The sequence below is a fragment of the Myotis myotis genome, unplaced genomic scaffold, assembly GCF_014108235.1.
Source record: "Myotis myotis isolate mMyoMyo1 unplaced genomic scaffold, mMyoMyo1.p scaffold_m19_p_3, whole genome shotgun sequence".
Taxonomy (NCBI): domain Eukaryota; kingdom Metazoa; phylum Chordata; class Mammalia; order Chiroptera; family Vespertilionidae; genus Myotis; species Myotis myotis.
The window spans coordinates 76919774-76991862 of NW_023416335.1; positions in this window are offsets into that span (position 1 = coordinate 76919774).

Here is a 72089-nt window from a genome sequence, read left to right on the forward strand (position 1 = left end):
AAACAAAATCAAAAACCTCTGGACTGAGTTCTATTTTTTTTAAAATATATTTTATTGAATTTTTACAGAGAGGAAGGGAGAGAGATAGAGAGTTAGAAACATCAATGAGAGAGAAACATCGATCAGCTGCCTCCTGCACATCTCCCACTGGGGATGTGCCCGCAACCCAGGTACATGCCCTTGACCGGAATCGAACCTGGGACCTTTCAGTCCGCAGGCCAACGCTTTATCCACTGAGCCAAACCGGTTTCAGCGACCTGGGCTGAGTTCTATTTTTATTCCAATTTCACATACAAAGAAATTGAGGTCTAGATAGGTTAAGTTCTCCAATATTACAGAGATACCATATGGAACAGCGAGGATTTAGGTAGTTTGACTTCATAGAGTACACTCTTAGTGATTATATTGGAATGTGTCATGCACAGCACATTGCTTTTCAATGGACTTATATATGAATTTGAGCAATGGTATCATATTTTTATTATTTATTATTTTTTATTTTTAATATATTTTATTGCTTTTTTACAGAGAGGAAGGGAGAGGGATAGAGAGTTAGAAACATCGATGAGAGAGAAACATTGATCAGCTGCCTCCTGCACACCCCCTACTGGGGATGTGCCCGCAACCAACGTACATGCTCTTGACCAGAATTGAACCTGGGACCCTTCAGGCCGCAGACCGACACTCTAGCCACTGAGCCAAACGGGTTCCTGCTATCATATTTTTAAATTATAAAAGGGATTATGGATCCTTACTTTTTGACTAGAAAATATTTTTCATGATTATATAATAAATAGCAGGCTTTAAGTATCAGAGATTTATATATCTGAAGCAGTAAGCTTCTGCTTTTCAACTATAAAGATTCTTCTCTGAACCTTGTCTCTCTAAAATTATCCTAATACAACATGAAAACAACAAACATCTATAGCATCATCATCTTTAACAATGAAATGGGCCACATCTGAAACACTATCTGAAGAAAGACGAGTACTCTCAATTCAGGTCAATAGAGATCTGTATTCCACCTTGTGATGGCAGGGGGTGCATGTGTCAAAGTGGTAGGCATGCACAGAGGGTGTGTCATTGGTCCCCGAGATCATCCTCAGTATAAATGACTCACTAGAAGCACTCTTACTACTCAATAAAGCTGTCACACTCACAGTTATATTGTATTACAATCAAAAGATAGAGGATAAATTTAGCAAAGGAAGAAAACCCATGGAATAGAGTCAAGAAGCAAACAGGTAGAAGGTTCCATGCATGTTCTCCCATTGGAGTTACATGGATTATATTCAATTTTGCCTAAAATGATGTGTCATGACCATATTGCCAAACACTGAAGCTAACCCATGGCTTGGTGTACAGGTTTTATATTGAGATGTGTTCACATAAATATATAGTGTCTGTGTGACTATCTTTATTCAGTCTCCAGCCTCCAGCCACTCTGGAGGTAAAAATGACATATGGCTCAAAGTTCCTGCCATAAATCACATTGCTATCATAAATTATTTGCCATAGTTCAAGGCCACAGGTAGGTAGAAATACTCATTAAGAAAAATATTATAAGTCCTTGTAAATTTTCTCTCAGGAATGGGTCAAGGACCAATTCTTTCTTTGGAATGTACAGGGCTTGAACATTTATAGCTTTCTGAGTTAACATTTTACTACATTGGGCAAAACCAATAACCCCTATTTTGGAATAAATTAATAGTTTACTTGGAGATTATAGGAAACATCTTGATACCTATTTTTGACATAATAAATGGTATAGGAGGTTTAACAAAATTAAGATAATCAAGCACATATAGTTACAGAAAATGCAGACCTCAGATGTGTTGAAATAGAAAAAATGCTGTGTGTGAAAATTGTCAACTTTTGATGTCTGATAGTTTGAGAAAAGTGTGTAAAGTGATCTATACACACACATTCAGAGATGCATGTAAACATAAACCTGATATAAGGTTTTATCTATAATAATAAAAGCATAATATGCTAATTAGGCCAGACGACCTTCTGGACAAAGCCGGGGCTGCAAGGGAAGCCCAGGTCCAGGAGGTCAGAAGGAAGCTGATCCTGGCAGCCAGGGGAAGGAAGGCCTACTCTTACATGAATTTCCTGCATCAGGCTTCTGGTTGTGTATAAGATCATATATGCCTAAGACAATCATTGTCCTACAATAGCTTATTGATAAGAAATTTTTCGTAGAAAGTTGTAAAAAACTCTATCAGCTATTTGAGAAGCATGTGATCTGTATTTACTCACCCAGTTCCATCCTCATTTATTCCTCTAAGTGGAAAATATTTAAGGTTTTCCTTTATTTAAAATAAACAAGCAAATGAACAAAAGCAATGTAACCACAAAGCAATATTGGTCCCATTTTCTAGATTATTTATATTTTGTTTCTCAATAAGATTTTAGGATATTTGCATGTTGTTTCATAAATGTCAGTGCATAATATAATAATAATAATAATAAAGCAAAAATAACTTTTATTAAATCCTGAATGACACTGAGCTCTTCAATAAAAGCTTTAAATGCACACTTCATCCTCATTAAAAAAAGTTAGCTACATTTTTTTTCAATTTTTCTGCTGAACAAAGTGAGGTAAAAAGTGGCAAGGAATATTTTTTTTTTTAAATATATTTTATTGATTTTTCACAGAGAGGAAGGGAGAGGGATAGAGAGTCAGAAACATCGATGAGAGAGAAACACCTACCAGCTGCCTCCTGCACACTCCCCACTGGGGATGTGCCCGCAACCAAGGTACATGCCCTTGACCGGAATCAAACCTGGGACCCTTGAGTCCGCAGGCAACGCTCTATCCGCTGAGCCAAACCAGTTAGGGCGGCAGTGAATAATTTGATTCCATAATTTTGGTCCCTACTTTCATTATCAGTCAAAATAAACAGGAATTCAGTAAAATTATGAGGAAAGAAAAGGGAATAGCAAAACTATGTTTTCTGAAGTCAAGATTACACCAGAAGATTTGGGTGATTCTAAATATAACAGTGACTACATTTATTGAGTGCTTACTATGAGCCAGGCAGTATCGAAAGAGCTTTAAAAGCCTTAACTTCTTCAGTCGTCTTAATTACTTCCTTAAGAAAATCAGTCCTTGAGAAGATGATACATTATCCAAGATTATGCAAGTTGTGTCAGAGTGGGGGACATAGAATCCAGACTTTAGTTTGAGTGCCCAAACTCTTAACAATGACCTCATAGGGCCTGTTAAGTATTGTTTATAGATAAAAGAGCTGAAGTAGAACTTGTTTAAGATCACAATGAGATATCACTTCACACTTGTCAAAATGACTATCATCAATAAATCAATGAGCAAGTATTCACAAGGATGTACAGAAAAGGGAACACTGTGCTAAATGAAATAAGTCAGTCAGAGAAAGAGAAATACCGTATGATTTCACTTACATGTGGAATCTAATGAACAAAATAAACTAACAAATTAGAAACAGACTCACAGATACAGAGCACAGACTGACAGTTAACAGAGGAGAGGGTAGGAATTAAGGGATTAAGAAAAAAAAACCAAGAAATTTATAGACCAGAGTATGGTGATTAGCAATGGAAAGGTGGGGGGAGGTCGAAGAGGGTATAGGGGGATAAATGGTGATACAGGAGACTTGACTTGGGGTTGTGAACACACAACACACTATACAGATGATGCATTATAGAATTGCATCCCTAAAACCTATATACTTTTATTAACCAACTACAGGCCTGGTGCACGAATTCATGCACAGGTGGGTCCAGCTGGCCAGCCCCAATTGGGGCTGATCGGGGCCAATCAGAGCCAGCCAGCTGGGAGAGGGGATGTGGGAAGTTGGCCGGCTGGCCCTGCCCCTAATTGGGCTGGTTGGCCGGCTGCAGTGCCTGTCATAGCGGCTGGTCGTTCCAGTCGTTCTGGTCCCTTGGCTTTTATATATATAGATGTTACCCCGATAAATTCAATTTTAAAAAAGGAAGAAATAAATCCCACAGTGGTCTCACACTCCTCCTCAGAGCCGAGTGACTGTAGTGGATTTATGTCTCCAGGTGCAGTACTATCAGTACTCTGTTTGATTTTTCCATATCAGCATATAGAGCACAATGAAAAAATTTGGAAAATCAGTTTTTTAATGGAAAGTTTCTCACTAAAATATTTAGCTTCCTAGAGAAGACCTTAGGCAATAACAGCAGTTGGAATATAAAATAATTGTTTCAGTTCCAGTGTCATCTAATAAGAATCATCTGTCCCTAATTAAAATCCACAAATAATCTATGCTTAAGTGGTTTTGCTCCTTCATTTCTAGAGTAACCTTCTTTAATTACCATTGTGCTGCTAAACTGGGCCCTTTTCTAGCACACTGTAATGTGTAAGTCCACCCATAATTACTGATTAAATAATAAGATTTGAAGTCAGTAAAGTGTTATATCAAAAACATCTGATTTGTTGCTCTTTGCCAATAAGTGCCTTGAATTCAATATTTTTATTTGAATTTTCTGTACATACATAAAACATGCATTTGTGTCATCTTAATATGTTATTTCTACTAATTTACATAGCATATTAAAGGCAGCTATTATTTAGAGACAGTATCCACTGACTGACTAGAATGTAACCTCTTTGTTCCCTAATACTTCTCTATAAATAAAAATTTCATAAAATAGCAACATGTATAAGACGTGCCTTAGGTTTTTTATTTTTATTGATGAAAGTCTTTTTTGTTTGGTGTGTGTTTGTTTCTTAAGATTTTATATGTTAGATAAGAATATGTTATGCTATTTTATGTCATAGAGTAGCATTTTGCTAAATGATATTAATGCCACATAATTGTTTTAAATATTCTTATGGTAAGGTCTCCTTAGGTACACCATACTGGAACATGTCTTCTTACACACTAGATTCACTAAAGGGGGAAGGGTGGTGGCGGTCAGACAAGGTTATGCTGGAGTTAGGAGTTAATTGCAGTGTATACTGGACATAGAAACATAAAGATTTAGCTGAACATCTTCTTGTATCATTTCTGTGTGTATGTGTGGAGCATTTCTGGGTGTATATATGAACTAGTCTCATTTCCTTGTTTCTAAGTTCAAGAACAAATAGTGTGCTTTAAGTCTATCTAGCTCAAGTCAAGCAAAGTGAGAAGCTCCAGGTCACAAAGCATTCATCCAGGTGCTGTAAAGCTTCTCCAGAAACCTTGTTCCTTGAACTTCTCATTTAGTTTGAGAGACAGGAACTCAATAGAAGTGGTTTGAATGATATTTATACATGTTAAGTACAATAAATATGATGATGGCTCAGTTGCAAATGATCTAAAATCAAGGTTCACACATAAAATCAAACAACACAAAACAAAAACTCACAATGTTTTTAGAGCATGTAAGTAAGAAGTCCGTGGGTAGAGATTTCCTCAGGTATAGTGGGGTTTCAGAACTTTTGTAGCCCTTAAAACTGTGCAGCCTTCTCATGCATGAAAAAATAATAAATTTTCCCAGAAGCCCCAGAAAAGTTCTCATTCTGTCTCTTTAGAACTAATTGGGTCTCCCTACCTGCCCTCAACAAATCACAGTGGTAAGATAAATGAAACATTTTGTTTATTGTTTTTTGTTTTTGTTTGTTTGTGTGTGTGTTTTCATTAAATTAATTGGGGTAACATTGGTCAATATGAACAGATAGGTTTCAGGTGTGAATTCCTATGTTATAAGATCTATATATTGATGACAATGTGTACCTACCACCCAAATTTAAATCTCCTCCTGTAACTATGTATTAGGACACCCTTACTCCCTACCCCCTTCCTTTAGCAACTGCCGCACTGCTGTTTGGGTCCACAGTTTCAGTTTTATATCGTTGACTTATCAAGACTGATGCATAGATTCAGTCCTGAACCAAAAGGAACAGAGAAATAATGCCATTTTGTTTATAAGGAGCAATTTTTTAAAATGTAAAAGCCATATCTATTAATCGGTCAAGCGCAACTAAACAAATATTAATTGAGAATAAACAATATGCCTAACACTGTGTTTAGATATAAGAATGAATACAAAATAATTCATAAGTTTCTTCTTTAGCTTAGGAGACAAACACTCACAGATTAGTAGACTGTATTATAAAAGTGGCACAAACTATTTGGGGAGTTAAGAGAGAGATAATTTATCCTATTTTCATTTGCTATCAAATATTGTATATTGATTAAACATAAGTACGTACTTAAGTATTTTAATTACTATACTGAGATTCTTTATTCCTTATACACATGAGGTCAAATCTTAAAATGTGACACTGTTTACTGCAGTTTCCACAATGATTCTGAGTAAACATGAGTATTTAAATGCTATTTGGGCCGAAACCGGTTTGGCTCAGTGGATAAAGCGTTGGCCTGCGGACTGAAAAGTCCCAGGTTCGATTCCGGTCAAGGGCATGTACCTGGGTTGCGGGCACATCCCCAGTGGGAGGTGTGCAGGAGGCAGCTGATCGATGTTTTTCTCTCATCGATGTTTCTGACTCTCTATCTCTCTTCCTTCCTCTCTGTAAAAAATCAATAAAATATATTTTAAAAAAATGCTATTTGGTAAAAACAATATTTTTTCAGAATAATAAGCTAGGCACTAATTTCAAATGCACTATTGAGCAGTAATTTTTTAAATTAGAGAAGTGAATTTAATTATTTCAACTGTACTTATGTACTGTATATTTAAAGTATTGCTTTAAATATAGTATTCTTTAAAAGCTTAAGTTCAAGCAAACAATTTTAATAGCATAAAAAATAAATTCTCATGACTGAAAATATAAATTTAATGGAAAATATAAGTGCCAGTCTTAGCTAATGGGAATTAAAGGACCCATTCCAGAGAATGAAAAAAAAAAAATGAAATAAATGGGAAAATATAGTAATCACTGAAATGAGGGAGAGTTGCTATGAAATGCACAATGATATAAGTCATCTCCCCAAGGGTTACCGGTTACAGGAATTTATAATTAGAAATATGTGTCCCAGTCCTGACTCTACCACTATATAGCTACTAGAGGCCCAGTGCATGAAAATTTGTGCACTTGCGGGGGGGGGGGTGTCCTTCAGCCCATCCTGCACCTTCTCACAATCTAGGACCCCTCGGGTAGGGTCCCTAGGGCTGGCCTGAGATCAGGGCCTATCGGGGTTTTCCTTTCCCCGGCTGCAGGCAGCTGGCCCCACCCACGCCACTGCTACTACTTGCCATCTGTGCAGTGCTGCACCAACCTCCCCTGCCACTTGTGGACACCCTCTGCAGGTGATTGGCTTGGGTGTGATGGCTTGGCTGGCATGGGTCTCCCTCATCCTTTGGTGGGAGGTGGTGCCAGCTCTGCAAGGGGCCGTCTGTCTACTTGATCTCCCTTAATTGCTGGTCTGCCTACCTGACTGCTCCTAACCACTTGCCTGCCTGCCTGATCACCCCCAACCACTGGTCTACTTACCTGATCACCCCTAACCACTCTGACTGCCTGCCTGATTGCCCCTACCTGCTTGCTTGGGGGCAGGGCCAGCCCATGAGGGGCCATGATGGTCTGGTCTCTGGTCGTTTTGGTCGTGATACCTCTGGCCTTTTATTATATAGGATGAGACTTTAGCTAATTTACATTGTCTTTCTGGTCTGCTAAGATATTATAAAATAGGTACTTGGGCAAAGAAACCCATCAAAACCTTGTGATCTTTACTTTAATTATTAAAAAATTAGGGGTGATGACAGAGTAAATCTACTTAGTATTGACAGAGATATAAATATACCAGAGGCCCCGTGCATGAATTCATGCACAGGTGTGGTCCCTCAGCCTGGCTGACGATCAGGGCCCATTGTGGCCCTCTCACCCAGTCCCAATTTGGGCTGATCAGAGGGGAGGGATGGTGGAAGGTTGGCTGGCAGTGAGGTTGGCTATGGGAGTGCACTGACCATCAGGAGGAAGCTCCTATGTTGAGCATCTGCCCCCTGGTGGTCAGTGCACATCATAGTGACTGGTTGTAATGGTTGCTTAGGCTTTTATATATATATAGATTTGAGGAGAATGGTCACCTAGAGGCAAATATTTTCTAATAAATCAAGTTAAAATCCAAGAGAAACAACCAAATGAAGCTCGTATAAACCTACATATTCTTGTTTATATTGCTTTGTTAAAAATGCCATCACATGTGTATTGATTTGTATGTAATATCTCAGAACTTCTGTAATAGTTCTGATACCATTGTAATAACCTGATTACTATTAATAACTGTAAAGGAGCGAAGAGAATATTCAACACAGACAGCTGTAAGGTCTGGGTGACATGGAAAGGTGCTTGATTATCAATTACACCTGGAAGCCAATCATGGGCCAGAATAGGCATGGCCACTGCAAGGTCCAGAATCTGAGATACTTGATTCCTAAACAAAGGAAATTCTCTCTCTTGGTGCTCTGGGCCTCTGGTGCTCCTCGCTTGCAGGGCTCACAGGCTCTGCACTCACCCACAGGCCCACAGCCATGTGGACTCCACATAATAGACTAATGGACGTCAGCCTGATGCTGCACCAGACCCAACTCCACCATGGAATAGAAGCTCTGGACACTGGCCCTGCTTTTAGCTCTGCTGAGGCCCCAGCTATATATTTTCAGGGCTGGTTTGAGGACAATGGGATTTTGGAAACCGAGAAATATAATTCCACTCAAGTAAAAATCATTCATTCTTCTGTGTGAGTCTTAGAAAATTATTTTTCTCAAGCTATCACAAGAATATTGCATTTCACCCATGCAATCCTCCAGTAAAAGTTCCATTTCTATAAATATTTAAAAGAGTAACTGGGAAAGCAACTTGTAAATCTAGACTAAATACAATGTGCAATCTGAAGCATTCTAAACAGGAAGGTAATTAGACTTTTGTTGCCCTCCCATAGAGGACTGTGTATGAGGACAATTCCAGAATTTCTACAGGTGAATTTTTATTCAGAAGGGAAATGTATATATAAACTACACACTCTAAATTTAATTACTGATTAACAATAATCCTTTTAGTGTTTGTTTTGCTTTTGGAAAAATCGATGCATTTATCAGAAGAATGTTTGAATCCATTCATTTACACAGATCTTTAAAGGGCATGTATACTAAGCAGAATATGCCTAAGAAGGTCAGAGATAGACTGTCAAAATAAGTTCAAATCATTGACCTTACTGAGAATATTTTGAAAAATAATTTCTTGCATTTATTTTCCTAAGAAAATACTGATAAAATTCAGAAGAGGTTGGCCAGTCTTCTATGATTCTTATGGCATCCAGATCAACATGAGCAATTTAAATCTCATCATAGTCATTATTTCAAAAATTATTTAATTATACAGGAACTCTAAGAGCCTGCACTTCAGTTTATTTTTGACATATAGGAATTTGTTTCAGTTGTATAACATAAGGAGTCCGTCAGCACATGTATATATTGTGAGATAATCAGCACAATAAGTCTAGTTAACATCTATTACCACACTTCTAAGATCTACTCTCTTAGCAATCTTCAAATATATAATATATAATATTATTTACCATAGCCACCATGCAGAACAATATATCCCTATGACTTATTTTACAGCCATAAGCTTGTACCTCTTTATTTTCTTCACACATTTTACCCATCCCGTCTTGGGCAACAATCAATCTGTTCTCTGCATCTGAGAGCCTGAGTTTTACATGTGTTACTAAAATATTATTTTACAAGTTTCATTATTTTAATATATTTTGATTATGCCATCTGTAATGATGTAGGATAATTCTGGCTATCCCAGAGGCAAAAAACAGTCCTTTCCTGACTCAGGAGACATATACCATTTCCATGTTTACAGAGCACAGGCTTATACCCTGAATTTCAATGTAGTTGATTGGAATTTGAAGTAAGCCATAGGAATGTGTCTAATGGCTGACAATTTTTATGTTGTTTTGATGCAGAATTTCATTGTTTCTCAGAGAGCATCATTTTGACACACCAGGAATCTAGCCTCTATTTCCTGAAGAAAACAATTTGACGGCAATCTTTAAAACATACAGCTCATAGTTTCTGTGTTGACACAAAATCATATTAGCTGTAGCTGCACCTGCTAAAATATAATTTCTATTTTTCTACCTGTGTTGTTTAGCATTAGAATTTTTTTTTTTACTTAGACTGTAAGCAAGTACTTTTTTCCCATTCAATTTAACAAAAGCCAACACAATTAAATAATAGAAATACACATTATTAAACTATTGAAGCTGATTTTACACTCAAACAAGCCACATTTTGAAAAAGAAATATACTCCCAAATAAAAAGCAAATTATTTAAAAGCATTAACTATTTAAAATGTACTATAAACTAAATGTCACACGTAACTAAACATATTTTATACATTGGTTAATCTACTGTATAGAGTTTTGAGTCAATGGAATTATTGTATACTAGAGGCCCAATGCATGAAATTCGTGTATGGGGAGGGGGGTCCCTCAGCCGGGCCTGCACCCTCTCCAATCCGGGACCCCTCAGGGGATGTCCGACTGCCTCTCACAATCTGGTACTGCTGGCTCCTAACTGCTTGCCTGCCTGCCTGATCGCCCCTAACCACCTCTGCCTGCCAACCTGGTTGCCCCCTAACTGGCCCCCTGTTGGCCTGGCCACACCCTAACTGCTCCCCTGCAGGCCTGGTTGCCCCACAACTTCTCCCCTGCCTGATCACCTCTAACCACTTTACTTTCCTGCCTTATCGCCCCTAACTGCCTCTGCTTGGCAGCCTGATCTCCTCCCTAACTTGTCCCCTGCCAGCCTGATCACTCCCTAACTGGTCCACTGCTGGCCTGGTTGCCCCCTAACTGCCCCACTGCTGTCCTGGCCACCCCCTAACTGCTCCCCTGCTGGCCTGATCACTCCTAACTGCCTCTGCCTTGGCCCCTGTCACCGTGGCTTTGTCTGGAAGGAAGTTGGATGTCTGGAAGATGTCCAGTCGACCCAGTCTAATTAGCATATTACCCTTTTATTAGTATAGATTAGAATAGTTTTATTTTTATAAGCCAATTGAATCTTCAAGCAGAAGATAGAAAAATCAAAAGGATGAAAAAAAAATGAAGAATAAAAATAGCATTAAAACTTTAAAATATTGTTGAATATTTTGGAGTGGTTTTAAACTATAAGATTTTAAGATTTTACAATGCTTCCATGTTTTTCCCCCATAAAGATACATCTTAGGCAATATATGCAGTGTTCTATATTCCTCTTATTCTCAATTACTAATGAACATAGAAATTTATGAGTGTCTCAAAATGGATGCTATACCTGCTTATTTTAAAACTGTTAGAGCTCACTAATTCTATTCACTAATACTAGAGGCCCGATGCATGAAGATTCGTGCAAGAATAGGCCTTCCTTCCCCTGGCTGCCAGCACCGGCTTCCCTCCAGCACCCAGGACCTGGGTTGCTTTGCTCTGGCTGCTGCCAAGAACCTGGGACCTGGGTTGCTTTACTCCTGTTGCCACCGCCACCCACCAGGACTTGGGCTGCTTTGCTCCAGTCTCTGCCAGGCATCTGGGGCCAGGGCTGCTTCTCTCCGGCCGCTGCCGTCACCCACCGGGGCGTGCTCTGAGCCATGCCACAGCCCCTCGAAGCACCCCCCCACCCCAAGTGTGTGTTCGCTGGGGTGGGGGCATGTTCCAAGCCATGCGTGGCCACTCAGAGCATGCTCCCACCCTTGGTGTGTGTCTGCTGGGGCTGAGGGTGGCACGCAGTCCCCTCCTGCCCATCTACATCCGCAGGTCCTTCTAAGAGGTCGTGCTGCAGCCTCCTCCTGAGCTGGTTGTGACGCCCAGCTAATTTGCACATTACCACTTCATATGTATATAATTTCCTATGAGAGATAACCTCAAAGGAATTTAAATAATATGTAGATTTTTTAAATCAGTTACCAACATGTGAGCACTAAAATAACCCCTTATTCTTCAATAGGGAAAAACTACCCTAAAAGGACCTATAATAGACCTATAGTCTACCCCTTTTTAGCTCTTCTCACATCAAGTATTTTCAGGCTGTAAGCACAGAAGACAAGAGACCTACATACTTAGGTACAATGAAACTGTAGACATTGGGAACTACATGGGGTTTCCTGAAACACAGCCCCATTTAAAGGGCTATGTACATAGCCATATTTCAAAGTTTAAAATTTTTTTTTGAAATCACAGAATTTATTTATTTTTATTTATTTATTTTTTTCATTTTTTATTGTTTAAAGTATTACAAATAGTAGTACATATGTCTCCTTTTTTCCCCCCCAATTGACCTTCCTCCAGCTTCCCCTACCCTCTGGAACATGCCCTCACTCCCCTGCCGGTGTCTTGCATCCATTGGTTATGCTTATATGCATGCATACAAGTCCTTTGGTTGATCTCTTACCTCCTCCCACCCCCCAACCCTCCCCAGCCTTCCCGCTGTCGTTTGACAGTCTGTTTGCTGCTTCTCTGCCTCTGTATCTATTTTTGTTCATCAGTAAATCACAGAATTTAAACTCTTTCTCTAGGCAGAATGCTTCATTAAATAAATAAAAATTATTTATTGGGCAGCCAGTTCTTAAAAATTGAGGAAAACACACACAAAAATCCAGCCTTATAAAATACGTTATTATAACTATTTGCAACATCTGAATATGGATTGAATATTAAATAATAGTATTGTCTCAAAGCTGAAATTCTTCATGAATCCTATGAGATAGAGTTGCAAAACTGTGGTATCTGCAGCTTACTTGAAATTGTTGAGGAAATAATAATATCATGTGTGTGTTCTTGCATCTGTCTTTGAGGGCAAAAGCAAATATTCATATAAGTGATGTATATATTTCAAAAATTTTAAAAGAAAAAGTGGAAATATAAAAATAGTTATTTCATCTTTGTTAAAACCTTTTTTTATTATGTTTTTGAATAGGATAGTGAAGGCCAATTTATGCTTGTGAGAATAAATATTTAAAACTTTCCTCCAATGATTGTGAACAAGAAAATTAAATAATAATTTTATAGAAACCTAGTTTTATATTAAATGGAATATTTTAGTTGATGAAGTTGAAATAGTAGTATTAATTCACTTGTTTTTTGAATGTATTGTGGTGACATTGTTTAATAAAATTATAAAGGTTTCAGGTATACAGTTTTATAATATACTAGAGTCCAAGTGCACAGATTCATGCACTGGTGGGGTCCCTCGTTGTGGCCTGCAGGGATCTGACCGAAACCAGCAGTCCAAAACCATCTGCCACTCCTGCCTGCTGCTCCAGCTCATCCCAGCCCTGCTGCGCCTTCCACTCAGTAGGCTCACTGCCATGAGCCCTGCACCAGTCAGTCAGCTGAGCGGTGCTCCCACTGTGGGAGCACACTGACCACCAGAGGGTGGCTCCTGCATTGAGCATCTGCCCCCTGGTGGTCAGTGTGCATCATAGCAACCAGTCGACTGGTTGAACAGTCGAACTGTTGAATGGTCAACCAGTTGCTTAGGCTTTTATATATATAGATCATCTGTATATGATATTGTGTCTTTACAACCCCAAGTCAAGTCTCCTACCATCACTGCTTATCACTCCTTTAGCCTCTTCTACCTCCTCTCACCTCCCCTTCCCTCTCTCAATCATGGTACTATGGTCTGTGTCTATGAGTCTTTCTTTTCTTAATCTCTTCACCCTTCTCATCCAGCCCCCAAATCTCTTCCCCCTGACAGTGTCAGTCTATTCTCTGTATCCATGAGTTAGCCCCACTTTGTTAGTTTATTTTGTTTATTAGATTCCACATGTAAATGAAGTTAAATGGTACTTGACTTTCTCTGACTGGCTTAATTCACTACTTAGATCTTTCTTTTAATCATCCTAGTAGCAAGAAAAATCCCACTTGTCTCTTTTAAAGGTTTGGGTAATTGGACTTTTGCCAGCCTAGCTAACATCTATTGACTGCAAACATGGCATGTTATTATCTATTTTGTCATATAAAAATAATGACATCACTCTGAAATAAGTGATTTGACTTATATTCAATTAAATTGAAAGACAGTTACTCTCATTTACAATGTGAAAGATAGTAACCTCTCAGTAAATTAAAACCAACATTTCCTGATTAATACCATTGTAAACATTATTACATTTTTAAATCTAATACTAGTGCACTGGTAAATGAATTCAATAAACACTTAAGATGATTAAGTTTTCTTCCCTAACCTACTTTACTTCAAATTCTAATTTTATTGAAAGAAAAAAAAATGTTAATAGCATAGAGATTAAGGTTCACTACCTTTTCCTTTATCCTTTAAAATAAATATGAAATGCCTGCAATTTGTAAAATCTATGCTGGTCTCTGGGTACCTGAACATGAATTAGACTTACTTATTGATCTTAAGTGTCTCACAAACAGAAATTAAATAAAATTGTAAATATGACTTTATTGTGCTAGGGGTATATGTCCTTTCTGATTGGCGTTTCTGACTTCTTGAGATATATTCCTAGGTGTGGGATTACTGGGTAAAATGGGAGTTCCATTTTTAATTTTTTGAGAAAACTCTATAGTGCTTTCCACAGTGGCTGCACCAGTCTGCATTCCTACCAGCAGTGCACAAGGATTCCTTTTTCTCCACATCCTTGCCAGCACCTGTCATTTATTGATTTGTTGATCATAGCAATTCTGACAGGTATGAGATGGCATCTCATTGTCATTTTGATTTGCATCTCTCTGATGATTAGTGAGTTTGAGCATGTTTTCATATGTCTCTTGGCCTTCTGTATGTCCACTTTCGAAAAGTGTCTATTTAAGTCCTTTGCCCATTTTTGATTGGATTATCTTCATTTTTTTTTTTTTTAAGATGTATGAGTTCCCTGTAAATGTTGGAGATTAACCCCTTATTAGAGATAACATTGGAAAATATGTTCTCCCGTGCGATGGGATCTCTTGTTGTTTTGTTGATGGCTTCTTTTGCTGTACAGAAGCTTTTCATTTTGATGTAGTCCCATTTGTTTATCTTCTCCTTAGTTTCCATTGCCCTAGGAGCTGTATTGGTGAAGATATTGCTACAACATATGTCTGCTATTTTGGTGCCTATGGATTCTTCTAAGATTTTTAAGATTTCCTGTCTTATGTTTAAGTCCCTTATTTATTTTGAGTTTATTTTTATTTATGGTGTAAGTTGGTGGTCTAGTTTCATTTTTTTTTTTTGCATGTATCTGCTCAATTTTCCCAACACCATTTATTGAAGAGACTGTCTTGACTCCATTGGATGCTCTTGCCTCCATTGTCAAATATTAATGAAGCATAATGGCTTGGGTCAATTTCTGGGTTCTCTGTTCTGTTCCATTGGTCTATATGTCTATTCTTGTGCCAGTACCAGGCAGTTTTGAGAATAGTGGCTTTGTAATATAGCTTGATATCTGGTATTGTGATCCTTCTAACTTTATTCTTCTTTCTCAAGATTGCTGTGGCTATTCGGGGTCTTTTTGGAAACAACTTAAGTGCCATCAGCATATGAGTGGATTAAAAAAACTGTGGTACATCTATACAGTGAAATACTACACTGCTGTAAAGAAGAAAGAACTCTTACCATTTGAAACAGCATGAATGGACATGAAGATCATTATGCTAAGCAAAATAAGCCAGTTGGAGAAAGATAACTATTACATGATCTCACTCATTTGTGGAATATAATGAACAACATAAACTGGTGAACAAAAACAGATCCAAAGACAGAGAAACACTAAACAGACCATCAAACCTCAGAGGTAAGGCAGGGGAGATGGGAGGGTAAGAGATCAACCAAAGGACTTGTATGCATGCATAAAAGCATAACCAATGGACACGAACATCAGGGGGGTAGGTGGGGGCATATGTGTGTGTGGGGGAGAGGGTGGCAGGGAGGTGGCTGGGAGAGGTCAATGGGGGAAAAAGGAGACATATGTAATAATGTATGTAATACTTTAAACCATAAAGAATTAAAAAGGACTTTATTTTTGTTAATTACTAGCTTGTTTAAATTTCCATTCATTTATTTATTTGCACTGTTCACTGTAAAGTATACAGGATGAATGTTGTCAGCCTCAAGAATAGTGTATATAGAGTGGGAAGATAAAAGTATGCTTATTAAAACCCATAAAATAAGGTATAAACTTTATCAAAAGTATATATCTTTGTAGTTTATGTAAATAAAATAAATGGAAATATAACAATGCATTATTTATCTTCCATAAAGTGCTTAACACTTTTTTTTTTAAATATATTTTATTGATTTTTTACAGAGAGGAAGGGAGAGAGATAGAAAGTTAGAAACATCGATGAGAGAGAAACATTGATCAGCTGCCTCCTGCACATCCCCACTGGGGAAGTGCCCGCAACCCAGGTACATGCCCTTGACCGGAATCGAACCCGGGACCTTTCAGTCCGCAGGCCGACGCTCTATCCACTGAGCCAAACCGGTTTCGGCTGCTTAACACTTTTTAAAAACTTAAATAAATGGTGCTTGATATTTTTAGGCTGTTAGAAAGATTCACTGACATAATTTTCTGTGAGAAGAAGGTACAAAATTATCCCAAAGAAGATTAAAAAATTACTTTCTCTATCAATCAAAGAGGTATTAGCAAAATGCATTCCATTTTCTCTGTAGTTAAAATATCCATCCAAAGCCCCACTGAATAGGTGAGTGTCTGTCCAGATCATGTATCACATTGTACTTTGTTTGCTTTTAGATTCAGTATTCTTTAAAAAAAATGCTTTTCTCAAACATTATTTTTTGAACATCTAATTAGCATTGTAATATGGAGAAATTTCTGAAGTTAATATCAATGAGGTTTAACTCAAAATTGCATTCTTTCTGGTTTGTCATGATTTAAATGACATTTTTAAAAATAATAGCATTTCAGTTTTTTGGTTTGAAATAAAACTTCTGACACTGTCTTTTTATTAAAAAATACAGATTATGTAAAATAATATTTTCATTTTCTGAATTTTGCTGTGCATAATTGTTTTTTATTTTTAAAAATCAGCTCATTTTTATTTTATATAATTCTACCAAAGTATTTTTTTGTGTAATTGGCTAATACATAATGTAATCCTATTAACAAATTAATTTACTCACTTTGATACCCATAAAATTATCAGACTCTGTAAATACAACAAAGATCAGAAATCCAAAATAGTTCTATAAAACAGTAAAGAATTAGATTAATAGAATGGAGTTTTAGACATGTTTTGCGATGAATAAGTTGGCAAATTTTAATCTTTTAACATTTTTTTCCTTTATATTTCTGAGTTTTGCAGTTGGCATATACTTTGGTTTAAGTAAGTATTTATCTGAGAGTTAAATGGTACACATTCACTAGAGAAATAAAAATTAACCCCATTAAAAATTACCCCCACACAAAGCTCTCAGGGATTTTCAGGCACCGTCTAAATCAACAATGCTGTTACTAATAAATCTCTAGATTATGTTGACATTTCTGCAGAAGCACCTGCAATCTCACCAATGGTGTATGAGGTTATCCATCCCATAACAACATCCATAAAAATGAACAATATTTTTCAAATTTAAGAGACTCTCCCTCTAAAATAGATATCAGGAAGCTCCAAAGTGTATTTCAGCTACATTGCCCTTTGTAAGTATATCTTCTGGATGAGACTTCTGCTGTTTACATACAATAGCATAGTCTTGTCCAACTAATCACCATTTTACCCAGTACAGAGAAAAGACAGGCATCTGTTCCAAAGGAAACCTGTTGGCTGGAGCAGAGGTTTACGAGGTGTTCAGTTGCCAGTCGAATTAATGAAGATTCTCAAATAGCAAAAATATCTGATCCATTTTTTCACATTTGAAGAATGTCAATGTGAGACACACAAACAACAAAGCCAATAGGAGGGGCTTAAACTAAGATGCAAAGTGGGAAGGACACTCGGGCTAAGTCTGGAAGAATAAGAAATACACAGAGAGGCAGATAAAAGAGAGGCTGCATCCACAGACTAGATGACAGTAAGAACTAGTGTTGGATAGTTAGAATTTTCACTGAAGCCTGAACAAAAGTGATTTTACTCTATCCTAATTTTGCAACTGATTGAGCCAAATTCCTGTTCTTTCTTGCTTTTGCCTTTCTGAACGTATTTACAAGCCAGTAGTAGTCTCCTTCCCCCCTGTGGCATGGTTCAGTGGTTGAGCATTGACCTATGAACAGGAGGTGATAGTTCTATCAGGGCACATGCCCAGGTTATGGGCTCAATCCCCAGTGTGGGGCATGCAAGAGGCAGTCCTTCAATGATTCTCTCTCATCACTCATGTTTTTATTCCTCTCCCTTCTCTGAAATCCATAAAAAATATATTTTTTGTAAAGGTACAGCAGTTCCCCTTACTCCCAGGCAATACATCTCAAAACCTCCCATGAATGCTTAAAACCACAGATAATATTCAACCATGTAGACAGTATGTATACACACACTGTTTTTTCATATATATATATATATATATATATATATATATATATATATATATCTACACTAATAAAAGAGAAACATGGTAATTGGCGTACGACCGCTACCCTTTTCATTGGCTAATCAGCGAGATATGCAAATTAACTGTCAGCCAAGATGGCGGCTGGCAGCCAGGCAGCTTGAAACTAACATGAGGTTTGCTTGCCTCAGTGACAGAGGATCGTTGGAGGAAACCAACATTCCCTGCCTGCGGCTGCAGGCCTCTGAGCGGGCAGTTTAAGAAATATTGTAACAAATACCGCAGGACTTCAGCCAGCAGATTCACAACATTGTAAGCAAAGGCCAGAAACCTACTTTCAGCCGTGGAGGCCTAAGAGCTGGAGCCAAGCCTCAAGTAAAGCTGGCCCAGAATAAAAAGAAAAAAAAGAAAAAAAGGAGCGGTTTAGAACTTCAGTCACCCCCAGCCTGAAAACAGCCCTCAGCCCCTCACCCAGACTGGCCAAGCACCCCAGTGGGGACCCCCACCCTGATCCAGGACAGCCTTCAGGGCAAACCAGCCGGCCCCACCCATGCACCAGGCCTCTACCCTATATAGTAAAAGGGTAATATGCCTCCCGACACCGGGATCAGCATGACAGGGGGTGGGGCCCCAACCCCCTGAGCAGCCCTGATCTGTGCCTGATAGGGGGGAGCTCCCCAACCCCCCCCCCCCACCATGGGCCCTGCTCTGTGTGTGATGGGGTAGAGCCATAACCTCCCCATCGGCCCTGCCCTGAGTGTGAGAGTGACGGCGCCCCAACCCCCTGATCGGCCCTGCTCTGTGGGTGAGAGAGGGCGGTGCCCCAACCCCCTGATGGGCCCTGCTCTGTGTGTGATGGGGGCAGCGCCCCAACCCCCTGATTGGCCCTGTTCTGTGCGTGACAGGGGGTGGCGCCGCAACCTCCCCATTGACCCTGCCTTGAGTGTGACAGGGGGTGGTGCCCCAACCCCCCAATCAGCCCTACCCTGAGCGTGACTGAGGGTGGCATCACAACCTCCCAATCTGCCCTGCTCTGTGCATGATGGGGCGGTGCCCCAACTCCCCAATCGACCCTGCTCTGAGCCTGACCAGGGGCTGTATCTAGGGATTGGGCCTGCCCTCTGCCACCCGGGAGCAGGCCTAAGCCAGCAGGTCGTTATCTCCCAAGGGGTCCCAGACTGCGAGAGGTCACAGGCTGGGCTGAGGGACCACCCCTCCCCCCCGAGTGCACAAATTTTTGTGCACCGGGCCTCTAGTATATATATATATAAAATAAAATATAATTTATAAGTTACACATAGTAAGAGATTAACATCTAGTAACAAAATAGAACAATGTTAACTATATTGTAATCAAAGTTATATGAAATGTCTCTCAAAATATCTTCTTGTTCTGTACTCATCTTTTCACTTAAGGAAAGCACTTTACAGCTTCTCTTTGGCATATCCAAATCGCCAGCATCTCTACTCTTAGACTTTGGTGTCATTATGAAGTGAAATAAGGGTTAGCATTGCAATGCCACACAGTGGATTTGATCCCTGAGATGAGTAATACGGGACTAGTGGGTGGGGAGTGTCTACTCCACAGCATTGAGAGGCTGGACCCAGGGATGAGTCATGTCTTGGGTGGGTTGGAGCAGGACCTCGAGAGATTTTGGCATGCTACTCAGACTGACAATTTAAAACTCAGGAATTGTTTATTCCTGGAAGTTGTCATTTAATATGTTCATTTAACATTTACCTCCAGTTCACTGCAGGTAACTGAAACGGTGGAAAGTGAAACTGGAAAAGGGGAGACTACTATAATACCTGTCACCTGAAAAAAATTTGTTGTCTATTTTTTTCAAACTGAGAGTCAAATAACATACATTCACCTCAAAAGTTGTTTGAGGAAAGCAATCTGTGCTAAATAAAATACGTAGTCAGTTCAAGCTAACCAGTATGGTAACACATAAAGGCATGCATGTTGGATGTTTTTAAAACTATGATCATGCTAGAGATTGAAAAAACAAACCAAGGAAGAAAAAAGCACTACATTAGGGAATAATACGAAATTCTAAAATATAGCTACCATAGAGGTCTAAAGAGGTTTTTTAAAAAGTTTATTATTACTGTATATCGTCTATGGCTATAATGTGAATAGGCCATAGTGGTTTCTAGAGGCAGTTGTATTGAAAAATCGATATAAACCCGTTTTCAAGCCAGTGATATATATATAACATTTAGTACATTTTTGATGCAAGGCAGTTACAGTGAAGAACACAGGATATCACTTATTTATAATAAGATGGGAAGATGGGTCTCTCTTCTATAAAATAAACTGTTTCAACTTTCTGGTCCAGAATTTGAATTTGGAGATGTGGGGCTAAACAAATCTTTTATGGATAGCTACTTTTAGTTATTTTAAAAAATCCAAGTCATTTGAGAAATGTGATCATATTAGAAATGAGAGGAACAAAAAGATAATTAAATGCTTAGTTCTAATTAGGGTTTCTCTCAGTGTTTCTACATCAGTGATCTGACTCTGACATTTGATTTCCACTTGGATTTGACCAGTTCAGGGTTATATCTTAAAGGAATAGAAACATGGAGCTCTAGAGAGCAGAGTGATTGGAACATTTTATAACTTTATGAAAAGATGTGCCTATTGTTATAGAATGTGCTGTCTTTGTTTTTACTTTTTAATATTTTACTCAATTCTTTAAGGTTAGAAATAGTAGCTAATTTGTACATATAAAATAGTTTTTTTAAAGAGAGAGAGAGAGAGAGAGAGAGAGAGAGAGAGAGAGGGAATGTGTGTGTGTGTGTGTGTGTGTGTGTGTGTGTGTGTGTGTTCATGTATTGTTATTTTTAAGAGCATATCTGGCATTTCTAATGTCTACTTTAGATGAAATTACCTTGAAATTCTTCTAGAAAAAAACCCTCTCCATATTTTCAGCCCATGTCCTTTGAGTGAAGCTCTATCTCTGGTTATTGGATGCATTGAGGTATTGTGTTTCCAGATCATGAGGAAGCATGTCTGCAGAATTATTATTATTATTAACATTATATATTTTACTATACTTTAAGCACTTTTCTATGAGGGCTTTATACCTCAAACAAGTAATCCCTGTGCATAACTAGGATCCTCAAATATATTTTTCTTTGAAAATGTTCAAAATAATTCTACTTACATTTTATTGTAGCAATAATTTCTCATGTGAATGCTGAAATTGCATTTTGATGACCTGTTTATTTTACTTTGTCTGTCACATAGTTATATGTAGACCTTGAAACATTTCAACCTTTACTATCTGTGGCTAATTTAATTGAACAAATTTAATTTTTTTCTACTTATAATAACATAAACATTAATACATATTTCTCCCTATAATACTGAGAATCATTATTACTCCTTACAAAGGGGAGATTTGCTTGATTTATATTAAGAGGAAGTTAATGCAGAAGGTAATACAAAATATTTTTTTTCTCCATTCCTGCCTCTATTACTCTCTAAGATTTCTAAATAAAAAGAATCATTCTTGATCTTCCTTATATCCCTAGGACACTGGACAGTTACTGTCTCTTTAAAGGGCATTTGTGGCATAAATGCAAGTTTTCTACCTAAAGAAAGCTATTTTACAGGAGAGCAAAGAGTATTTATATATTAGAAAAATTCTTAGGGTCTAGAGTTAGATTTACCTTTTAGGTTCCAAAATAATCTAAGAGGAAATAAATACAAAGCTGCTACAACTCAATTTTTTCAAGAGGGCTTTGATGTGCTGTGTTTGATGTCCTTCAGGGGAAATAAAAAATACACAGTTCCTTGCTTTCACAGGACCTGCAAAAAATGACTCTAGAATCCTGAAGTCAGGATCCACCATTAGTAATTAATTCATAAGCCCATTACTCTTCCTGCCCCTAATGTCAACACACTGCTCAACAAGTTGGGCACTCAATTCAGTTTCTACTTACTGATTGTTATTGTCCAAGGTACAATTGGGAAGATTTTAGTCACTTTTTTAGATATTAACAGAGCCAGTGCTTTATTAAAATTTAAAATGGAATTAAACTTTTTGAATATAAGTGTTAGGAATCACAAGTAGATTTGTTGGGTCAAGTAGATATTTATTTTCCCCCACAAAATATGAACCCCAGAGCAGGTAGTCCCAGGTTAATATAATGGTTCCATGACAACAAAAGAGATGCAATTTCTTATTTACTTATCACTCTGCCATCTTCAGACTGTGGGTTTTTTTTCTGAAAGCTCACAGTATGTATGTTGTACCACATGGAACATATGCAGGTCCCAAGCAGATAATGAATGAAGATCAAATAGGCAATGACTATTAGGAATTTATATTTTTATTAGGCAAACATATTTCCTCTAATCTTCTTCTAGGATATTTTTAAAATAAATTTCATTGTCCAGAACACAATTATGTTATCACTAATTGCATAGGATCCTGACAACTTGAATCTTTAGCAGGGCACATTGTCATTTAAAACAGAATAGGTATATCTTTCTGATATAATATTGGTAGAGGTTATTGGAACCTAAATTATTATGTAAAACCTATGTGGACAGGGCATTAAATAGTTACAGCATAAGACCATCTGTAAAATCTTTGGTGCAAGTAGAATCCCCAAAGTAAATAGCATCAATTAAGAAGCAAACATTTTAAACATTGCTCCTGGAGATCAGAAATGCCCATATAATGGTATTTAAAATTGAAGTTTTAAAAGCAAGGCATCCAAAGTTGTGAATGAGGAGTAAATCAGATTTTGTCAGAGGTCAATGCAGGCAGGGGACAAAGGAGTGACAGATATAAGTTGGAACAAGGATGTAAACTGGTTTTACATCCAGTGTGAGGTGGCCAATGTGTACAATGAGAAATATTATCTTATCTAATAAAGAGGGAATATGAAAATTGGCCATCACGCTGTAACAGTCAAGATGGCTGCACCCACAGTGGAGGCAGGGATTCCATAATACAAGATGGCTGCAACCGCAGCGGAGACTGAGTTCCCATAATGAGCCTTAATGAGCAATCAGCAGGGACCTTAGTCTGCGTGGGGCTGGGCTGGGGCAGGGGATCTGAGGCTGTGCACCTCGCCTGGTGGGGCTTGACAGGGGACCTTAGGACGTTGCCCCCCATCCTGGCACCAGGCTGGGGGACCTCAGGCCACGCCCCCCGCCTGGCAGAGCTTGATGGAGGAACTCAGGCTGTGCCCCACGTCCGGCGGAGCTTGATGGGAGACCTCAGGTCGTGCCCCCTACCCCGGCGCCAGCCAGGGGAAACTGAGGCCATGCCCCAAGGCATGCAGGGCTTAATGAAGGACCTCAGGCCGTGCCCCCTGCCCACGGAGCTAGACAGGGGACCTCAAGCTGTGCCCCCTGCTCCAACGCCGGGATAGGGGACCTGAGGCTGTGTCCCCTGCCCAGCAGGGCTTGATGGGGACATCAAAGTATGCCCCTTGCCCTAGCCTGGGCTGAGGGACCTCAAGCTACGCACCCCATTCCTGGCTGGGGGAACCTCAAGGTGCACCCCTGGCCCGGGCTGAGGGACCTCAGGCCATGCCCCCTACCTGGTGGGGCTTGATGGGGGTGGGGCCGGCCAAGTCTGGATATAGCCCAATGGGGGTGGGACCAGCCGGGTCTGGGTCTTGTGCGATTTCAAGGTGCACATAGGTGGGCGGGGACTTGACTCTGGTTCCCATTGTGTACCCCAGACTCTGACAGGAGGAAGATTTTCATATACATTTTACTAATTTTCTTTCATCTCTGACACTTCCATTATAGAGAAAGGGCAAATAGCAATATTAAAATATTTCCTCTAATTAATTCCCTTTTAATGTGCATGAATTTCTTGCACCAGGACACTAGTACTAACCTTAATTTGGTGACTATTAAGGTAGCATATGTTTCTCCTTCTGAGTTTTCATTATTAGTGTATAGGAACATAATGGATTTCTGTATATTAATTTTGTACTCTGCTATTTTACTGAATTCTTTTATTAATTCAATTAATTTTTGGTTGATTCTTTAGGGTTTTCTATATAAAGTATCATGTCATCTGCAAATAGTGACATTTTTACTTTTCCTTTCCTATTTGGATACCTTTATTTATTTTTCTTGTCTGGTTGCTATGGCTAGGACTTCCAGTACAATGGCAAATAATGGTGGTAAAAGTAGTCATCCTTGTTTTGTTTCTGATCTTAAAGAAAAAATTTTGAGCTTTTAACCACAGAGTATGCTGTTAGCTGTGGTGGTTTCACTTGTATGTGAAATCTAAAAGAAAACAAACAAGCAAACAAAAGAAAAAGTCTCAAAGAAACAGAGACCAAAGGGATGGTTACCAGAATGGAAGGGGTGTGAAATGGGTGAAAAGGGAAAGGGGAATATAGTCAATAATATTGTAATAAGTTTACACAGTGACAGATGACTATTGGAATTTGTAAGGTGATCAGACTGCAAAGTATAAAAAAAAGTCTAATGACTATATTTATATTGTAGACCTGAAACTAAAAAAAAAACAATATAAAATTGCTTATCTACTTTACTTATTTTTTTTAATTGCCCTGACTAGTGTGGCTTAGTTGGTTGGGGTTATGTCCAGGTTGTGGGCTGGATCCATGGTAGGGTGTGTGCAAGAAGCAGCCAATGAATGTTTTGCGCTCATATTGATATTCCTCTTTTTCCCTCTCACTTCCTCTCTCTCTAAAAAATGAATACAAATATTTTAAATAAATAAATAAATACATTTAATAAAAAATATACATCAAATTTTCTGGAATTTATTGAAAATAAATATTTAATTTTATTTTTGAAACTGGAAATACATTTTGAAATATTTATAAAATCAAAACATAGACAAATCTATACATATAGTAGAACTCAAGTAGGTTAGAGTTTGTTTTTTTTTTTTTTTCTCATAAACTTGCACTTGACGAAAATTCTGGGAGGAATGCCTGGGAACATAATAAAACATTTAACCCATATTTAATATTTTTTTAATATTCAAACAACTACAATTTTCAATGGCATTATGAAATAATCCAATTTAAAGACTTGAATGGTTTCCAATTTGGTAGCAGCCTTCACTAATCAAATGGTTTATCATTAAGCATACATTCTTTCTTTTTTTAACTATCTTATCTATTTCCTGGAAAGATTTGCCATCTCCACCCATTGAAATTTGTACTCTGAATGTAATATATGACATAACTATTCAAACTGCCATTTTTTGACACTGTTAAGAAAAATTCTAAAAAATAAGCATTTTTTTACTGGTAGAACTGAAGAGAAAGTTATATATCTGACCACCTCTTGCCTAACACTCCAAATAAACATCTTGTGTTTTAAACCAATGGTGGCAAAAGGAAAAAAAACAAACAAACAACAACAACAACAACAACAACAAAAACACTTCACAAAATGCATTTATTTCAATAATGTGTTGGAACTCCTGGTTGAAATCTTTAATTGATCATTTAAATGGATTGTGGTCCTGTCTTTTAATTAAAAATTCAGGGAGAGGAGCCCAGCTGGTGTAGCTAAGTGGTTGACTATAGAACCATGAACCAGGAAGTCATGGTTCCATTCCCAGTCAGGACACATGCCTGGGTTATTGGTTCAATCTACAGTGGGCAGCCAATCAATGATTCTCTCACCATTGTTCCACCTTTCTCTCCCTCACCCTTCTCCTATTTTAAAATCAATAAAAACATATATTTAAAAATTCAGGGAGAGGAAATTAGGCTTCTTATACCAAATGTGTATAATTCTATTACCACTAGCAACCTTATCTTGCAATGTCAAAGCAATTTATATCTTTCTCCCTTTTATCCCCTTCCTTGGGAATTACAATTTGTCCAGATGATAGTAAACACAATTAGTAAATTCATATAATTGTAAGAGTGGAAAGTAACCTGCCACATCTCATCTAGCTCAGCCCGATTATATACTCAGTGAATGACTGCATATGTTTATCCAGTATCAAGAGTTCTCAGAAACTTAGGATAAAAGTTGGTGGTAAAATAAGATGTAGATTTTTAATAATGTTGCATCAGTGACTTTACACATTTGGAAGTGGCCAAAGAGAACACACTATTGTAAGTTGCATAAAACAAATCAGTTCAGAAAGTAAAATATATGTGTAGAAAAGAAGATGAATAAGATATTTTCAGTCAACAAATTATATAATATTTTTGGAAAATATGGTAGGTTTTATTCTCTAAGCTCATGAAGTTCTTGTAACCTCATGAAACTATAGAGCCTAAATCCTCAAGGTACTTCAGGCTTTGACAATAAGATCAGGGAATGGCATCCACTGTGAAAAAAGTTGATATACTTTACAATACAATAGGACTTCCTGGCCATCAATAACTTAGCCTTTCTGGAAGGATGAATGGCATTGCGTATGCTGCTGAACAGGCCAGCAGGTCCTTGAAGTCAAGCTAAGATATGCTGCTATTAGATTTGATAAACTTTGTAAATGATGCAATGCAACCTACAAAAAGTACATTCTACTCAACTGCACTATTAAATTATCAACTGACACTTTTTTTGGTAACTCATTAATAAGAATCTTAGATGTAAGACTTTAATCAACCCAGAAGAGGAAATATGCACATATTAAATGTTCCTTAACAATAAACTGAAATTTCTTTTATTTGAGAAATTCATGCAATAAAACTAAGGAAGATCCTTGAATAATGCAGGGTTTAGGAACACCAACACTCCCCACACCCTACACACACACATACACACACACACACACACATCAGTTGAAAATCCACGTATAACTAACTTTTTGATCCACCAAAAACTTAACTACTAATAGCTATTGTTGACTGGACGCTTTCCAATTACATAGACAATTGATTTATACATATTCTGTATGTTATAAGTATGATATAATGTATTCTTAAAATAAGATAGAGAAAATAAAATTTTATTTAAAAAATCTCAAGAAAGAAAAATATATTTACAATATGTATTGAAACTAATCCCCTTGTCAGTGGACACCAGGTTCAAATCCATGTTGTTCAAGGGCCAACTGTAGACTCATTTCAGTCACTTCATCCCTGTTCAACTACACTTACAAAGAGATCAGCTTGTCTTCAAGTGTGCTTACTTAGTTATTTACCAAGATGTAGTTATTTACTATAATAATGCTTGTCAAATATGTTTGCATTTTGGTTAATATACCAATCTCTTTCAGCTTGGGTATTTCATTTGAGTTTGGTTATGGTGATTCAGTTCTAAGATGTTTAGTTACTTAGGGAAATTATATAATAGCGCTGATAGCACTAGAGGCCCAATGCACAAAATTCTTGCATGGGGGGAGGGGGGGTCCCTCAGCCTGGCCTGTACCCTCTCGCAAGTCAGGACACCTTGGATATCCCTCTCGTAATCTGGGACCTCTGGCTCCTAACCGCTGGCGTGCCTGCCTGCCTGATCACCTCTAACTGCTTGCCTGCCTGCCTGATAGCCCCTAATCCCTCACCTGCCTGACTGCATGATTGCCACTAACCACTTGCCTGCCTTCCTGATCACCCCTAACCACTTGCTTACCTGCCTGATCCCCCTAACTTCTCACCTGCGTGCCTGCCTGATTGCCCCTAACTTCTTGCCTGACTGCCTGATCACCCCTAACTACATCTTTTTTGCCCTTCCCTCCCTCCCCCATTGCAGCTCCGGAATGACGCCCAGTAGGTTGTTTGGCTATCTGGTCTAATTAGCATATTATGCTTTTATTATTATAGATTTAAGTATCTCAAAAGCTATATCCAGAATATGGAATCTGAATTAATGATGACCACTTCTAGTTACTTCAAATACCCTCTTCATCTCCCATTATTACATAATAGAGGCCAGGTGCACAAAAATTTGTGCACTCGGGGGGAAGGGGGGCCCCTCAGCCTGGCCTATGCCCTCTCGCAGTCTGGGACCCTTCAGGAGATAATGACCTGCTGGCTTTGGCCTGCTCCCGGGTGGCAGAGGGCAGGCTAAATCCCTAGGTGCAGCCCCTGGTCGGGCTCAGAGCAGGGCCGATTGGGGAGTTGGGGCGCCGCCCCCTGTCATACACAGAGCAGGGCAATCCGGAGGTTGTGATTCCACCTTCAGTCACGCTCTGGGTAGGGCCGATTGGGGGGTTGGGGCACAGCCCCCTGTCACACTCAAGGCAGGGTCGATGGGGAGGTTGCAGCGCCACCCCCTGTCATGCACAGAGCAGGGCCAGTCAGGGGGTTGGGGCATTTCCCCCTGTCACTCACAGAGCAGGGCCCATCAGGGGGGTTGGGGCTCTGTACCCTGTCAGGCACAGAGCAGGGCCAATCAGGGGGTTGGGGCGCAGCCCCCTGTCACTCACAGAGCAGGGCCCATCAGGGGATTGGGGCACCGCCCTCTCTCACCCACAGAGCAGGGCTGATCAGGGGGTTGGGGTGCTGCCACTCTCACACTCAGGGCAGGGCCGATGGGGAGGTTATGGCTCTACCCCATCACACACAGAGCAGGGCCCATGGGGGGGGTGAGGTTGGGGCGCCGCACCGTGTCACACACAGAGCAGGGCCAATCAGGGGGATGGGGCGCCGCACCCTGTAACACACAGAGCCACAGGGCAATCAGGGGGTTTGGGTGCTGCCCCCTGTCACGCTGATTCCGGTGCCAGGAGGCCTCGCGGCTCCACTGATCCCGGTGCTGGGAGGCATATTACCCTTTTACTATATGGGGTAGAGGCCTGGTGCATGGGTGGGTGCCGGCTGGTTTGCCCTGAAGGGTGTCCTGGATCAGGGTGGGGGTCCCCACTGGGGTGCCTGGACAGCCTGGGTGAGGGGCTGATGGCTGTTTGCAGCTGGTCACACATCCTTCAGGGTGGGGGTCCCCACTGGGGTGCCTGGCCAGCCTGGTGAGGGGATGATGGCTGTTTGCAGCTGGTCACACACCCTTCAGGGTGGGGGTCCCCACTGGGGTGCCTGGCCAACCTGGGTGAGGGGCTGAGGGCTGTTTTCAGGCTGGGGGTGACTGAAGTTCCCAACTGCTCCTTTTTTTCTTTTTTTCTTTTTTTATTCTGGGCCAGCTTTAGCGTTGATGCTTGACTCCAGCTCTTAGGCCTCTGCTGCTGAAAGGAGGTTTCTGGCCTTTGCTTACAATGTTGCAAAACAGCTGGCTGGAGCCCGGCAGGTTTCTGGGGTTTTGTTAAGCTTCTATTTTTGTAACTATGTTTCAAACTGCCAGCTCAGAGGCCTGCAACGGCAGGTGGGGAACGTTGGAGTCCTCCATCACTGAAGCAAGCAAGCCTCATGTTAGTTTCAAGCTGCCTGGCTGCCGGCCGCCATCTTGGCTGACAGTTAATTTGCATATCGCCCTGATTAGCCAATGGGAAGGGTAGCGGTCATACAAAAATTACCATGTTTCTCTTTTATTAGATAGGATATTTTAGCTACAACATTTATGTCCTTATTTTTGTTCAATATTCTATAATCTTTGCCTCAGAACCATATGAGAATATGCTTATTTTTTGTGAAAATAGAAAGTTATAGGATTATTGCAATTTGTATGTATTTCAAAGTATATCTATATAAATTATCTTTTTTTAATATATTTTATTGATTTTTTACAGAGAGGAAGGGAGAGGGATAAAGAGTTAGAAACATTGATGAGAGAGAAACACTGATCAGCTGCCTCCTGCACACCCCCTACTGGGGATGTGCCCGCAACCAAGGTACATGCTCTTGACCGGAATCTAACGTGGGACCCTTCAGTCCGCAGGCCGACGCTCTATCTACTGAGCCAAACCAGTTAGGGCATAAATTATCTTTTTACTAGAAATAATCTAATGAGGTATAGAGAATATAATCCCTTATTATAAACTTTCCAGTCACATAATTAGCTGGTAAGAAAGCTGAGGAAAACACAAACCAAACCAAAACAAAACAACAACATAACCAATAAACCTCTGGTCTTTACTTTTCTACTGCAGAGTCCCCAAACAAACAACAATGTAGCTTACAAAATAGGTGGGGAACTAATATTCATACAGAAAAAGGTTTAAGTTAAATAAGAAATTTTTCAAATATTTCTTAGATGATACTAACATGGGTGTATACAATGTAATTAAATAAAAATTACTCCTTGGGATTGGGCCAACAATGCCATCTTCAAGTCCTCATATGCCAATTAGCACTTTGTCATTGCAGAGTTGCCTGAGTTGCTCTAAATGTTATCTGTGTCATTGCCACTTCATTCATTGCTGACCTGCTGGCTGTAGGTTTCAGTTGAAAGGTAGAATGCTTAACCATCAGTACTGTTGTTGACTTTCCACAAAAGAGAAACATTGTCATTGGCATAATGTATGCTGCTGGCTTGGTTTTGACTGCCTTGTTCTACCTTGGCTAGACATTCCTCTTATTTCCCTTTCACACTTTTATTTTAAAACTAGAGGTCCGGTGCACAAAATTCATGCACTGGGGGGAGGGGGGTCCCTCAGCCAGCCTGTGCCCTCTCTCAGTCTGGGAGACTTCGGGAGATGTCTGGCAGTCAGACATCCTTAGTGCTGCCACGGAGGCATGAGAGACTCCCACCACCGCCACTGTGCTCGCCAGCTGTGAGCCCAGCTTCTGGATGAGCAGTGCTACCCCTATGGGAGCACACTGACCACCATGGGGCAGCTCCTGTATTGAGCGTCTGTCCCCTGGTGGTCAGTGTGCATCATAGAGACCGGTCGTTCTGCCATTTGGCTGATTTGCATATTAGCCTTTTGTGCCTGCAGGATCGGGCCAAAACTGGCTCTCCGACATCCCTGAGATGTCCCGGACTGTGAGAGGTTGAAGGGACCCCACTGGTGCATGATCAGGGCCAGGAAGGGACGTGGGAGGTTGGCCAGCTGGGGAGGAACTGCGGGAGGGCTCCAGGGCATGTCTGGCCCATCTTGCTCAGTCGTGATCAGCCAGACCCCAGCAGCAAGCTAACCTACTGGTCAGAGTGTCTGCCTCCTGGTGGTCAGTGCACATCATAGCGAGTGGTTAAGTGGCCTTAGCATAACATTAGTATATTACGTTTTGATTGGTAGAATGGACGTATGACCAGACACTTTGCATATAAGGTTTTTATTATATAGGATACTCACATACATAAACTTTTTAAACTACATAAAAAGTCTTATTGATTCTTCTACTGCCAAGCTTTTTTCCACACAGCCTTGGCACCCTCCACCCAAAGCCCAAATTCCCTATTCATCCTTTTTAACACTACTGCTGGTTTGCCTATTGAGTCTTCACATAAGGAACCAATGTCCTTCTCTTATATATTTCCCACAAGCCATCTGCCCCTAAATTAATTCAGCATGCTTGAACAACATTTATTATACATTTTTCAGGTTTACAGTATGTAATTTGATTATAACTTGTGTGCGTGCACACACACACATCAAAACATGCACTATCAAGACCAACACCATGACAAAACAAAATATAAAGTATGCTAAAAATAAGACCTGTTTCCAATGAATAATATAAACAATAAACAAAAAGGACTGTGAGGTCATAAGAAAAATATTTTTTCTGATTTGAAATAGGAAGAGTTCATGGAGAAGGTGAAACTTCCCTATAGCACTGAAAAGCATCAGTGGCATATAAAATGGTGGGAAATGAGTGAAAAGGTAGTCTTGGAGAAAAGAGCATAAACAGTTTGATTACTTGATTATTTTGAACTGTGCTCAAGTGTTCAGATACTCCTTGCATAGTTAATGGGCTAATCTGAATGAATCAGAGTCTGCATGACAGTTAATTGAACGGTTAGGTTGGAAATGTATAATAGTGACAGTGTATAAAGTAATTAAACACCATTGTGAGAATTTGCTGACTATTTCATGTCAGGTACTGGGAAGCAAGATGAAAAAGGCATGCCCTTGAATATTTTCACTCTAATGGGAAAGAAAGTGAGAGTAAACTGCAGTAGGGGAATGAGGGAGGTAGGGAGAGGCCTAAGGATCAGTGCATAAGGAAGAATAAAAACTCACTAGGTAGAGGAAATGTGGAAGGGCATTCTAGGCAAAAAAAAGAAGCTCCTCTGGATGGGAACGAGAATAGTAGCGGGCAAAGCCCAGCCAGCCTGGCTCAGTGGTTAAGCTTTAATCTAAGAAGGAGGTCACGGTTCGATTCCCAGTCAGGGCACATGCCTGGGTTTCTGGCTCGAACCCCAGTGTGGGTCATGCAGGAGGCAGTTATCAGTGATTCTCTCCCATTATTGATGATTCTGTCTCTCTCTGCCTATTCCTTCTTCTCTGAAATCAACAAAAATATGTTTAAAAAAAGAATAGTAGCAGGCAAATTAAGTGGGGAAGAATTAGTAAAATTGTGAAAAAGATTAGTGTAGAAAAGTGGTATGAGAACTAATCGAAGGAAATTACCTTTTTCCCATTTTTTATTAAAAGTTTACTCTCATATAACCCAATTGTTCTCTAACATTTGTTTAAATTCATTTGGCAATCCTCTCCTACTTTATTTAGGAAATGGTGGTCTTTCCTTTTGAGTAGACTCTTATTTGAACACATCTTATGCAAATAAAATTTAAACTGTGTAACTTCATGTCAAAAAGTAAAAGAAAGGTAAAACAATCTGTTCCCACAGCTTCTAAGTTAGCGAACACTCTGGTAGTAGAAAAGTACAAAGTAATTGTTTCATTGCAAGGTCTTTCCACACACTTATGGATATGAGTGTTCCAGCTATTTTCTTAACGTTTCATATTTCCATGTTCATAGGAAAGGTAAGAATGTGGAAGACGAACATGGTGACCTGTCAAGATGACTTACTCCTTGTATTTTAATATCTGCTCTAACTTTCAGTTGAATAAAATAAGTCTGATGACAAAATAATTGAAAAGACAGTTCAATATTTATGCATGCACAAGCTCCAGACTGTGTAGGGCTGTGTTCTTACTCCCTGTGGCTTAGCTCTTTCTTAAATAAACCCAGTGTTGTGTCTGGCTCCTCTGTTTGCTTTTACCCACATCCACTCTTGCTTCAGTAATGATGTGTTGTTATTGGGAGAAGGATGGAAAATAATACATATAACTTAATATTTTTTCCTTTTCATTTAAAAAATGAAGAAACTTTGTATTGACTAGAGTGTATTAAAATTATCCAAAATATATAATGACATGCAATGACCAACGGTATGGAATATGTAGTCATGTATTCTTTATATTTCAAGCATAGACAATTATTCATACATCTCATAGCATAAAATATTTTCATCTGTACAATAGAGATAGCTACATCATGCAACCTTATAAAAGCTTACAAGAAAGTGTGTAGAAAATATAGATGTATATTTATATACATGTGAGTTTGTGTGTATGTGTTTTCTAACATGAATGCTACCTTATATTTGTAGATAGTCTACTCTATATATTTGAGTCCTGTAGGAAGCAAATGTCAACACTGAATTGGAAGTGGAAATATTTTTTCAGTGAAAGATACAGGAGTACAGCATAGGGAATATAGTCGATAATATTGTATGGTGACAGGAAATATTGGGGGGGGGGCTTTGTAAAGTATATAATTGTCTAACCACTATGCTGTACAACTGGAACAAATATAAAATTGTATTGAATGTAAACTGTAATTGAAAAAATGTTTTTCAAAGATAGAGGAGCAGAAGCAGGCATTAGGAGTGGCAAGTCAATTCAAGGGTAACAGATGTAAAAGGGAGGCAGAAGAACAATGGATTGGTAGAGAGGTCCTCAGCCTGTAGCTCAGTACTGACAATGTCTCAGAAAGGGCTGCCCCAGTGCAGATTCCCCCATAAAAGATCCTGCATTAGAAAGAAATAGTCTGACCACAGTAGAACATCATGCTCAGTCTTTGGCTGATGCTGCCATAAAATAGCGAGACCTCAGCTAAAAACATTGCAACGATCATGAAGATGTACAGACAATAGTATGGCAAAGGCCTGGGGAGGGAGTGCGAGCCGGTACAGGAGGTCAATGGAGGGAAAAAGGGACATCTGTAATACTTTCAGCAATAAAGATAAATTTAAAAAAATATATGTTTCAGCTAGAATATCTCAGATAACTCTATTCCTTGCAGAAAGTTCTCTGTGGAAGTGGTACGCATCTCCATGGCTGCCACTTACCTATACAAAGAAACCTAAAATTACAAGAAGTGTCCATATCATTATTATGCAATAAGCCCTGCTGTATCATCACTGACAGACAATATTCAAACCTTTTGGTTTTAAGGAACTATTTTAATACATGGCAGATTTTTTAAAGGCCCTTAAATATCCTTTTTTTGCTCAACATCTAAGGAGAGGCTGTCAGAGCTGGGCAAACACAAATCTACTTAGGATTCTCCTTCAACTGCATGATGTACTTCAAGTGTGGGTTCTGTGATCAGGTCACAATTCAGATGAAATCCATTCTAAATTCCCTCTTAATAAAACATTACACATTTCACTGTGATAAAAATGGTATATTCATAAAAGTCCTGTGTCCTACATATGCTGAAATTTTATTCAGTAAGTACACGGGAGTGTGCGTGCACGCACACCCAGTAACTGATGCTTCCTTGAAAAGTCTATTGAATTGCAATTCATCGGTAGTCTGTCAAACACAGTGCACAACAAGTAACTTGTCAGCTACAAAAGAGCATAAACCAATTGGCAAGTAAAGTAGGCCTATTGGGATAGTAAAACCCTTTGACCTCACAGAGAATAAAAGAGAATTGCTGATTCATGAAGGAAAACTTCCTGAAAAGTTGAGGGCTCAGGTTAACCTTCCCTCCCAGGCAGCACTCATTTGGATGGCAGATACCAAACCGTAGTGGATCTAAGCTGACACTGACCTTGCTGGCATACCTGTAAAATCCCCTTGTACAACTTTTCTTCAAATAATGATTTCAAAGCCTTATACACAGAAAAGTTGTTCATCAAAAATGTCAGCAATTAATTTTCTTTCCGCTAAAATTTACCAACATTTTGCTACTGAGGAAGGAACATTTACGTAGCCTTTGATAATTTTATGGCTTTGATTTTAAAGGGAGGAATAAGTGGCTCAATGGGAAACCATACATTACTTATACGGGGGCTGTTTTACAGATCTTTAAGTTGCAGAAGATTGATGGAGATGCAAAATAATCATTGCATTCATAGATGTGTTATTTCTGTGTTGTGCAGAAATAACCACACTTTCCTGGGGTAGGGGGAAGTGATTCTGCCTGCATTTGTACATTTGAAACGTGGGGTTTGGGGTGCAGACTTTTCTTCCTGTGGGTTCTCGTCCTACGGAATTTGAAGAATAAACTCATGGACTAAAGGCTTCTTTAATAAAAAAAAATGTAGTTTATTGGAAGCATATACAAACTCCATCTGGGCAGAGGGATCCTCAAAGGGAACCTCCTGGGAGGAGCCCCCAAATGGAAAAAGCCTTCTCTCTCTCTCTCTCTCTCTCTCTCTCTCTCTCTCTCTCTCTCTCTCTCTAATGGGAAAAAAAATCCTGCCTCATATCCCTTTTTCTCCAGTTTATATATACTGCAGTTCTTTGTTTGAACCTGACCCTTTCTAATTGGACCTTTCATTAATTTAGGACCCCCGTGCTCTCCTCATTGGTTATTTTGTTACATAGTATCAATTTCAGAGGACAAAGACCACCTGGTGCCCCCCTTCCTCTCCCCTTTTCTTGTAACATTTCTCTATCTTCTGGGAAAATCTGTTTCCTCTTTCTGCCATTTGTTGGCATTTCTCTATCCTCTGTGAAGGTTTGTCTTTGTCCCCCCTTATCCTGTGGCATTTTTCTATCCTTTGTACAAGTAAGATAAGCATTTTGATGTCTCTACCTTATACCTGCTTTAATTGCTCAGGCCAGCAATACCTCTGTCCTTCACATATGCATTCATCCCTCATGGACCCTTTGTATTCCCTAAGACTCCCTAAACCTGCCTATTTTATCCTTAAGACTCCTTTCACATTCATTTCATTATTTGTGGTATGTAAATGTAATTCATTTTTGAAATGGTTATATCTCTATGGCTCTCACATTAATTAAAGAATTAAATAAAACATTAACATGTTCATTTTTATATCAGTATGAGAATCATATTACCTTTAAAAACTTTTGAAGAATATCAATGTTTTAATGTCTCGTATTTGTAAATATCATTTATCTTTCTGAATGGTTTCCTTATGAAGCCCAATTTTAAATCATAGAATTGTATATATTCAATTCATTTTCTTTATCAACCTACTCATTTTGAATTGAACATCTAATGTGTTCCAGGGAGGACATTGGGGAAATTATCCCCACTTCAAGCTCCCACGATGCCATGGAGAATTATGTCAGCCTTGAGTTACAAATAGACATAATGCCAGTATACTCAAACATTGATAATTACATGCGACTCTATCCTTCCTATAATGCAGCTAAGATTTGTGTATGGGAATTATGCCTTATAAAAAGAAAAGTTACAGTACAACAGAGTAAGTATTAAAGGAAAGTAAAAAAAAAACAAACATTTTTCTAAAGGAGAACAAAATAAAATGAAATAGCCAATTCACTTTTGGGCCTTGAATCATGAGTTGTTCATGAGTTCTTGCATCCTAAATAGATGATGAAACTCACTATGTTCTCACTTTCTCATGAGGCAAATCTCTGCCCTGAGCTGTGCCGCCTTGGGAGAGGGGAAGTCGGGGTAAAGTGGCATTCTCCTGCTTACCTTCTTAAACGTGGTGTTCTGTTTTGTTCTTTAGCTTATTTTGCTCTGGTGGGGTGTTGGGTTTCAGCTGGATTTCTGGGCTCCTGCACAGGTATGCTCTTCCATCCATAGCTGTCTAACTTGATTTTCTGTGGAGGGAATAAGACATGAAAACTCCCATTCTGTCATCTTGCTGATGTGTCCTCAATGAAACTTTAAAATGCATTTCAGCCCTAGCCAGCTTGGCTCAGTGGATAGAGCATTGCCTGTGGACTGAAAGGTCCTGAGTTCGATTCTGGTCAAGGGCACATGCCTGGGATGTGGGCTTGATCCCCAGTGTGGGGTGTGTGGCAGGCAGCCGAATCATTGTTAATGTTTCTATCTCTCTCTCCTTCTCCCTTCCTCTCTGAAAGCAATAAAAATATATTTTAAAAATTAATTTTAAATGTTTTCATTAATGAGAAAAAACAATGCTGGGTACAAAAAAATCACTTCAAAAAGGACAATTAAGGAGAATGTTTCATACAACACAAGATACAATGTATATACCACTGTTTTATAATTTTTTAAACTTATTTTATAGTTCCTATTTCTTATCTACATGTTTTATTACAGTTAAATTCTATTTTATACATTGTATAAGTAATTATGTTTTAGAAAATTCAAAACTTGTGAACAAGAGACATTTTTGCTATAATCTATAAAGTAAATTGTTCAATTGCGTTCTTATAACAATTAAGCAAAAATATAATAAAGTAGTTTAAGTGACATGATATCAAGTCAACATCTATTTTTAAGCTTTTAATAGCTATGCGTTAGATACCTCAAACATAAAAAACACATTGTTGGTTGTCAGGGGCAAAGCAAGCAATAAAACAAAGTGCCATCCCCCAGGAATTTGTCATCTATATAATAAGGAGATAGGCAGTGTATAAGTAAACAAACAAATAAATGTGTAAAATACATATTCTGAAAAAATACAGTGGAATAATAACATTTTACAATATTTTACATCAAAGCCACCAGAAGTCACCAAAAGAATTACCCTTTGCAACATCTTGGATGGATGTGGAAAGCATTGTGCTAAGTGAAATAAGCCAGTCAGAGAAAGATTTCATATGATTTCACTCAAATGTGGAATATGATTTGACTCACATATGGAATCTAATGAATAAAATGAACTAACAAGCAAAATAGAGACAGGCTCACAGATGGAGAATAGGCTGATAGCTATCGGGAGGTCAGGGGTGGGTTTGGGAAGGTTGAGGAATTGAGCAAAACAAGAAAAGAGAGAGAGAGAGAACTCATGGACAGGGACAACAGTGTGGTGATATTCAATATCTCTGCCAAGGAAATGGGGGCAGGTGGAGGTGGAGGTGGAGGAGAGTAGGGGTAATAACTGATGATGGAAGGAGACTTGTCCTGGGGTGGTAAATACACAATACTGTACGTAGATGATGTTTTTTGGAATTATACCTGAAACCTGTATAATTTTGTTAACCAGTGTCAACTCAATAAATTTGATAAAAAGATAAATAAATAAATAGATAAATAAATAAATAAATAAATAAATAAATAAATAAATAAATAAATGTATTTTTTGGAATAAAGCTCTACTCACAGTCTCAAAGGACCTACTAAAAAGCTTATTTAGCAACTGTTTAAAACTCAGGATTAAAGACAGAACTAATCTTAAGAGCTAATATATACCTCCTCAAACATCAGGAAGAATCAGTATTTCCCTGAAAGTAAGCTACACAGTGCCAGATGAGCTGTTCAACGGCCCTGTGATTAAAGTAACTGAATCTAGCAGCATGGATGAGCTGTGGTAATAGGGTGTTCCTATAGATACTTTCTTTGATCACAGTAAATGGAAAAGATAGTGAAACTGAAGAGAAACTTATTTTCAGTATCTAAGGTGCATGGTTCTGAGAGAGGAAAGTGACAAAAATGAAGTAAAGACCAAAAAGCAGCAAACATCAGATAATAGCACTAACAGCTTTTTATGTAATGGAATTACAGTGAGCCATCCAATAACTTAAACATTAAAAACTAGGTGAAAATATATTCCAGGGCAAGCTCACAGATTGTGAAAAAGTGTTTAAAATCACAAACTTGATTCAAAACGATAGACTGCCTGTCATTCACCTTGGCACTCTTCATAATGTAGCCGTAATTACATAATAGCTGTAAGAATTAGAAACAAACTTTCATAGTACAGGCATAGCTTGTTTTATTGCACTCGGTAGATACTACATTTCTTTACAAATTGAAGGTTTGTGGCAACCTTGAACTGAGCAAGTCCATCAGTGCCTTTTCTCCCAACATGCACGAAAGATGGTTAGCATTTTTATCAATAAAGTATTTTTAATTCAAGTACATACATTGTCTTATTAGACACAAATTTTATTGCATACTTAATAAACTACAGTATCCTGTAACATTACTTCTACATGTGCTGGAAAACCAAATATTTGTGTGACCCATTTTATTGTGATGTTCTCTTTATTGTGGTGGTTTGGGAATGAATCTGCAATATCTCTGAAATGTGCCTGTACCTATGTACACCAAAACTGTGGGAACAGTTTAATATAGAATCAAGACAAATGTCTAAACACAAAGTAAAAATCCAACAGATTTAACTGGGTCTCATAGAATATCCCTAAAGTGTTAAATAGTATCTAGACTGGGATTTAAATCAAACTGTCCTCCTTAATAAGACAAAATAATAGATGTTTCAAAGCATCAGGTAATGTAATATCATCTTGGCAAGTTTTCTGCATAACAAATTCAAACAGCCCCTAATATGCATAATGAGGAGATATCTTGATGAATAAGGCATTAGTCATTGCACTGTCAAGATAGGAAGCGCAACACAAGATTTTTTTTTTTTTATAGCAGATTCTTTAATTCTACAAGGTTATCATGCTATATCAGAATCATTTGAATCTTTCATTGGTATAGAACAATATGCTGACATCAAAACATTTGGATATATGCTCATATGACCAAGACCTGAAGATATTGGCCCTAGAATAGAAAGTCCTTCCGCTCACTCCTCCACTCATGATCACTCTTCCATAAATTTGTCTCTGAAGTTATCTAGTGCTGATGTGTTAGATAATTCCACACGGTTTATGTTATTTGGCCTGTCTCATCTACCTCTCCTGTGACTAGCTGGCTGAAAGTGTCTTGCTCCAATAATTTCTCAGATGGGTAGAAGTCACTCTGTTGCCCCCTTAAGGAGCCATTTTCTTGAGACACAGTCTCCCTATGTGGCTTTAATTGTTCAGCACATAGCAGATAGGTTAGGGCCAATTCTTAAATACAGGTACCCTCCTTCCTCTGGCATTTGTTACATGTTTCCATGTTTGACTTAGATATCTCACACGTAAGTCTTTTAAAAAACACGATTGCAATTTGCTGGCTCTTTTCAATGAAGTGTATCGGTACTTCAATAGGGTCTTAAAACAAAAGAGAAAATACATCCCCTACGACTGGAGGCCATACTTGGCTAGTTTATTATGGTGCCAGGTATTTAGTCAAACACTAATGTCGATGTTGCTGTGAAAGCATTTTAAATAGAGATTAGCATTTACAATCAGTTAACTATAAGTAATGGAGATTTTTTAAAAATTTTGTTTTATTGCTTAAAGTATTACAAAGAGTATTACATATGTCTCCTTTTTTTTCCCCCCTGATCTTCCCCTGGCCTCCCCTACCCCCCAGTGTCTTGTGTCCATTGGTTATGCTTATATGCATGCATACAAGTCCTTCGGTTGATCTCTTACCCACCCACCCCCTCCCACCCCCTCCCCCCCCGCCAACCCTCCCTGGCCTTCACGCTGTAGTTTGACAGTCTGTTCGATGCTGCTCTGCCTCTGTATCTATTTTTGTTCATCAGTTTATAATGGTTTTTATTATCCATAAATGAGTGAGATCATGTGGTATTTTTCTTTCATTGACTGGCTTATTTCACTGAGCATAATGCTCTCCAGTTCCATCCATGCTGTTGCAAATGGTAAGAGTTCCTTCTTTTCTACAGCAGCATAGTATTTCGTTGTGTAGATGTACCACCGTTTTCTAATCCATTCATCTGCTGATGGGAACTTAGGCTGTTTCCAAATCTTAGCTATGGTAAATTGTGCTGCTATGAACATAGGGATGCATATATATTTTCTGATTGGTGTTTCTGGTTTCTTGGGATATATTCCAGAAGTGGGATTACTGGGTCAAATGGGAGTTCCTAAAAAGCTTCTGCACAGCAAAAGAAACCATCAACAAAACAACAGGAAAGCCCACTGCATGGGAGAACATATTTGCCAATGTTATCAATGATAAGGGTTTAATCTCCAACATTTATAGGGAATTCATACAACTTAACAAAAGGAAGATAAACAATCCAATAAAAAAATGGGCAAAGGACCTATATAGACACTTTTCAAAAGAGGACATTCAGAAAGCCAAGAGACATATGAAAACATGCTCAAAGTCACTAATCATCTGAGAGATGCAAATCAAAACAACAATGAGGTATCATCTCTCACCTGTCAGAACGGCTATCATCAACAAATCAACAAACGACAAGTGCTGGAGAGGATGTGGAGAAAAGGGAACACTCATGCACTGCTGGTGGGAATGCAGACTGGTGCAGCCACTATGGAAGACAGTATGGAGTTTCCTCAAAATGTTATAAGTAAAGGAGATTACTTCCTATCCTTCAACAAGGTATATTACTTCTGGGTTTTCAATAAGAAATAGTATGTGTTGCGGGGGCGGGGGGGGGTGGTGTGGAGTTTCCACATGGCTCTGAAAACATACTTGCCTCTATATTCACTTCCAAAATTTTCCTAAACCATTCCTTTTAGTGATGAATGGTTTTGAATATTTATTCTACTATGATTTAGGCATCTATGCCTCATTCCTTTTTATGCATTTTAGATGTGAAATGTTCCAATGCTCTTTGTTCTAGCCATTCAGGACCAACTGTCTAAACCAGTCTTCTGACACCTTAAACATCTTAGTTCTTTAAAAGTTAAAAAAGCATACACACACACACACACACACACACACACACACACACACACACACACACACATTTTAAATTCTGAAGTTTCCCATTTGTTAGGAGAGCATACAGAGCTTTTAGACACAAGTTCAAATATCTCAACCATTTGCATTTATTTTAATTGTATATTTCCCTTAAGGCAATTCCCCTTAGACAATGCTTAACAAATTTCTATTTTAGCTAAATCATATATTCTTTTAATAGTGACAAACCCAGCCATTTTTCTTTGTTCATTACAAGCCATGCTATTTGAAGTGACGTGGTTATTTGAAGCTGCTCAGAAAGAATAGCTTTTGTTTCCTGTGACTATGATCACAGTACATTTCATTGACTACATTTCATAAGCAATTATTCAAACCAATTATTCATTGTTTCTCTTTCCTAGGGTTATAACTAATTTACTCAAATATTCTCATAGTTTATTTTTTTCTTTCATTTTCATGTCTGATGCACATCTTCAATAACCTTGCATTCTTTTGGTTTAACATTTTTCACATATTTGCAGCTGTTATTAATTGTATGGCTTTGTCTGACTTCTAACGTAAACCCATGGATAACTTACTAACAGATGTATATGGAGGTTAAAAGCAATTTAATTCCTACACATACCTTCATCTTTAAAGCGGTATTTTTTTCTATGTGCGTGTATGTGTGTCAGTGTGTTAGACACATTTTTTCTTCATTTTCTTAGAAATCTCTCCACTACTTGTTGATTGGTGTAAATATTTTTTTATATATACCCCTCTTAGAAGTGACAAACATGCCTTGCTTTTCCTCCTTCATTAATGATTTTGTTTCTTTTGAGGATGCCTTAAAATGCTAATTTCCCCAAATTATTAGGTACCTTAAATTCATTCATTGTCCTTTAATTTATATTTTTCTTTCACTTTCTTAGATTTGCAGACATATAAAAATCTGCACATGAATTTATGGGTTTTTTTTGTTTGTTTTTTTTTTACAAATTTTAGTGTAATATTGGACTTGCCAACACATCCCTGTTAGTTGAAAATAAAAGAACAACCACATCTCTAAATTCTAACTTTCCAATGGACTATAGTGCATGCTGTTCCCAGTTGGACATTGTAAGTCCCAACAATATTAATGTGGAAGCTTTCCAATGGTAGAATTACTAGAATTACTCTAGCTCTTTCTTTGGTTTCTGGCTGCCATAATTCTGCCTACCCCACACTGTACTTCGATTATGTGCACAGATCGTTATTGCTATTTTACCATCTGATTGTGCAAAGCATTTCATTCTCTCTGCTGTTATAACTAATCCTTCCATGCTTTGTAGCACCAGATGGTAGGCATCCACAGCCAGTCCTAGTTAATCTGCAAATGTTCCCCATGCATACTCTATTTTTATTAGCATTTGGAAGACCTTAGAAAAAGAGATCAGCATCGCAGAACCTTGCAGGCAACAGTCGTCAGTGTAAAACCAGTGTGCTAATTAAGAGGGGGCATCGATGACCAGAAATTCATTTTTATTCTCAGTCCTAAAGTGTAGACGTTTACAATCAAATCCATGGGATTCTGGAGGAAACATTTCTAGACACCTGCATAAATTATTTTTATATACAGTGAAAAACCATGTGATAGCAAGAAGATTTTCTGTCTTCGTATCAAATGTGCCCCTTTCGGCTCTCTGGAGGTATCTCCCCTGTTCGCCACCAATGCTTGCTCTCGGTGCCCCTTTCTTTCTTATTTGCCTATTTTGCTGCTAAGGTCTTTATTAACTGTATGCTGAGGTGGATGATCCTGAAACCTACACAGTTCGACTGAAGGTCTCCAATGAATTTGCTATTATTGCTGCTGCTGTTATGGAAGACATGTTGATTGCAATAACGTTTAGTGGACCAATAGCAGGGTAAACTCATGATCTCTGTGGTAGTCCATGAACAGCCTATCTTTGGGGCAAAAAAGATAAGATAGTAAGATACAAAATATATGTGTCCCAAATAATATCAGTATACAACAGTGATACAGCAAGAAATTATTTTGTGTGATGGTACACAGATTCTTTTTGTTCCTTCCCCTAGGGAAGTATTTCTAAGAACTGGGAATATGCAACCAGGATGCTATAGTAAGAGAGAGGTGGGTGCAGGGATATGTCAGAAAATGGAGAAGAAGACCAGTGGGGTAAGAGGAATACCAGGAGAGCATGAGGTCCTTAAAATGAAGAATGTTTTTCAAAACTGAGAAATAAATTATTAGATTTAGCAGAGATGATTATTAATGATTTCACAAGAGTATTTTTATATAGTCTATATAAAAGCTTTATTAGATTGGTTCCTATAGAGAATCAGAGGGAAGGAACTGCAAACCATTACTATGCTTACCATTTTATAAAAATTTTACAGTAAAGAAAAACTGAATTGATAACTGAAGAAGAAAGTGGAATAAAAAATGATTTTCTTAAAATAAGAATATAAGACCACATTTGTATTTTTGTGAGGCTGATACAATAAAAATAAGTAAAAATTAACACAGAGGAGGATCGACAATTTGCTGAAGTAATGACTCAAAGTAGGTGGGGGGAGCTGGAATTTCATGCACCAACAGAAGACTGGTCTTAGGTGGTGGTAGAGTTCTTCCATAGAAAGAAAGAAGAAAGCAGAGTAAATGGTCAGAGATGCAGACAGGTAGGTAGATTTAGTGAAGAGCAGTCATGGAAATTTTTGCTTCTACTAGTACTTGCTTCATCAAATTGGAAATAACATTATAGGCTCGGATTGAGAATAGGCAGGAGAAGTTGAAAGCCTGAGGAAAGAGGGAAAAGTATAAAGTAACCATGGATATGCACATGACAATGAGTAGACTAGAGAAATGCAGTCTGCAAACTGGGCATTGAGGCTGGTATTCTCATCAATCTGGATTTTTTTTCTCAAGTAGGAAAGTCCTGATGGGATTAGAGGATCATTGAAGTCAGGAAAACAATATAAAGAATGAGCTAGAAAAATGGCTGGTGGTGTGAGCACAGTGCGATTCTTGAAATTGAGAATATGGAGAGATTGCTATAATTGGTCATGGAAGGATTGTGGTTATGACCAAAGGACATCTTTGCAGAGAAATGGTCAAAGAACTGAAGATTAGCTTTCAATGGATCATCAATATGAAACTTGAAATTACCAAGAACTCTATCCTGCTCCTTTGATATTATACTAGCCCAGGTAATCAACATCATGCTCTGCATAGACTTTTTTTAGATTGATTATTTTCTTAAATTTTAAATGAAATCAACATATGCTTATAATATAAATGTATAAAATACAGAGAAGCAAAAATAAGAAAATAAAATTTACATATAATCTTATAATAAAAAAATAACTACCATTATTATTTTGGACTGTATTCTCCCAATGATTCAAATAATGGGAGCACACTATTTTACAATCTTTTTTTTAACATTAGGCATGAACATTTTCATTTTTAATAAATTTATCTTTATTTTTTAAAATATTGCAAATATCCCTTTGGTTTTTTGTTTGTCTGTTTGTTTTTCCCCATTGACCTCCTCCATCCCACACTTGTCCCTCCCAGGCTTTCACCACACTATTTAAAATTGCTGCATAAACTATTTAAATTGTTTCCTAAATTATTTTCTCAGATTCAGTTTTTCTTCTTCTCAAGTGCTTTCCTACAATACACATCGTGACTACTTTCTTAATACATCTGCCTCATTCTTTCTGAGATACATGTAGTCACAGTCATTTCTGCAGTTTCACCTTTCTCAACTCACACACTCCAGTCGCCTACCCTGAGATTCCTAAATGTGGAACAGCATGCCCCAAAAGGCTGGGAGGATGCTTTGAGGCATAGTAGCCAGAGGCCCCAGGAATGTGGACATCTCTGATGCCTCAGTGATGAAATCTAGCTGCACTCTTGTGACCCAGCTACCGCCTCAACAGTCCTGAGCTAATCTGCAGTAAGAGCTAGAGCAATTACTACAGCGGGCATGTGCATCAAACTAGGAGGGGAGAAGAGGTCAAGGCATTGTTTTCTGAGCTCCTTCCACTACTGAGTTCCTTGTTTCTTCTCCAGGCCCTATTTTCTAGGTTCCAGAGAAACAGCATCTTTAGGGTAAAGACCAATCCCTGTCCTTCCCTAGCTGTCCTGGAGCCACAAAGGCCCAGGTTGGTCCTGGCACAGCCCCTGACGCCCTGGAGTATGTATGTGGCTTATGCCTGACAACAGTTCGGTTCCCTAATCCCAAGGATGAGGGGAAGCAAGACTCCCACAGAAAGCTTCAGCAGGTTAAGGTTGAATCGACTTGAAGCTATTTGTGTGGTTACTGTGAACAGAGGGCTTGTCTTTGAGCCCTACTGGGACTCTTTATAGCAGGGGATAGGATAAACCTGGTCCCTTCCTTTCCTCCTTACCTCAGTGTTTCCCCACCTGCCTAAGACATTGGGGTGTGCACAAAGTCATCTTCATTTATCTTCAACAAGGAAGAAGAGACTTAAAAGTAGGGGACCATTCTGAGCTTTGTCTGCATTGCTATAACCTTTCATCAGAGCCTGAAACCCATAACCTCAGCTTGAAGATTCAGTCCCAGGCTCTTCCCAAGGCCTTAATTTTCTTTATTAAGACTGTTCATGGTGTTAAAAATACAGAGCAAATCATTTTGTTTCAATACTTAGTACCCTTTGGTGATTATTTTGCTTTATTTACAAGGGAATAAAACATCTCCTCTATGGAAGCCCTTAGAGATCCCTTATGAACATTCTTCCTCTATTCTCTATAATCTATCTTACGGTTTTTGCACAAATAAATGTTTGTTTGTTTTTCTCTCCATGGGTGAGCCATTCCCAACACACATCACGTACCCATTGCCTGCTAATTGCAGCTCATACTGAAGGTGTCAGCTTATGCTTGCCACTACAGGAAACGTTCTAGGCAAGGCGAGCTCTCCTTACTCCCTAATTTCTCCACTATCTTAACAGGTCTTACACTCTGAAAAAATATCCTTATTGTATACAAATTCCATTCCTGCTACTGATCTCAGTGTTCATGACAGCGACAGGAGTCTGTCTTTTTGACGTAGTTTTTCCTATGCTTAGCACACAGTTCCTGAAGCATAGCTCTTACTTTAAATGAATTACATGGATCAATAAATAACTGATTCAGCTTTTTATTTTATGACAGTATTGTTACATTTTTATACCTGAATTGCTTAATTCCATGTCTAGCCTTTCATGTCCAATTTCTACTGAAACTGTGGGCATGATTGTTGCCCTGCACTCCCCCCCATAGAGATATTTAGTGAAACAGTCATTTTATATTTTGTTGCTTGCACTCTAATTCAGTCCCTTTACCCTAGGTTTCAAACATAAGCTCTAGGAAGATAAGTACATTTGGCAATAATTTTACTTATTTCTTTAGTTTTTGTAACTTTTATTTCTAATTGTCAAATTAAATTTTCCATAATTTCTATAATTTACAAGTCTAATCATGATATCTTTCTAACAGCTGGGTATGATATTTCAAACTATTAATATTTTAGCTATAAATATACAAAGATAAGGATCTTTTTTTTAAAAAAACAGTTCAGTCGAAAATGTCATCCTTTTTCTCTACCTATAAAAAATCTAATCCTCTTTTTGAGGCCACTTTTTTTTTTTGAGACATTTTCTGATTCCCATACCAGTCATATTTTTCCTCCAATGATCTTCCCCACTTTGTAGCTGCTACTAATTATTTCAAATAAATAGATTTACAAACAATTTTTTTTTATTGCTGAAAGTATTACAAAGGGTATTACATATGTGTCCATTTTATCCCCCCACCCTAGACAGTCCCCTAGCCTCCCCTATCCCCCAGTGTCTTATGTCCATTGGTTATGCTTATATGCATGCATACAAGTCCTTTAGTTGATCTCTTACCCCCCTACCTCCTGCCCCCCAACCCTCCCCGGCCTTCCCGCTGCAGTTTGACAATCTGTTTGAGGCAGCTCTGACTCTGTATCTATTATTGTTCAAAAGTTTATAATGGTCTCTATTATCCATGAATGAGTGAGATCATGTGGTATTTTTCCTTCATTGACTGGCTTATTTCACTTAGCATAATGCTCTCCAGTTCCATCCTCCTGTTCAACATAGTACTGGAAGTGTTAGCCATTGCAATTCGGCAAGAAGAAGAAATAAAAGGCATCCAAATTGGAAAAGAGGAAGTAAAACTGTCCTTATTTGCAGACGACATAATATTATACATACAAAACCCTAGAGACTCCATCAAAAAGCTACTAGACTTAATACATGAATTTGGCAATGTAGCAGGATACAAAATTAACCCCAAGAAATCTGAGGCATTTCTATACACCAATAGTGAACTTTCAGAAAGAGAGATTATAAAAACAATCCCGTTTACCATCGCACCAAAAAAATTAAGCTACCTAGGAATAAACTTAACTAAAGAGGTAAAAGACCTCTACTCAGAAAACTACAGGACGTTGAAAAAAGATATAGAGGAAGACATAAACAGATGGAAGAACATACCGTGTTCATGGGCTGGTAGAATCAACATCATTAAAATGTCCATACTACCCAAAGCAATCTATAAATTCAACGCACTTCCCATTAAAATACCAACGGCATACTTCAGAGATCTAGAACAAACTCTCCAAAAATTCATCTGGAATAAAATAAGACCCCGAATAGCTGCAGCAATCCTGAAAAAGAACAAAGTAGGTGGGATCTCAATACCAGATATCAAGCTGTATTACAAAGCCACTGTTCTCAAAACTGCCTGGTACTGGCACAAGAATAGGCATATAGATCAATGGAATAGAATAGAGAGCCCAGAAATCGGCCCGAACCAATATGCTCAATTAATATTTGACAAAGGAGGCAAGAACATACAATGGAGCCAAGATAGTCTCTTCAATAAATGGTGTTGGGAAAATTGGACAGATATATGCAAGAAAATGAAACTAGACCACCAACTTACACCATACACAAAAATAAACTCAAAATGGATAAAGGACTTAAATGTACGACAGGAAACCATAAAAATTCTAGAAGAATCCAAAGGCAACAAAATCTCAGACATATACCGAAGCAATTTCTTTACTGATACAGCTCCTAGGGCACTTGAAACTAAAGAGAAAATGAACAAATGGGACTACATCAAAATAAAAAGCTTCTGCACAGCAAAAGAAACCATCTGTAAACAAATTTAATAATTATTTCAGTGCTTCAGTGACTAATACCACTTGCTGGGCCTTAAGCTCTTTGAGAGTAGCAACCAGGTGGTTTTCATCTTTGTGTTTTATGTGATGATTACACATCTTTCATTTATCACAATATTTTGCTAAGTGGCTGAATGTCCTTAACTATTTTAAACCATTATTATTCTTTTTTTTTTTTTAATACATAGGGAAAACTCTCACATGAAGCTTTATTTTTTTAATCATTACTATACTTAGCCATGAAAAATCCTCAACTTTTAAATAAAAATACAGGAAATTTAATTCTATATATTTAATAGGAAAAATGGAGTAATTTTCATCTTAAATATTTTTTCAGAGTATAATATCTGTAATATAATCTCAGTTCACCTAAGAAACAATGAACCAGAACTGAGTACATTATATCTAAAACAGCCCAGTGTATGGATTCTTGCACCAGTGGGGTCCCTCGGCCTGGCCTGAGCCCTCGTGCAATCCAGGACCCCTTGGGGGATGTTGGATGTTGGAGAGCGGTTTCCAACCAGTTCCCACAGGCCAGGCCAAGGAACCCTACCAGTGCACGAGTCCATGCACCAGGTCTCTAGGATGCATATAATATCTTTGGTTAATCTCTTCCCATCCACCCCCCTTCTCTCTGAGATTCATCAGCCATGTTTCCATACCTGTGCATTGAGCGTCCACCCCCTGGTGATCATTGTTTGTCATAGCTGCCAGCTGGTCAGTCAGCTGGTCAGCTGGTTGGCTGGTCAGCCTGTTGTTTAGGCTTTTATAAATATAGATAGACTAATCCTATATAATAAAAGCATAGTACGCAAATTGTTCCCTCAACCGGAGTTCTTCTGGGAGTTCAACAGTGGGTGGGGGCTGGTGGGGGGAACAGAAGGAGGCCCTAGCCTGCAGCGGTGGCAGGCAGCCAGGGAAGGGAGGGAGGCCCTGGTGCTGGCAGGTGGCTGGGGGAAGGGAAGGAGGCCCCAGCCAGCATGTGGCAGCTGCTAGGGACCCTACCAGTGCATGAAATTCATGCACTGGGCCTCTTGTTTTATATAAAATGTACTTCATTTAAAAATGTCATTTTATGTAAAGCTTATTTCATGTAAAATTATTTTATGCAAACTCATATTTAAAAAAAAATTTATTAGAAAAATAACATTTTATAAAAGTCTGTCAAGAAAAAAGTACAATATGCCATAATTTTCCTCCCCAAATTAATGAAATACTTACTTAAGACAGTTATAATAAGGATGACTGAAGCACACAATTTCAAATACTGGGAATAGAATCACAGACTACATCTTTTGAAGAGTGGCCAAGTGGGGAGCAATAAATGATAAATGGATCTTTTTAGTGTAGTGTTTGCTAAGCATCTGGCCATTTAGGTTACTTGGATATCTAATTTACATGCATATAGTAAAAATACTTTTATTTTACAATGTTTGAAATTACATATACTCCTTTTTAATTCAAAGACTTTTTCTGAAACAAAATAAAATATGAATGTGTTACATTTATTATTTGCTTTATTATAGGATTATAGTATATGTTAATAAATCATAAATGTTTTTAGTTATTCTTTTTTTAACACATAGGAAAACTCTCACATAAAGTTTTACTTTTTTAATCATTAATACATGTAGCCATTGGAGCCCTCAGTTTTGCTGCCTTCAGCTATCTGTCTCAAAACCAGAAATGCCACATAAACCTGAATTCTTAATAATTGGTCTTTTTCTAAATTTTTTAAAAGGCTATAGAACACCAATTCCAGAAGTATTATTATTATTTAAAGTAATTTACAGAAACACTCCTAGCTTTTCTTGTTTTCCAAAAAATGTTTTCCACAAATCTTCTTTTACACAATATTTCCTATTTATTACTGTATCAAACACAATACAGAGTGTACTAATGACTTAGCGAAACAGATACACAAGCTGGAACATGCCTAAAAAATTACAGAAACATTTTATATGAAAACATATACTATATTTCATTTTCTTATAAGTTATCTATGCATTTATCTCAGCAAAGATACCATTGCTATAAATATTTTGAAAACGTGTTTTAAAATTGTACCCTACGCTAGCATAAAAAGTCCCTTAATAATCTCTGCCAGTGCTTTTTCCAAAAATCTCTTTTTAGATGAATGTCCATGTTACTTACTAAAGCAGTTAACTTAATCTCTAAGGTTAGCTTGCATAACTTCTATTGTGTATATTTTAATAAATATGACCTTATATTGAGATAAACTTTTTTTATTAAAGCTTTAAGAAGAAATATAACAAACTTTTACTTTCATTTTCAAAGAAAATATTCCAAATGTGTAGTTTCAGAAATGAGAGCACGATTCAATAAATATTTAGAATTAAGACCTTCTTCCTCAATGGGGACAATATATTTTTATTGTTTTAAACATTCTATAGATCAAAATAATTAGCTTTTTAGAAATTTTATACCTACAATTTGTCACTTAGTAAGATAATTAAAAGTCTCAAGTTGAAAATTGTGAAAAAAAAAATCAAGAAGTTTTTAAATGTTTTACTGTTTATTTGTCTTATTAGAGAAATCTAATTGGTAATAAAATTTTTAATAGTCTGAAATCAAGAAATGAAAGAATGTTGTAGTAAAATATAGAAATGTTTAAAAATGCCTAAAGAATGTTAGAAAAGTTTTAAAATGTTTGAGTTAACTTTCCTTAAAACTTAAAGTGTAATATGAAAGACACATTCCCCAGAGATAAGGATTTGAACTGATGCAGAGTGACTTTTCAAGATAAACACTTGAGTGAGTGACGTACGCGTACTCTCGTTAGCCCCCTCCCCTTGTTTGAGATTAACACATGAGCACTGATGTAAATCATTGACAGCCACCTGAGTTGCTACGGGTACGAACAAGCTTTACATATGGGCCTCGGCCTGCCTAGAGTAGTCTCTTCACTAGCAACCACTTGAATGTCCCACACCTGCACAGTGAAAGTTTATCTCAAGGGACGCCTTAGATAAACACCCCGGATCCTTTCCCGGGATCTACTTAGAACAAAGAATTAAGGAAAAATTCTTAAGATAAAATGCATATTATAAAAATATACCTGTGGATGCAAGACTTGGTTGTAAACAATCTACTTTCTAAATTTAGTAAAAGTAAATTTAATGTTTTTTCCCATTTTTAATTTATTAGCTCCTCCTCTTAAATGAATTATTTTTGTATAGGTAATAATTATTCCTTTAGGAATACATGTATTTGATGTATTAAATATGCATGGAGGGCCTCTTTGTGAACAATTGTATACAAGAACACACATATTTTAAAAATATTTGGAGTTATTTTAACATACTATCAGAATTAAGAATTATATAAATTATCTAAAGTTTATAAGAAGTAAATACAAAAAGTTGTGATAATGAGAGAGATGATGTGAGTTTTACAGGGTATAAGAAATTAGAGAAGTATACATAGATGTGGCATTTGAGTTGACCACTGAATGACGGATGGGTAGAAAGGAAACAGCAGGAGAAAAAACTTTGGAACACAAAGAAAGACATGAATAAAAACTGAGAGAGTATTGTGCGTAAGATGGTGATGTGGTAGAACATAAGAAAAAATAGTGGCATCTCATTTTGTTGTGTATTAAATCAGTGTGCGAGATACAAGATGCCTTAATGACCCAATTAATTAGAAGTCATTTATTGGGTGCAACACAGAGGGAGGTGTCTCTTCCAAATCTCTGAGCCCTGTCACATAGGAATTTTCTCATATGTATACCTTTTGAGCTTTTTTGTCTACAGATTTCACAAAGAGCTCTGTGTGGATTATTGTTAGGGATAGTTGTAACCTTGAATACATAATGAGTTAGTACTTGGAATATGAATATGGGAATTATTAGCAGTATTAGTCTATATCAGTCTATTGCATTGGATGGCTATCTTGCAAGGTCAGATAGTTAAGTTTATCTTTTTCTATTATTCAAACTAAAAACAAAGTCATTTTATAGAATAAGAGACTGTCTTACAGTGACAGAGTTTATAGTGACAGAGTTTACAGGGCTAGGGATCATCTAACAATAGCAGATAATTTCAAACAGCAGTTTTTTATACAAGATGGAGGTTACTATGCTTCAACTTCAATATGTATTTGGTTCATGTTAAAGAATTGACCTACAGAGTTTAATGTAGAACTCCCAAAGAGTTTTTAGCAAGAAAGGTGCTCTTTGAGAAAGAGAGATGAGCAGAAACCTTTTTATTAGAACCCCCAGAAATATAATGGGTTTGTAGGTGAAATAATAGAAGCAAGAAAATTAATTATTGGATTTATTTTTATCACCCTGCTTTATCTATTAACTTTTTTAGACACCAGAGTCTGGCTCTCTCATACACTGATGGTTCTATGACAACACACACATATGAACTCTTACTTGGGTTGTAGAAGTTAGTTGTTCTCAATAACATCTGCTTTAGTTTTTTTTTTCTTTAGATTCCTTTATCATTTCTCTAAGTGAAGTAAGCTTGCAAATCAGAAAGAATAGCATTTAATTTGACAGCAGCTGTACTTCCTCACATTGTTCACAGATGAGATACAAACATCAACAAGAAAGCTAACCTGTACTTTGGTGAAAAGGTTGCATGCAATTTTAAATTCCCTTTGTGTTCCTTAGATTGGCATCAGAACTTCTTTAGAATATTTATGACCACAAAATCGTCTTGAATTTCAAAAACCCAAATTTAATTTATCTTTAATTTAAAATTATCTATTTGAATGGCTATTTTGGATAATTTCAATGTCTTTAATTTTAAATGAAATAGTGCTTCCTGGTTTTATATGTCAAACACAAAACATTGGGTTTATTTAACTTTCATCAAACCATTTTACTAATTCCAAAGTTGGGATAATGGCAAAATTAGACTGTTCATACTACCATTCATGTGAAAGTATGTCTCATTAGAACACCTAACTTGGTTGAAGTACTGTTAGCACCCTTATTCTTTCCCACATGCCAATTTCCACCTGGAATATTAATTATTTCAGAGGATTAGGGACTCTTAGTAATGGAAAATATGTAACAAATTGTGAGAGTAATAGTTATTGTACCTAATGGTTCTCTTAAAATCCTTGGATAAATTAAAACATTTAAATATTTAACATGTACTAAAATCTGGGATGACATTACTTCTTTTTTATGGGAAAAAAATAGAATGTCAGGAAAATACTGCCTCATTCTTCAACCACCAACCTACCAATTAATTCATTGATGTTCGTATCTATATATTTTACTTGTCCTCAATAGCAAATGGGTGAACTCTCTTCCCTTATATAACACTGCGTGGATTAAAAATAACTGCACGTCCCTGGCCTAGTGGCTCAGTTGGTTGGAGTGTCACCAAAAGGTTGCAGTTTGATTCCCAGTCAGGGCACATATTAGTACATAGGTTGCATGTTTGGTCCCTAGTCAGAGCATGTACAGGAGGCAACCAATTGATGCTTCTCTCTCACATTGATGCCTCTTTCTCTCTTTCTCAAACATATCCTCATGTGAGGATTTAAAAATAAAAATTAAAAACTGTATATATTTTGAGATGCCTCCCATTAATAGGTGAACTCTAATTTCTTTTCCATTAAATCTGATGGAATGCAGGGAATTGCCTGACTAGTAGAGTAGCAGAGTAAAGTTCTGTGCCTTTTGAGCTAGATCATTACAAGCTTTGAAGCTTCTGCCTAGGCTCTCTTGGGCCTATTTTTTTAGTTGACTGAGCCACATGTAAGATCTTCAACTACTATGAGGTTGCCAAGTTAGATAGCCTACATCGAGGCTTTTTAATCAATCATCTCAGCTAAACCTAGCCATGTAGCCATCCCTGCCAAGGCATCAAACATGAGAAAAAGTCATTTAGTCCTCCAGAGCAGACTGTCCGCCAGCTAATTACCACTGACCTTAAACAACACCTCTTAAAGTGAGAGTACAACCCATCCCAGGCCTTCTGCAATTTCTGATCCTCAAAACAATAAACTACACTATTTTCTGTTTTAAGCCAGTAGGTTTGGAGTGATTTGTTACACAGGGATAACATAAAATAAAAAAGAATAAAAAATAGCTACTCTACTTGTGCGTTGATTTCTTCCACTTTATAATTTTCAAGTGTTGTTTTTATTTTTTCATCACACCTTCACTTTTCAGTACTATATTTGTTTTCCCATTGTTATCAACTATCTACTCCCATTAGTATTCTAATGGGAGTAGATAGGCTGTGATACCTTTCTTCTTTTTTTTTTTTTTTTTTTATTTTTTTTTTAAATATATTTTATTGATTTTTTACAGAGAGGAAAGGAGAGAGATAGAGAGTTAGAAACATCGATGAGAGAGAATCATCGATCAGCTGCCTCTTGCACATCTCCCACTGGGGATATGCCTGCAACCCAGGTACATGCCCTTGACCGGAATCGAACCTGGGACCTCTCAGTCCGCAGTCCGACGCTCTATCCACTGAGCCAAACCGGTTTCGGCAGATACCTTTCTTCTTTACTTTAAATATATTGAAGAGAAGAGGAAACATTGCAAAGAGGGAAACATATCTTGCATAGGCTAAGCTGTATGAGATCTCTTGTGCACGTGGGAGGATTTCATTCAGTTGGAGAATGGGCAATTCCTCAGTAACAGTAGGGATGGCAGTGTATATGGATAGAGATAGAGATGGCACAGGAAGTCAGTAATAGTTATTTTATTGAAGTAGGATGCAAATTCTTCAGCTGAGAATGATGATGGTAAAAGCAAAAGTGGAGTATGAAATCATTTTCTAAGAAATCAGACATCTCTCATCATTGATGTTTCTATCTCCTCCCTCTTTCTTCCTCTCTGAAATCAATAAAAAGTATTTTTTAAAAATGTAATTTTGGGGAAGAATTGAGACCCCCAATGTGATGCCAATATTCATAATTTAAACTTGGGTCAGTCAGCATGTTTTAAAAGTAGTTTCACTTTTGATCCCTATGTGTGTATGCTTATAGAGAAATTGCAGCACATTTTCTTTATTTTTATCTAAGAATGCTTATTTTCTCTAGCTTCTTTATACTGCATGATTAAATTACATCAAACTATCACAAAGGTAGAGATAAGGTGGCATAAAAAAGGAGCATAAATAAGCATAATACTTCTTCTTTAACTATATACAGATTTTTTTCTCCTACCACCCTTATTAGCATAAATTTTTTTTCATTTCTTGTGACGCAATTAGAAAATTAGCTTTGATAGGTAAGCTTAAAATAATAATAAGGTTGGACAATGGCAATGAAGCATATTTAAAGACTGAGCCATAGCCATGGCCGGTGTGCCTCAGTTATTTGGAGCAACATCCCATGTAACAGAAAGTTTTGGGTTTGATTCCTAGCCAGGACATGTGCCTAGAATGTGGGTTTGGTCACCGGTCTTGTTATACATCGGAGGCAACCAATGTATCTCACACATTGATGTTTCTCTCTCTCTCTCTCTCTGTCTCCCTCCTTCTCTCTAAAATCAATAATAATGATAATAATAATAAAAGATTAAATCATCAATCCTTTTCCATATATATATATATATATATATATATATATATATATATATATATACACACACACACACAGTATATAAACGTAGGTTTGAATATCTTTACCTTTTTTATTCATATTTCATATTTAACATATACTTGATGAAGGCAAAGATGAAGATATGCATATAAAATAATAACCTCTACAATGAAAAAGCAACTTCTCTTTTACTCACTTAGAAAACTTACTAAAATTCTAATATAAGTAACATACTATCCAAATTAAAGAGTTGAACTCTTGAAGCCTGTCCCAAAATACTCGAGAAATGGTGGGGCGGGCATGGGGGAAAAGAATCAACACTGAATTTATTGGAAAAGCAAATGTAGTAGTTGTCAACTTTATAAATCTCTTTGTTAAAATAAGTTTCAGCTCTACCTGTTGAAATCTTCTATATGAGATGTCTAATAGTATAATAGTATAATAGTATAATTTGTGTGTAGTTTTCCTTTCAGATGTCTCTTTCTATTACATTCCAAGGTAGCATGTCAGAGTGACTTGCAATACTAATATACAAAAGTACTATAAACTATGAGATACATCAAAGTTCCTTTTGGAAATTTCTACACAAAATGTTATCTATAGTGATGTAATATAAATAAGTGTGTCTGTTTTCAGCTGAGCAGAATTTATAAAATAATAAAGATTATATATCTATCCAAGACAGTAATTGTCTCATAGTGAGACTTTTTCAGTATTGACTATTATTTTTATTGTAGTTCTAGGATACCTTAGGAAGAAAGTTAGTATTTTCCCTTACAGCCCTGGTTGGAGTTAGAACGTAGAGTAGCTCACCATAAAGATACAATGAAATACAAGGTTTATTTTTTCTCTTCTCATACTGTAATCTATGAAGAAATCAAATGAGCAGTGGTTAAAATGTAGATTCTGCTTTAGTTGGGCTGGACTGAGGATCTCTGAAATTCTGCATGTATATCCAGCTTCCAAGTGACCAAACTTTGATTCATTAAGCTGTTATTTTAAGTATGTTTTTTAGTACATATGTCCTTGAAACTGGCCACTGACCATGTTGTTTGATGTCAGCAAACAGGAGTGGTGCAAAGAAGGCTGACTGATGGAAAAGGGAATTTTCAAAGTCACACAGCATGAACATAATTTTCTCATCAGGACCCATTGCAAAATAAAAATAAAAATAAAAAAGGGGTGGGGGAGATTTCAATAAACTATTATTTGCTTGTTTGTTTGGTTCAAGTATCAAGACAGAAAGCCCCTGCCATTCATTTGGGTATACTAGTAGTCATAAAAAGCATAAGTTCACTTGCCTATTATGAAGAACCATATGCAAGGATAATAGCAGCACATATAGCATCAATTTGCATTTTTAATGTCTCTATAAATAAATAGAGACACCGTAGATGTAAAAACACTTATGCCAAGAAAATGTCCATAACTTATTAAATATTAAGATTTGGAATCAGTTATGTCTTTATGATCTCTCCAAAATATTAACTTATTTCAGTAATTGAGGTATATTAATCCCATGTAGCTTACATGGCTGCCTGGACTTGTTGCAGGGTTTTTTTGTTTTTCACTTTCTTGACTCTTGCAAAGCTAGCAGCTTTGGGGATCATTTGTTAAAATTGATTGGAGGAGCACATCTACTTGAGTGATATGTTGCCTACAAAAAACAAAAGGCCCACTAGGTGTTGCTCTTCTTCTCCTTTTTATTTATTTATTTTTTTTATTTTAGGAGGAACCAGAAACAACTACAGGTTCTTTGCGTTTCAAAGGATACCCAGTAAGCCTCAGACCTTAGAAATTTTGGTGAGATGAAAGGCCTTTGAATGTGGGTGTGTCTTCCCAATATATCTAGACTAATTGTTACTTACTATTCACCAGGTCCAATTAGCATAATAGCAGCAATGCAATGGACCACCATGATAATTTGTGGGAAAGAAAAGTGACCAAGTTCCCTGTGGAGTAAATTATGACAGAAGATTAGATAGTTGATATACTCTTGAGATAGGACAGTGAGTGTGTATTGCTGACTTGTCATCTGAAAGCAAACCATTTCTGGTGACTAAGATATATATATAATTTTTTTTAATGCCAGATCAATAGCTGCACACCAGGTACCAAGGTTTCATTAATTTGTTCAAGAAATGGAACCATCTGTAATGGCAACTGCAGTTTGACTCACCATACAATTAAGGACACTATACTTTTTGCCATGCTCTAAGATCCATCTGTTTTCTGTACAAACCAAATAGGAATCAACGCCCTGCATCTTTCAAGTTTTTGATGATGGCACTAAACTCTGCAATCCCTCGAGGAATGTGAAATTGCTTGTGGTTAACATTTTGTAGGGAAAAGTAGTTACAGTGGTTTCCACTTAACCTTTTCTACCTGAATTGATCTAATTCAGTGATGGCGAACCTCTGACACGCGTGTCAGAGGTGACACACGAACTCATTTTTTTCGTTGATTTTTCTTTGTTAAATGGCATTTAAATATATAAAATAAATATCAAAAATATAAACCTTTGTTTTACTATGGTTTCAAATATCAAGAAATTTCTATATGTGACACAGCACCAGAGTTAAGTTAGGGTTTTTCAAAATGCTGCCACGCCGAGCTCCAAAGGTTCGCCATCACTGATCTAATTACGTAGAACAGAGGACCAATGGGAGAATTCCACAAGTTGCTAAGTATTTTTATTCCTATTATACATTCCAGAAAAGTGGGCATAATCACTAGATTTTTTTTTTTTTTTTTTTTTTTTTGAGAATTGTAAGATGTACCTGACCTACAACTTCATTAATCACTTAATCTCTTGGGCCCCAACTCTACTCTGACTGGGCAACTAGAGTGACATCTTGAGGCTTCAGGATTTAGTATTCATTCAGAGTCAGTGTCCAGCAACTCCCCAAAAGTCTGATCATTTTCACCTAAACAATGCCTAATAACCTGACACATGGCTGTATGTCCTTTGGGGGAGATTGGGAGAGAGACTAACAGTATCGATTTTTAGCAATGCAATATTGTCCTTTCTTAAGGAGGCCCCTGTTTCAGCGTGGTCTGTTTTTCTAAACTGGCTCAAGTTTTGGACCACTGATTGAGGAGTTGTGTCTTTCTGTTTTGGTTAATTAATGTAAGCTTGTGTTCACTAGACCTAGAACTCCCCCACCTGTAGAAGTTAAGTAAGAATTTAATAGACTGCCTATCTCTCGGTATTCTATAGACATCATGGTCATGGAGTCAATTCCATCGGTCTCTGCAAGTCAGACAATTCTGATGAATGTCTTGCCCCTGCTGTCCATTATACTAAATATATCCACCTGTCTTTGCTGATTAAGTGATGTCATTGGCCACTGCTAACCTGGGATCTCATAATCCCCTTTACATCAGGGATCCAGGTTTGTAGTAGCAGTGTCCACTCTAATTAATGATCTACAGAGACAAGCAATCAGAACAAATCAAGATCCCAGTGCCTCCTCCTTGCAAATTTATTTCTCACAGCTATGTTAAAAAGTGTGTCCTCTGGAACATTGCAGTTGAATAAACAGGACGTACAAAACAAATCACCTCTAGCATTCCAATCTCCCTACGTTTTTGCATACCTGTTTCTATAGTGTAAGATAGTTCTGTCATTTCAACTTCATTTAGATCCATTTTCTGCTAACCAAACAAACAAGATCTTGGAGCCCTTTCTAACCCTTCAAGCTAAAACATTGAATGCATTATATCTGCTTAGTGGTCCTCTATCATTAAATTGGCCTGATCCAACTTTTTATTCCTTCCAACAGTAGTCAACTCTATTAAGACCCTTTTTACATATGTTCCCCAAATTTCTGTCTATATAAATTGGAAAAGGCAGGGAGTTCTTTCGTGTATAGTCCATGTCCTTATAGGACACAACTCATACCTCATCACTTGAGGTCTGCTAAGACTTGTGCCTATTTATATGGTAGAAGAGAAGAAGGATGGTGGAGTAGGGCATGAAGGGAGTCAACAGTGTCTTGACAGGAAACTTTTAAGAGCATGTCATTTAAGTTTCTTTAGGAAAAGAATGGCTAACCTCAGGCAGAAATAGAAGACTACTGGCAAAGAAGACTCAGTAGAAATGAGAGTTTTGATATTCTCAGCTTCATGTAGTCTTCCTATATGCCCCCAATTCCAATGTTTATCAATCTATCACTTCCCAAACAATATCCTCACTTTAAGAAAAACAATCCTGAGCAGTTTATAATTCAGTTTGTGTTTTAGTTCAACCATTTGCAAGGTAAAACTCTGGCTTTGGTGTTCAGAAATTTCTACTCTGAAGCTTTAGGAGTTAAGGGTTTATTTCAGGGCAAATATAGAAGTTTGCCTATTATTTGTACAGATTTTGAGTTAGGAATTTAAAGTACTGAGTTCATGCTTCTCTTTTCCTACCTTCTGCAATGCAGTTGAGAGCAATTAGCTAATCCTATTACACTCTTTAGTTTGAGTAAAATTGTCACTGAGAACATCATATCCTGTAGATATTTAGTTAGGAGTATACAAGGGTTATGTTTTGTTTATCTCTATTGCATCATGCCATAAATTACCATTGCCTTCTTTCTTTCCCACTGGGAACAAAATATTAATGTCTTACATTAAATTAAATGAGAAAACCAATGACAGAAAACTCAGAATCAATAAATATGTCATTTTAAGATTCTATTCCTCCAGAACCAATGCCTTAACCAAAATCTGATTCAGTCAGTGCTCAACCAGAGAGCAGAGGATATATATTAAAATGTTTATTTTTTAAAAAATGGCTTGTGTGATTATAGGACAAATCCATAGGAGAAGCCAGCTGGAAGGGCAGGCTGGAACTCTCAGGCATGGGCTAAAACTGCCCATTAGCAGAGTTTCTCCTTCATTGGAGAAGTCTTGATTCTTTTTTTAAGGCCATTAAACTGATTGTATTAGGTTAGCCAAGATTATCAAGGATAAACTCTACTTAAAATCAGTATGCCATTTGCTGATTATGGACTTTAACCACATCTACAAAAACTTCATAGCAACACCTAGATTAGTGTTTGCATAACTGAGGGCTGTAGCCTCAGCTATGCATTTAACAAATAAAAAGACCATCGCATTTTAGATATTATGTGTCTTCAGTAAGATACTCCACTGACTTATTCCAATTTCAGAATCACTTATGAGTCAGAAATTATCAAAACTATATATAAATAAACAGTTACTTATCCTATTCTTGCATTAATATCATCTCAATATTTGGATCACTGGCTTTATGTCTTCTTCTTTATTTCTTCCTCTTTTAGTTATTTCAACCCATCTTCTTAGGTTACATAAAGGAGCCAGAGAAATTTGAATTGAATTGGCAAATAATTAGAAAGCTTGAGCTGGGTCTTATCAAATTGATTTCTTCCAATCAAGGATAAGAGGTAATTCTCCTCCGCAGGATTCTGGAAATCCCCCAACATGATTCAAGAACTCTTGGTTGAGAGAATGTGCTAGTTAACCACAAAGGATATGAGAGATCATGCTTTATAAAAAAAAGGTATTTTTTTCCTGAGCCAATTTTGTTTAAGTATTAAGTATTTAGTTTTTGGAATGAAAATTATATGAATAATTCTTATTTTTAAGCAGGAATTTATGCAGAACCTTCTTTGTTCAGAGAAATCTTTATCACAATTGGGAATACTTCTCCATTTTATTTTGTTGACTTCTTAAGTAAATCAGTGTGTGTGTGTGTGTGTGTGTGTGTGTGTGTGTGTGAGAGAGAGAGAGAGAGAGAGAGAGAGAGAGAGAGAGAGAGAGAATATGCACGTAGGCCAGTGCTACTCTACTTATCTGGATAAATACATTTTTCTTAAATCTGAAGATCTAAGAACAAAATTGATTCTTACTATAGGTAACACAGAGTGAGCTCTTAAACTTGACCTCGTTCCTATCTCTATTATCTTTCAGTTGAGATAACTATCTATCAAGGAGATAAGTGCTGATTCATTCTTATAACATCATCTAAGAGTAGAGCAATAAAATGTTGAATCAGTACAGGGAAAAGGGGTGAGGCTACAATAATTCAGCCATAATTTCTCCTGCTACTTTGGTATTCTTCTTTACTACATATTGTGTTACTCTTGCTGTTCCTTTGGGTAAATTTACCAAAATGTTTATTAGATAAATATCATTAGAACTACATAGGCTCTCTGTTCCATTTCCTTTAGTGGGTCATCATCTTTGTAATAAAGCACACTTTTAAACTGAAAGTTTTGATTTAAGTACCAAGAAGCAAAAAGCAAAATTTCAAATAAAATATTTGAAATTAACCAAAGTGCTCTTAACCTCCACACCCATGTTTAAGATATAAAAAGCATCAGAGTATGTGGAGATAACAAAATTAAGGTCCATGTATTTCTACAGCAATGCTCAATTGTTATGTCATCTTCATATATATCTGACCACCAAACAAACACTTTATAAAAGTAACGACAATGCAAACATAACATGCTACTCAGGTAACACAGAATACGTGCTTGTTAAAAATATCACTTAATTCTAAATAAAACACACATATTGGAGAAAAGTTAAATAATCTGGAAACAATCTATTGCAATTACATTAACTATATAGGTTTATAACTCATATTTTTACCTTGTTTTTCCTTTTTCATTTAGCTAGAATTAGCTGAAGAATGTATTAAGGTATGTAAAACAAAAAAAGAGCCTTTCATTCTACTTGCTTCATCTCATGCTTGATGATCTCACTCATATGTGGAATCTAATGACCACAATAAACTGATGAACAAAAATAGACCCAGAGGCATAAAAACTTTGAACAAACCATCAAACCTCAGAGGGAAGGTAGCGGAGGGTGGAGAGGGGGAAGAGATCAACCAATGATCTCATACGCATATATACATAACCCAAGGACACAGATAGTGGTTGGTGAAGGCTTGGGTGGTGTGGGAGGGGGAGGAGGGCAATGGGGGAAAAACGAGACATATGTAATACTTTCAACAATAAAGATTTATTTTAAAAAACTGAACATTGCCTTATTAATATACTAAACCACTTTGTCTAAAATATTTCTTTTTTTGTAGTATAATATATTAAGTCACTGGTTCAGTTTTATGGTCTTATGATATTACAAGAGTGTTTTGTGGAGACAAATTTCTTATTATTTATAAAGCATTTAAAATGCAAATATCACTGAGCTAATTATATATAATTAAAACAGAATTTTTAAAAACTCAATTACATTAAAAGCCAAAAATCAAATTCAATTTTTGAGCAACTTTTCTAATCACTGTCTGCCTTCTTACAAAAATTCTGTTTTAACACATAACTGTTTTACCTATATTCCCCTTGAAATTGATGATAGTAATAGCTCATGGATAATTACAATTTTCAGGTTTTCCAGAGATTTTATAAATATTATTTTAAATAAGATTATCATATATCCAACCAAGGTGGCATAAAATAAACAGTCTACTTTTGCAGTTTTCTAACATTCAATAGCCAGACTTCTTTACAGATATTTTAATCAACCTGCCATAAATATTTGTTATAAAGCACAATATAAGTCACAGTAGAGATTCTCTGAGTAATTGTGAACAAGGATATATAAAGGCAGTGTATATACATATTTAATAAATATTTTTAACTAACTGTTCCCAACCACTTCAAATTGGCACATTTACTTTATTAAATAATTTAATTAGGTTAAAGGTAGGCTTTAATGAGAGAGGAGAGAGAGAGAGAAGATGGGGTGGGGGCGGAGAAAAACATGGGTTGAAGATCCAGGTTGGTGTGGTCCAGTGGTTGAGTTTCAACCTAAGAACCAAAGAAGTCAGGGTTTGATTCCTGGTGAGGCACATGCCTGGATTTAGGGCTCGATCCCCAGTATGGGCTGTGCAGGAGGCAGCCAATCAATGATTCTTTCTCATCATTGATGTTTCTATCTGCCTCCCTCTTCCTTCCTCTCTGAAATCAATAAAAATGTATTAAAGGAAAAAGACTTTGTTGTTGCTCTTTCAAACAAAGTTCTGAAGTACGCATTCTAAGCAGCTTCATTTATCAGTTATTCAGGGACCTACATTGCTTCTAATAATAGTTGTCCCATCATTCCTCACTCTCTACTGAGAGTATGAAGTTGTCCTGGGAAGGGATTTAGTTTTAAGAAAGTAAATATAAAATTCCCCACAGAAATTTTTCTTGAATTCCATTGGCAGAAAGTCAGGCACATGGCCAGAAGAAATAGCAGAGTAAGGCAGGAAATGTAGTCTCCTTATGGATAATCATATGCCCACAAAGAAAAGGACAATCAGTCATCTATTATATGCCAACTTTTGTTCTGGACATTATGTTTGGTGCTGCACTATGAGTGAATATAAAGACACACAAGAATTTATTCCTGCCCTACAGAAAAGGTGGGGGTCAGATTTCATTTTAAGTGATGAATGATAGTGGCCACTTATAGACATTTAGTTCAAAGAAAGGCTATATGGAACCTGAAGCATCAAGTACATTTTGGTGGTTATCTTTATGATAAATCTTAAAGAAAGACAAGAATATCTATAAATGAAAATAGAGTAGTAAGGGGTTGAAAGACATCCTTGTTAGAATAACAACAACAATGAGGTTGGAGATCAAGATGACAGTGCAAAAGCAGTACTGAAATTTTCCCTCAACCACATCAAAATTACTAGTAAACTACAAAATAACCATCATTCAGAACTGTCTGAAACTTAGCTGAAGTCTTACAACAAGGAGAGGTGGAGACCTGGAATAGTCTGATCCTATACCCAGGTATGATACTAAAATTGGGAGGGATATCTCAGTGGTGGAGGTCCACCCTGAGGAGCAAAGGTCACATCCTCAAATCAGACCCCCAGCTGAGGTTTCCAGTGCCAGGAAGAGAAGGCCCCATAACTTATGGCTGTGAAAACCAGTTCTGACTCTGCCTGAGTGAGACAGAGAACATCTGGAGTCTCAGAAGTTCCTTTTAAAGGACTCATGTATGGACATACTCAAATCACTTGCTCTGAGGGCCAACATTGGGGAGCCAATGACATATAGAGAGGAACTAAGTTATTTGTTTGCCATCTGGACAAAAGCTGGAGTGGCAACTTCCTCCTAGAGAGAAGTGCTGGCAGAGACCATTGTTCCTTGCCTGGGCCTTCAAACCACAGGGCTAACAGGTGGGCATCATGTCTGAGTCTCTGTCAACCCGGTTGTAAATTATCACAGTTCAGCCCCAAACTTGGTGATTCCTTGAGACCTGCCTGGAACAACATGCTGGCCCATCCAAACCATTTCCAGGGGCCTTTTCATACAAATGGCCCATCTTGGGCTCATGCTTCAGACTTTTCTAAAATCCCTCAAACAAGCAGCATCCAGCTTTGTCATGCCATGCACCTCTCACTAAGTGGCCCCAGGTCAAGCACTAGCAGCAGCTGTTCTTGGTTAATAGCTTGGCCTCTCCTGGGCACCTACAAGCCCAGCACAAGTATCAGACATCTGTAAATAGCTTTGTAGCTCATGCTGGATGGCCCCCGGTATGGCACAGGTGCAAGCTGACCTTGGCCTGCACCTCCCAGGAGGTCACAGAGCCCACACACACACAATGGAAAGCTTTAGACTACATTGAATCACTGACCAACTACTTCCACAACCAACACACTCAGGGGAAGACTCAGCAGGCACCAGAGTCCTGCTGAAATAACTCCTGGTCCACTGTGGTTGCAGCCATTCCTCACAGCCAATTGGACTGGATGTAAATTCCTCCCATTGACATGCCAACAGAATTCAAGGCTCAACTACAATAGGAGAGTGTACACAACCCACACGGGGGTACACCTGGAATGCCCAGCTCAGGTAATTGGAGAGGCTGTCTCATTGGATCCTACAGGACACCTACTACATAAGACTACTCTACCAAACCCAGGAGATGTAGTAACTCTACCTGAAAAATAGAAACAAAAAAATAGAGATGCAGCCAAAATGAGGAGGAAAAGAAAGAGCATCTCCATTGACTTATGCTTTATAAGGCAGGTTGATTAAAATATTTAAAGAGGAAAGAATGAAACAAAACTTCAGGAAAAGACTAAGGAAAAATGGAGACAAGCAACTTACTAGATGCAGAGTTCAAAACACTGGTTTTAAGGATGTTCGATGACCTAGATAAAGAGTAAAAGAATATAGTGAGTACTTCAACAAAGAGTAAGGGGGGGAAAAAAGAAAAGAAAACTAGAAAATATATAAGCAAGAATTAGTCAGAAACCAAGAACAAATTAACTAAAATAAAGAATACATTACAAGGAATAAACAATGGAGTAGATGAAGCAGGGGATCAAATAAGAGATTTGAAAGATAAGAAAACAGAAAACACCCAATCAAAACAGCAATAATAATAATAATAATAATAATAATAATAATAATAATGATGATAAAAGAAATCCCCCAAATGAGGATAGTATATGAAGCCTCTTGGACAACTTCAAATATTTGCATCATGGGTATACCAGAAGGAGAAGAAAGAGAACAAGAATTTGCAAACCTATGTGAAAAAATGACAGAAAATTTCCCAAACCTGGTGAAGGAACTAGACATACAGTTCCAGAAATTGCAGAGAGTCCCAAATAAGATGAACCCAAAGAGGCCCACACCAAGAAACCTCATAATTAAAATGCAAAAAGTTAAAGAAAAAGAGAATCTTATAAGGGGCAAGAGAAAAGCAGTTACCTATAAGGGAGTGCCCATACCACTGTCAGCTGATTTCTCAACAGAAACTTTGAAGGCCAGAAGGGAGTGGCAAGAAATATTCACAGTTATGAAAAGCAAGAACCTACAACCAAGATTATTGTAGACCAAAGAGCTATAATTTAGAATCAAAGGACAGATGAGTTTCCCATACAAAAAAAAAAAAGCTATTGTTGTTGATCACCACCAAACCACTAATAAAAGAATTGTTAAAAGGTATTTTTTTAAGGTGGGAGTGGGGTGGGGAGAATGGGTGGAAAAGCTGAAGAGACTAAGAAGTAAATATTCTGTAGTTACAGAATAGTCATGAGGATATAAACTACAGCATAAGGAATATAGTCAATAATAATACAATAATTACTAGTATGTATGGAGTCAGATGGGTACTAGATTTATCATGGAGATCACTTAGAAAGTTTTTCAATGTCCAATCATTGGGTTGTACACCTGAAACAAATATAATATTTTATGTCAACTATAATTGAAATAAATATATTTAAAGTAAAAAAAAAAATGCCGTAAAATACCAATCAGAGAGAATATATATATACCCCTCCCTATGTTCACAGCAGTGCTATTTACCAGGTGTACCGGTTAATAATGCAGATTTTTGTAATCAAAGAAAACAGGATACTTTCAAGAGGAACATCAAAAGTGTTTTATTCAAAGTAATATCCATCGCTAGCTACACATTTCCTCATCTTTAGGTAATTTGTAGATACCGTCCCAATAGAACTTTTCTTGTTTTGAGGCAAACCATTCAAAGACCCAATTTTCCACTTCTTCGTATGTTTTGAAGTATTGCTCAGAAAGTGCGTGCGTGTGCCATTGATTGGAACAAGTGGTAATCTGAAGAAGCAAGGTCTGGTGAATACAGAGGGTGGGTTAATACTTCCCAGGAAAGATCTTTTAACGTCTCTTTCACTGGTTTTGAAGTGTGTGATGGTGTGTCATCATGAAGCAAAATTACTTTGCCGTGTCTTCTGGAACATTCTGGTCATTTCATTATCAAAGCATGGTTCGAATTGATTATTTGTTGTTGGTAATGATCAGTATTAATGGTTTCACCTGGTTTTAGAAGCTCATAATATACCACACCTTCCTGATCCCACCAAATGCAGAGCATTGTCTTCTTTTAGAAGCGATTTGGCCTTGCAGTTGATGGTGATGGTTGACCTGGATCAACCCATAATTTTGTGCATTTAGGATTCTCAAAATAAATCCACTTTTCATCACTAGTCACAATTCGATGCAAAAAAGACTTTCTTTTGTGCCGTTGAAGCAAAATTTTACTGATGACTTTTCGGTTTTCCATTGTCTTTCATTCAGTTGATGTGGCACCCATTGTCCCTCCTTTAAAATCTTTCCCATTGCTTGTAAACGATCGGAAATTGTTTGCTGAGCAATATTTAATCTTTCTGCAAGTAGTTTTTGAGTTTGACACACATCTTCATCCAATAATGTTTGTAATTGTTGGTCTTCAAACTTTTTCGAGTGACTTGGATGTTCTTTGTCTTTCACATAAAAATCATCACTTTTAAAACATTTAAACCAGCGTTCATAAGTATCTTGAGATGGAGCATGTTCACCATAAGTTTCCAGAAATATTCAGCAGCACTTTTCTTCAAAAGAAAGCAATGAATTATAACTTCCCACAAATACTCTTTTTTGGCACAAAATTTGACATTTTTAAGCGTAAATATATCTCTGAGGTTAACACCTTCAGCAAAGTTGACACATGAAGTTTTGAAGCTTGTTGTCAATACAACCAAAATAGCATAGACATCAAATCACATATATATCAACATATGTGTAACTCCTTCTATTGAAAAAAATCTGGATTATTAACCAGTACATCTAGTAACAGTACAATAGCTAAGACCTAGAAATAGCCTGAGAGCCCATCAGTAGATGAGTGGATAAAACAGCAGTGGTACATTCACACTATGGAATACTATACAGCAGTAAAAAAGAAGGATCTCTTACCTTTTGAGACAGCATGGAGGGACCTGGAGAGTACTATGCTAAGTGAAATAAGCCAGTTAGAGAAAGACAAGTCTCAAGGGATTTCTCTCATATGTGGAATCTAATGGACAAAATAAACTGTTGAACAAAATAGGTTGAGAGATATAGAAGCATGGGACAGACTGACAATCTCAGAGGGACTGTGGGGATGGGAAGAGATTAACCAAAGAACTTGTATGCATATATGCATAACCCCTGGACACCTGCAATAGTCTGTGCTTAGGGGTGAGGTGGAAACAGGGTGAAGAGGGTCAAAGGGGAAAAAAGAGGGACAACTGTAATACTTTCAACAATAAAGATACATTTAAAAAGAAAGAAAATAAAAGGGTATTGAAGCCCAAACTGTACCAGAAAGAAATTAAGTTTTGGGAGAACTGAAATCTATAATCTGAAAGAAAAAAAACAATAACCAACAATGAGCTGGATGGGGTAAAATACAATTTTTATTTTAAAAATATATGTAACATAATTTTATTTTAGAAAGTGCTCAGTTGAAAATTTAGAAATTTAAATATATAGCCCTTACTGGTGTGGCTCAGTAGAGTGTTGGTCTGCAGACCAAAGGGCTATTGGTTTGATTTCTGATCAAGGGCATATACCTAGATTGCAGGTTCTATCCCTGGCCCCGGTTTGGGGAGCATATGTGAGGTAACCTATCAATGTGATGTGTCTCTCTAACATTGATGTTTTTCTCTCTATTTCTCTCTCTTTCTCCCTTCCACTATCTCTAAAAATGGAAAGAAAATATTTAAAGAAATAGACAGTAGAAGTTTGTAAAGCCAGAATATAAATGAGGGATATTCTACAAGAGCTAGAACTAATGAAGAATCAAAAAAATAATCAAAATATCACCCATATAAAATATGACCTTTCCAAAAACCAGGTATATTTTAATAAATATTTAAAGCCAAAACAAACTCAATTAAATAACATCTGCAAAGAAATGGTTTGGCTCTAAGTAATACCTTACTTAAATATAAATAAAAGAATGTCTCCAAGCTTGTGATTTCTGCTCTTCAATTCAAATAATATGCCATTAGAACATATATATATATATATATATTTTTTTTTTTTTTCCTGTGAAATTCTATATGCCTTAGTGATAAAATAACACCAAGGGATACATTTGTTCTATTATACTAAGGAGTAACAGCAGGTTTTTTATTTTTTATTAGTAATACTAACTTGCTAGTAAACTAATGTGTCCCAGTTGAAGAAAATCTCTTGATTAGTTTGAAATTAACCCCTGTCACTAAATAAAATGTCAGCAAATCACCAGCAACTTCAAATAAAATGATATAGTTTATTCTAAAGTATGGAGCAAGAAAATGTGCTTGATCATAGCTTTGTAGAAAAAAAATAAAATTATTCAAGAACTTCCCTGTAAGTGAAATGCAGCAACATGCCTCCATTCAACAACTTGATGATGGCCAACGGCAATAACTGTTGACCCATGCAAAACATGACTATTATTTCATCCTAAGTCTCTTGAATTCATTCCTAAAATTCTATGCTTCTTTAAGATGAACCTGACAGAATTTGACACTCACACAAATGCTATGTACGGTAGCCTTGTACCAAGCATCACTGTGACATTCACAGATATTCTAGTTTTGGCAACTGTTTGAGATTTCTGGCTCTCCTTTGACATTTACAAAGACTCTGAGAATCTTTCCAAAAAGGGCTGTAGCTTTTTGCTAGATATGTGGTTTCTTCAAAGGCCACCTTCAGATTAAAGTTTTTATGAAACTCTGGAGGAAAATAATGTGGGATTAAATCAGAAAAATATATATTGTATTCAAAATAAGAAAGGGAAAAAGTAAACAGATGGTTGGTTCTACATAAATTCAAATGAAGGTTAATCACTTTAAAAAAACAATAACCTGTTTAAATTATCATAAACATTTGTTTTGCTTTAAAGGATGGTAAAGTTAAGTTGGAAATCTTTGAACCTCCTTGTTGGATGAATCAGTTTAGGAAGTTTGTGTGAATAATGAGATTTGGAAATATATATAAAAATTCTGAAGGGATATGAAACATAGTGTTGATTGGACTTTAGATTACATTTTTACTTCCTATAGCCTTGACATTTTTATGTGTGAGATTGTGATTTGGTAACTAACAACCACCATAGAACATGGAAAAAAACAAGTAATTTTTGTCAGAATTCAACAAGAAAGACTGCTTTTACAGTGCTCAGAGTTAGTTTTGACAATTATATGTACACAAAATTTATATACGTGTGTGCACATTTGTACGTGTGTGAACTTGCACTACAATGAAAGCTAGAGAAGTTATATATTTATGAAGATGTTGTTCTTATAAAACTCACTACCCTCTTTCTAGCAGAAACTGAGCTTATGTATGCCGATATTTAGGAATGATGCAGAGCCAGATAAGATATCAGT